A 72,089-nucleotide genomic window follows, 5' to 3' on the forward strand; every position below is an offset into this window, starting at 1 on the left:
TTGATAAGTGCCTATGAAAGGTCCAACACCTCATATTAACTCCTGCAGCACTGGAAGATTACCACTGTGGGTGTATGGGGGGGGGGGAGAAGACTGAAGATTTTGCAAGGGACTGGGAAAGAGAAGAAAACAGCCACCAGCATAAGATAAACTTCTCATTCAATGTAAGTACTGTCCCTTATGCAATTTTTTTAATAATTTAACTAAATTTGGCATTAATACTAGAAAAAGTATGCATGTTCATTGAGCATTGTATTTGTGACCATTTGTCGAGGAACTGAATACAACTGCACACATTAGTAGCGTGCCTTAGTAGTGTGTATTAGCAACATGCATCAGTCACTGTAAAAAAGTTACTTACCACTTACTCATAACTCATAGCTTTCATCAGAGACTTAACAGGCTGTCACTGGACAGACTATAGGCATATCTGCACCTTCCCTCTGGCACCCTTCATTTTCTCCAGGCTTCTCTCTGACTTAAATTCCACCCACTTACTGCTCATCAGTTCCCCGTTCCTTTGGAGTATCTCCAAAATTGTCTTTGTTCAAACTGGGCACTGGGTGGAGCTACATCTCACTCTATTTTCATGTTTTTCTCCCTTAAGATAAGTATAGGATTTTGCATGAAAGTATACAACTAATTATAGGATGAAACTATTAAGGTACATTTTCCTTTGTGTGCTTGGCTGTTAGCTATATAGCCCATTCAGACCTTGAAGTCCCAGTGCGTAGTCTTATTAAATGTGCGTTAATGAACTTTATTTTATTTTTTTAAATATTCATTTCATTAAGGCATCCCCCTTTAAATGCACCAAAATGCCCAAACAATAGGTTTTAGAAACAAAAATTGGTTGTACACACCATCACTGTAGTGCGTTACTATGCATTGTGGTGCACTGCAACACACATGTATTGGAGCTGTGTTTCCTTAGTGCATTGGAGTGCCTTTCAAAATGAATCACCACCAGACTCAGCAGCTACCCCAGGTCCCGGCAGTTTCAGTGGTGTAACTTGCCAGGTGTTAGTGAATGTTATGGTCCAGTGCTAAAGTGAGGGAGCTTAATGAATTATTGCCTGGATTTTTTATTCTATATATAGCTCTCCATAACAGTGCCTAATAAAAGAGCAATATAACTCAATAAGGCTGGTTTACTAAAGGATTAGAGAATGTTCACATCAATTATCCAATCATGTGCACATGGAATAAGTATACAGTAATTTACTTTTCACACAGTTGGATAATTGAAGTGAATCTTTACATCATTCATTGTATGAACATACTCAAATCCTTTAGCAAATCAGCCTAATTTCTTTGGCATTGCATTTACATGGGAAGTAACATGACATCACATGTGATGCCATGCCATATCCTGCCATCCTGAAGGCTAGAACAAAGCTGATGTGAAATTGTCGTTGTAGTTCATAAGTTGCACACAAACCTGTCCCCCCCCACACCCTTACCCCACCCTTACCCCACATCATGGGGATACCAATTTACATCTACATATATTGACACTGGAAGGGAAAACCCCACATGTTTTTAAGCATAATTTTTTTTTTAAAAGAAAACTGTAGCGTTAAAGTACTAGTGCTCAAGTGCTTGTTTTCTTTCTATTGAATAGTGAAAATACTCTATATTCTCTAGAAAGTATTTTAGCTACCATTTTATTAACTGATTTCTCTTGTTTTATTTGCTTGCAGAAAGCAGACCTGCCCCAATTAATTTGCATATTATGACTTTTCTAAAACTCAAACTTGGCTCTATCCAAAAACCAAAACCATAGACTATAGGTTTGAAAGTTAAGGGCAAGAAAGAGCAAGATTAAACACACATTTTACAGGAAAATGCAAGATTTAAATCTGGTCGCATTCACATTTGATTTTCACATACGATTTTTACATTTGATTTTCACAGATTTACCTTTATGCATTTCATAAACCATATACTAAATTACTTTAACATCAAAAAATGTGAAAGTAAAATCAAATCAGTATTTCTTAATGTAGCCGTTTTTTGTGTTAAAATGATTTTATCCATGCCATAACTCTCACTCATTCATTTAGAGGTCAAGCACTTATGTTCCTATAATTGCTAAATTATGGATGTTTGCAGCACATTTAAAAAAATGCATGCTTTCACATTTATTTTTAATACTCTACAGTTACAGCCTGATGAACTTATCTTTAAAAGGGCACTTGTAAAGCATGACTTATTCCAAGCAGAAATATTTTGAATTATAATTACTCTTCATTGTTATTCCTAGGTTGTATAATTAATTACATCTTTCCAGAACTTTGTATATTATGCAGTTTTAATAAACAAAGGATTGAGCCCATCCCTACTTTTTAACAAATGAAACTAAATCACACTTCTATTGTTATAGATGAAGAATTTTTGAACAATTTTAAAATGGAAACAAAATGTCTTCATAATTGTTAATTTTCTAAACAGAATTTTTAATAATTCCCAGTAAACCTGCTATCTTCTTCGCAGCATAACTCAAATTTAAAGTTTTCTGAAACAGCTTGAGAGACTGGATTGACTGACAGTCATTGAGTCATTTATTGCGAACTGCACCCCAAAGACCTTAAAAATGCATGTGTGCTGCAATTCACTGCAGTGTAGTACAACAGGAAGAGATCCTGTGTGTTGTAATGTGCTGCAGATAAATGCAATCTGTTCTATTTACACGTGTTGTGGTGCATTTCATCTATTCATTTTGAATGGGCTGTTTATTGCAATGCACTGGACTCACTAAGTAACTCAGACATTAAACAACTTAACAGCCAAATAACACTAGATGAACTTTTTTGACACTATGGGGTTGATTTACTAAAGGCCAATAGACTGTGAACCTTTGAAAGTGCAATTGCACTCTGCAAGTGCAGTTGTTCCAGAGCTTAGTAAATGAGGTAAGGCTTCACTTTGCAAAGAATACCCAATCTCATGCAAGGAAAATAAAAAAAAACAGCATTTTTGCTGACACATGATTTGTTGATGAAAGTCAGCAGAGCTTCTGCTCATTTACTAAGCTCTGGAGCAATTGCTCTTGCCGTGTGCAACTGCACCTTCCAAAGTGCACAGTCTTTTTGCCTTTAGTAAATCACCCCCTATAAAACATACAACATTGTATGTGCTGCCCAGGTACTGTGATGCAATTTGAGGTGCTTTTTTAACATTAGATGAAGTGACCCTTATTTTGTTCTGTTTAACCACTTGCCGACCAGCCGCCGTCATTATACTGCGACAGGTCAGCACAATCCCGCGAACTGTCCTAGCTGTACGTCGGCTCTTTTAAGCGGGATAGCAGGCACTCTGCATTGCAGAGGTGCCGATGCTCGTGGCTGGCAGTCACGAAGGCCACTGGCCACACACGTTCGCAGGCACGAGAGGCAGAACAGGGATGTGTGTGTGTAAACACACACACTTCCCTGTTCTGTGAGGAGAGGCAGATCGTGAGTTCCTAATAGCTAGAAACCAGAATCTGTCATCTCCTATACTCAGTCCCCTCCCCCCACAGTTAGAACACACACTAGGGAACACAGTTAACCCCTTGACATTTACACAGTAATCAGTGCATTTTTATAGCACTGATCGCTGTATAATTGTCAATGGTTTAAAAAATGTGTTAAAAGTGTCCGATGTGTCCGCCATAATGTCGCAGTCCTGATGAAAATTGAAGATCACCACCATTACTAGTAAAAAAAAAAATAATAATAATAAAAATGGCATAAATATATCCAATATTTTGTAGACACTAAAACTTTTGTGCAAACCAATAAATATACGCTTATTGAAATTTTTATTACCAAAAATATGTAGAAGAATACATATCGGCCTAAACTGAGGAAAAAATTAGCCTTTAAAAAAAAAAAACTGGGGATATTTATTAAAGCAAAAAGTACAAAATATTGTGTTTTTTTCAAAATTGTTGCTCTTTTTTTGTTTATAGCGCAAAAAATAAAAACCACAGAGATGATCAAATACCACCAAAAGAAACCTCTATTTGTGGGGAAAAAAGGACGTCAATTTTGTTTGGGTACAGCATTGCATGACCGCGTAATTGTCAGTTAAATCGACACAGTGCCGAATCGCAAAAAATGGCCTGGTCCTTGGGCAGCCAAATCTTCCGGGGCTGAAGTGGGGTTTAACTAGTACTGCCCAGTAAGCGAGGAAATAATGGATCTGATTAACATGTATATATAATAAAGGATAGAGGTTGTTTCTTTACCGCCTGATGGAGAAGATATGTGGACCTTCGAAATGCGTTTGGTTATGGTGGCAGCCAAATTTCTGTGGTAATAAGGGATCATAACCTTTTGTATTCTGTGTTGGAGTGCTGACCCCAGTCAGATGTTACTAGTAGGGAGTTGACCCCTTCTAAATGCATGGATAGACTGTATACTTGTGAGTAGGGATGAGCCGAAACACCCCCGGTTCGATTTGCAGAAGAACATGTGAACAGGCAAAAGATTTGTGCGTACATACGAGCACCGTTAAAGTCTATGGGATGAGAACATGAAAAATCAAAAGTGCTCATTTTAAAGGCTTATATGCAAGTTATTGCCATAAAAAGTATTTGGGGACCCGGGTCCTGCCCCAGGGGACATGTATCAATGCAAAAAAAGTTTTAAAAACAGACATTAAGGCAGTGATTTTAATAACGCTTAAAGTGAAACATTAAAAATGAAATATGACTTTAAATATCCAGCCTGGGGGGGTGTCCTTAGTATGTCTGTAAAGTAGCGCATGTTTCCCATGTTTTTTAATAGTGCCACAGCAAAATGACATTTATAAAGGAAAAAATGTCATTTAAAACTGCTCGTGGCTGTAATGTATTGTCGGATCCCGGCAATATAGATAAAAATACCAAAAATACCAAAAAAGAAAAAATGGCGCGAATGTCCCCCCGAAAATCCATACCAGGCTCTTCAGGTTTGGTAAGGATATTAAGGTGAACCCCGCACCAATTTTTATTTAAAAAAATGGCGTGGGGGTCCCCCAGGCCCCCTGACACTATATACTCTGAACAGCAGTATACTGTATATACTATACGGCCTGCCCTATATACTCTGCAGAAAAACTGGGCCTTGGGTGTTGGTGGAACCACAACACTGTAAGCCCTCACAGTTACTCTTGTTGGGTGCAGGAACAGGCCCTGCTGTGAAATATTATATCAAAAATTGTAATTACATGCCCCTGTTAAACAGGGACAGAAAAATTGGGCCTTTGGTGGCACCAGAACACTGTAAGCCCTCACAGTTACTCTTGTTGGGCGCAGGAAGTTTTAAAAAAAGACGTTAACGCAGTGATTTTAATAACACTTATGCCCCGTACACATGGTCAGACTTTGTTCGGACATTCCGACAACGAAATCCTAGGATTTTTTCCGACGGATGTTGGCTCAAACTTGTCTTGCATACACATGGTCACAAAAGTTGTTGGAAAATCTGATCGTTCTAAACGCGGTGACGTAAAACACGTACGTCGGGACTATAAACGGGGCAGTGGCCAATAGCTTTCATCTCTTTATTTATTCTGAGCATGCGTGGCACTTTGTCCGTCGGATTTGTGTACACGCGATCAGAATTTCCGACAACTCATTTTCTTGTCGGAAAATTTTATATCCTGCTCTCAAACTTTGTGTGTCGGAAAATCCGATGGAAAATGTGTGATGGAGCCCACACACAGTCAGAATTTCCGACAACAAGGTCCTATCACACATTTTCCATCGGAAAATCCGACCTTGTGTACAGGGCATTAAAGTGAAACACTAATGATGAAAAAATGACTTTAAATATCCAGCCTGGGGGTGTCCTTAGTATGCCTGTAAAGTAGCGCATCTTTCCCATGTTTTTTAACAGTGCCACAGCGGCTGTAATGTATTGTCGGATCCCGGCAATATAGATAAAAATACCAAAAATACCAAAAGTAATGGCGTGAATGCCCCCCCCAAAATCCATCCCAGGCCCTTCAGGTTTAGTAAGGATATTAAGGTAAACCCAGTACACCAATTTTTATTTAAAAAAAATGGCGTGGGGGTCCCCCAGGCCCCCTGACACAATATAGTCTGAACAGCAGTATACTGTATATACTATACGGCCTGCCCTATATACTCTGCAGAAAAACTGGACCTTAGGTGTTGGTGGTACCACAACACTGTAAGCCCTCACAGTTACTCTGGTTGATGGCAGGAACGGGCCCTGCTGTGAAATATTATATAAAAAATTGTAATTACATGGCCCTGTTAAATAGAGGCAGAAAAATTGGGCCTTTGGTTTTGGTGGCACCAGAACACTGTAAGCCCTCACAGTTATGCCCCGTACACATGGTCGGATTTTCCGATGGAAAATGTCTGATCGGAGCGTGTTGTCGGAAATTCCGACCGTGTGTGGGCTCCATCGGACATTTTCCATTGGATTTTCCAACACACAAAGTTTGAGAGCAGGATATAAAATTTTTCGACAACAAAATCCGATTGCATCAATTCCGACCGTGTGTGGCCTGTTCCGACGCACAAAGTGCCACGCATGCTCAAAAGAAATTCCGACACGGAACAGCTCGGTCTGGTAAAATTAGCGTTAGCAATGAATACAGCACTTTCGTCACGCTGCAATGTTGAAAATGGTTTAATACAGCGCACTCTCTTCTTCTTTATAATGTGACAAGAATTAAGTCGTTTTGCTGCTCATATTCACACTTCTCACAAACTTATTTTTTTTTTGTTCCTTGGGATTCCCTAAATATATTGTTATTTGTCACATCGTACAAAAATTTTTTTTTTTTTTTTTTTGATTTAAAGCCATTTTTCTTTTCGATTTTATGTTTGTAGTTTTTCAAAGGCTGATCTTTGTTTAATGTTATTTTTAGTTTTACTCCAGACTATTTTTGTGTGTGTTTTGTGTGTCAAGTTACCACAACACCATTATTATCTTTTATTATTTAATCTCAAGGAGATTGTTTGTTGTTGGTGTCCCTTTTTAATTTCACATTGTATTTTTGAAATGTACCTGAATCCTCACAAACAAACTGTCCTTTTTTAAGGAAAACACACATAGGCGAGTATAATTGAAACAAAAAATCCTTTATTAAGGGCTCCAACCAAGGGGAACCAAACAAAGAGGGAGGCAAGGCTGTAGAAACATCATAAATTGGTGAAGCCTTGGACCCCCAGGGCAGACATCAATTCTTTTACTGCAAAATTGGTGGCCTGAGGAGTCCATATCTAAGGGAGTGCAGTCTGGTCCAGAAGTCCCAGAGATCATGAAAACAGCAGATGACATCTATATCCCCAGGCTCTGGTACTACAAGAGGCTGCATCTTTTGCCAGACCAGACTGGACCCAGGGTCATCACTCTCTGGTCTTCTTTCCACGCTTCCTTCCTGGCTGTGGCTCTGGTGTTGGAGATGTGGCAGGAGGAGGAGTAGGACCTGGAGGAGGAGGAGGAGGAGTAGTAGGACCTGGAGGAGGAGGAGGAGGAGGAGGAGGAGGAGGAGTAGGACCTGGAGGAGGACTATGTGTGAGGTTACAAATGTGGGTAGCACATGTTATTTGGCCCCTCAACCCCTTATTGAGAGCTTCCAAAATTAAGGACTCACACAGGAGTCATTGGGCCTCCTCCATCTGCAGCATTTTGCAGGCAGTTATGCCAGCAAAGTCCTCCTCCACACTGTGGGGGCTTCTCAGGACTTCTGTAGCCTTACAAAAGAGGCCTATGGCAGCCTCCTCCAGGTTACTCCTCTTCCTGCCACTTTGTCTTTGAAGGTGTAGGGGAGGGACCTGGATATCAGGCAGCCTGCTTGGCCCAGCCACCTCCTGGCTGAGACTTCCCTGTGTATGAAAAAGGGACATGGTTGTAGTTTTTGCATCATCAATCACAATCATAAATTAGTACTCCAAACTAACATCTAGTTAACATCATTGATTGGACAACCATGAAGATTTAGAGGAATGCTATACCTGGCTCAAGCTGGGCTCCTCCACATGTTGCTGCCTAGGAGGCCCAGGTTGGGCTTCAGAAGCCTCAGCTGGGGGGGGAAGGAAGCGTGGAAGGAAGAGTGGAGAGTGCTGGCCTGGATTCAGTCTGACCTGCCAGAAAATGCAGCCTGTCATAGTACCACGGCCTGGGGACATAAATGTCATCTGCAGCTCCTGATCTCTGGGAATCCTGGACCTTCTTGTGCTCCCTTAGATAAGTGCTCCTCGGGCCACCAATTAGGATGTTCAAATAGGTGATGTCTGCCGTGGGAATCACCGTCTTCACAAATTCCAACAAATTATCCAGTGCTGCCTTCCTCTTTGTTTGGTTCTTATATTCAGGGTGGTTTATCTGCCACAGACAGGGCAGCTCCCTGAACATATCAATAAAGATTGCCATAAAGTCATTATCTTTCAAGATATCCATTTTCACTGCAAGACACAACACAAGACAAACCCTAATGTCAGTCTAAAGTCTTTTAAACTTGTGGAAATACAGGCCTCAATCTAGAAGCAGTATAGGCCCAATGTTAAATCTTACCTTCGTTATCACGATCGGCGCCTCCGTTACTCCTTCCTCCGCTCACAAATCGTACGTACTACGCACGCGTGTTACGCTTTATAGACACTGCGCATGTGTGAAATTCCACCCGCCCCTGACGTTCTTTCTAGTCTATTCCCCGCCCCTTCTCGTTTGGCGCAGCGGGGAAGAGCACATGGCGGAGTTAGAGCAGGTGTCTGATATTTACACCAACGAGGAGGAGGAGGAGGAAAGCCCGGAGGCAGAAACATTCCGATCCAGAAGGAGACGATTTAAGGCATCGAATATGTCCTTTGGGGAGATGTTGGAGATGGTCAACATCCTGAAGAGGGCCGACTATGATGGAAGGTATGGACCTTACCCCAACCCCAATGTCCGAAAGGCCAAGATCATGGTGAAAGTGGTCAAAAGTCTACACCGGAATTTTGGGGTACGTCGATCGAAAGATCAGCTCAGAAAGCGGTGGTTGAACTTAAAATTAAGAGAGCATGAGCAGTACAGAAAAATCAGGAGAGTGCTGCAAAAAAGTAAGTAGTTGTGCTGTGTTCCTAGTCTTTTTGTGTTTATTACGTTCGTGCTGCTCCATGTGCTTTTCTTAACTGTTATCCAGTTGAAGATGTCAACTTTCATGTTCATGGGCACATTATTCGTTCGTATCAAACATTTTTCTTTCGACCTATAAAATACCATTGTTTTGGCCATATGCATTTGCCCACATTTTTTAGGGCCTACTTGTCTGAAAAGAATTTGGTTGTGTAGATGGGTTTGTTACTAGAATGAAATGCAAACTAGATTCTGTGTAAGGAGAGGACACTCAGCAGCTGTTTACACATCTGGACGCTGGAGCACTAGTGTGGGACACAAGAACACCCTTTTTATTAGCGGGCCCACACAGGTGCTCCAGTGTATACTATAGGGGTGTCTCCATCTGTGAAGCTTGTACAAAACAGGTAAAGTATTGAAGCCTGACAAAGGACACTAAAAATTCTACATCTTGGAACTCTGCCAAAACAGACAATTGTACCCCACTTCCAAGCAATGTTTCATATTTAAAGTTCTGCCATCAAATATCTGTGTGCTAAGTATACCATTTTTTTTTTACAGGGGAGAAAAGACTTGGAGGACACCCCTCATCTGAGGAGACCACAGACCCCCCACCTCTGGAAGAAGGGGAAATGCACCCAAGACAAACAGAGCAGGAGGGGGAAGACGTGGTGGAAATTGGCACCACAACAGGTGAGTTTCTGCGACCACAGGCTCAGGTAAGAGATGGAAGCCGGCATATTTATAATACATTTTTTTTTTTGGTTTCTATCTTTTTAGGTGATCGTGATGTTTTGGATCCAGATCCTTTCACCTTCGAAAGTGCACAGATCCTGATTGGGGAGATCATGGGGTGCAATAGGGACTTAGAAAACATCAAGAAAAACATCAATGATGTTCTTCAAAAAATTGAGAACATAATTAATGTTTTGGGGAGAGTTTAAAACCCCTCCAAATCCCTTTGTCTTATGGTGTGCTACAATTTTTTAACATTTTTTGTCAATTTGGAGAAAAGCCAAATTTTGAAGATGCACACAGTGTGTCAACATGTGCTATCTGCCATCACGGGAGATCAATGGACGTGTTTTTGGGGTGCAACCCCTTTCTTAATAATAAAGTAGCTGAGAGGAAGGGGTTGCACCCCCAAAACACGTCCCTTGATCCCCCATGATGGCAGCTAGCACATGTTGACATTCGGCTATTTGTGTGCATCTTCAAAATTTGGCTTTTCCGGGGGTGACTTCACCCCATCTGAACGCAATATCAAACACAGTTTCTAAATACTCATGTCTGATATTGCCTTCAAGTTCTACCAAATGTGAACTTTGTAAGTTCCAGATTTGTGTCTTTCTTGTTGTTTTTAAACATGCCTGTTTTATCTTAAATGGACATTTCTACTTTTTCTAATGTGACCCCAAAAATTGTTATACAACAAACATGTTGGTTTGTTTTAAAAACCTTTTCTAAATGCACATGTGATTGTGCAGGTATTAAAAAGATTGTTAATCAAGAATGTGTGGATTGTCTCAACGCTACAACACTTTTGTGGTGCTCTAATTGCTGCTTTATGTGACAATGGGTGTTATTTCCTAAGGGCAAATCCACTTTGCACTACAAGTGCAGTTTCAAGTGCACTTGTAGTGCAAAGTGTCTTTGCCTTTAGTAAATAACACCCAACAGTGCTTTGTAAGGTTATACAATCATGCCATTTTCAGGACTCACCACATTTCTGTCAGGGTCAGCTAAAACAAACACAAGCAGTAAATGTCACCAAATATTTGCTTATTTTTTTTATTTGAAAAAGGTTTTACACATTGTCTGGCATATTGATAGCCCCCTACCCACAAAGAATTCAAGGTATCTTAGCCGGACATCACGGGCACTCAGGGGGGGCAAGCCAGGACGGCCACTTTCAAGCGCCGTCAGGGTTGGTTCATTTTGAATTCTGGCCTCAAGCCCAACTGAGCCAGCATAGTTGGCAGAATGTTACCGTAAAAAGTTGTGTAGAACACAGCACGCCAGGATAATTTGATTCAGTTTGTACTCCGCCATATGTATGGGTGTAAGAAATAGGCAGAACCAGCTGGCCATGATTCCAAACGTCGGTAATTAAAAACCCTAAACACCCAGCCAGCACGATGTGGTGCACTCCAGAGTGCCCAGCAAGTGTCCTGAACCGAGATCCTCTCTGACAGTGCCCCCTCCTTAAGGGCAGCCTCCGGATGCCCAGCCGGGCTAACCTATCTGCATGGGTACTCTGAAAATCCCTTAAGAGTTCTTCAACGTGCAAGTTGGCCTCTGGTTCCCAAGAATTGTCTTCTGGTCCATACCCCCTCCACTTGATCAAGTACTGGATTTGGTTGCGTCTCTTCCTACAATCCAAAATTGCCTCCACCTCAAACTCCTCTTCCTTGTCGATAATTACGGGTTCAGGCGGGCCAGTATTGTGACCCAAAAAAGAGTTGGGGATAATGGGTTTAAGTAGGGATACGTGAAAAACCGGATGGATTTTCAATGAATTAGGTAAGTCCAGCTCATAGGCCACATCATTGATTTTTCTCTTGACTGAAAAGGGACCCATGAACCTGGGACCTAACTTTCTCGAAGGACAAGCCATCCTTAAGTTACTGGTAGACAGCCAGAGTTGTCCTCGCTTCTTCCTGTCATACTTTTTTTGTTGTATTCCTGGGTTCTAGCCATTGTTTCTTGCAATAGTTTGTTGTTGATGAAGAAGTTCAGAAACCTCGGGAATCACACATTCAGGTAAGGAACTGGTTAAAAAGGATGGGTGAAACCCGTAGTTCGCAAAAAACAGTGTCTGTTTGATGGCCGAATGCACAGAGTTGTTGTAGGCAAACTCGGCAATAGGCAGGAGAGAGACCCAGTCGTCTTGTGAGAAGGCAGAAAAGCAACGAAGGTACTGTTCCAGCGACTGATTAGTTCTCTCCGTCTGCCCATTCGTCTGGGGGTGGTAGGCCGAAGAGAATGCCAATTCTATCTCCAGAGACCTACAGAGAGCTTTCCAGAATCTGGATGTAAACTGAACCCCACGATTGGATACTATACTTGAGGGAACTCCGTGGAGGCGTACAATTTCCTTAATAAATATTTTTGCGGTTTCCAAAGCTGATGGGGTAACCTTCATGGGTAGAAAGTGGGCCATCTTGGATAGTCTGTCTACAATGACGAAGATGGTGGAGTAGCCTTCTGCCAACGGGAGCTCCACGATGAAGTCCATCACAATCATTTTCCATGGCCTTTCTGGCACGGGTAAGGGCCTTAATAGCCCCCAGGCCTTCGTTCGGCTGCCCTTGCTCCGAGCGCAGGTAATACAGGACTCCACAAAGCTCTTGCAGTCGCTTACCAGCTGGGGCCACCAAAAAGTACGCTGTACAAGTTCTGTTGTTTTCAACACACCAAAATGCCCAGCCAATTTGTGGTCGTGGCAGAGTTCCAGTACAGCAATCCTCAGATCCTCTGGGACCAAGATTTTATCCTTGTATCGGAATAAGCCGTCTTGCAAGCTTACCTCGCCTTCCACAGAAGGGGACCAATTTCTTGAGGCCTGTTTGATCCCTGATATAAGATCTCCCTGAAAAAGCAGAAAACTTCCAGCAGGGAGAATGGTGTCTGGAGGCAGAGATTCCCTGGAGTCATGAAACATACGGGATAATGCATCTGGTTTGGTGTTCTTGGTACCTGGCCTATACGTAATGTGCAATTGAAATCTCGAGAAGAACAGAGCCCATCTTGCCTGTCGTGGTCTCAATCTCTTGGCCGTTCTCAAATACTCAAGATTTTTATGGTCCGTGTAAATCAGAATGGGGTGAGCGGCCCCCTCCAATAGGTAGCGCCACTCTTCAAGTGCAGCTTTAATGGCCAGCAACTCACGATCTCCTACATCGTAATTTTTTTCTGCATCAGAAAGTTTTTGTGAGAAGAAGGCTACGGGATGAAGGAGAGCCTTGGCACCTTGCCGCTGAGACAGTATTGCCCCTACCGCGACCTCCGATGCGTCCACCTCAAGGACAAACGGCAAGGCAGGGTCTGGGTGCTTCAGGACAGAAGCGGAGATAAAAAGTTCCTTGAGTTTATCAAAGGCTGCCTGCGCCTGAGGAGACCAACAGAATCGATTTCCCTGTTTTGTCAGTTCTGTGATGGGGGCGATTATAGTAGAAAAACTCCTTATAAATTTCCAATAAAAATTGGCGAAACCGACAAAGCATTGGACCCCTTTTTTATCGGAGGGAGCGGGCCCGTCCAGAATAGCTGCAACCTTTTGCGGGTCCATTTTAACACCATCGGTAGAGATGATTAGGCCAAGGAACTGAATGCACTGGAGCTCAAAATCGCAATTGTCCAATTTAGCATAGAGTTCATGCTGCCTGAGCCGGGTTAACACATTCCTGACATGCCTGCGATGTTCGGTAACAGAAGAGGAGAAGATCAGAATATCGTCCAGGTATACGATAACATATAAATCCAGGAGGTCACGAAAAATGTCATTAACGAAATGTTGAAAAGTTGCCGGTACGTTGCACAGGCCGAAGGGCATGACGAGGTATTCAAAATGTCCGAACCTGGTACAGAAGGCTGTTTTCCACTCATCCCCCTCTCTGATGCGAATCAAGTTATAGGCCCCACGGAGGTCGAGTTTGGTAAATATTTTTGCTGAACCCAATCTTTGGAACAGCTCTGGCACAAGAGGTAAGGGATAGCGATTTTTGATGGTCACCTTGTTGAGTTCTCTATAATCGATGCAGGGACGTAGCGAGTGGTCCTTTTTCTCGACAAAAAAGATGCCTGCCCCGGCTGGTGATGTCGAAGGACGGATAAAGCCTCTCTTAAGATTTTCATCGATATACACCTTGAGAGTACCCAGCTCCTGCTCCGTTAAAGGGAATATTCTCCCAAAAGGAACTTCAGATCCGGGCAACAACTCAATAGGACAGTCGTAGGGTCTATGAGGCAGAAGGGTCTCAGCCCCTTTTTTGCTAAAGACATCGGAGAAGTCCTGGTAAGGGATGGGAATCGTGTTCAGACACAAGAGTTGACTTGGTTTTGCAGGAGTTCCGTGCAAACAGTGCTGTTGGCAGTAACTGGAAGAGAACTTGACTTCCCCAGAAACCCAATCGATACTGGGGTTATGCGCCTGCAACCAAGGCATTCCTAGAATAATAGGAAAAAGTGGTGAAGAAATGGCGTCCAGCCGGAGAAATTCCTGATGACAGGTGTTCATGGTGGCTAGCAGTGGTATGGTTTCCAAGGTGACCGGACCAGAGCTGAGGGTGGAACCATCCACGAGATAGACAGCAAGTCCCTGCGATTTTGTCCGGAGAGGGATACGGTGTTGAGTTGCAAAGGTGAGATCAATGAAGCAACTGCATGCTCCTGAGTCAATGATGACCGGGGTAAGCAGATCCTGTCCTGGAAGCTGGAGGGTAATGGAGAGAGCCAGATGGTTAGCAAGGTTAGGCAAGGCAGGTGCGATTTTAGAAGTAGCTGAAAGAGACTTACGTGTCTTATTTGGGCAAGATCTCACGTAGTGACCTGATTCTTCGCAGTACATGCATAAGTTGTTGACCCGTCGACGTTGTCGTTCTTCAGGAGTGAGGGATGGGCGGAGAAGCCCCAGGTTCCTGAAGGTACCTGAAGGCTTTGGCCTACGGAGCTGGTAGCACTAGGGACCTTCGGGAGGACCCAAGTGGGGCGGAACTGGTTGACCGACCTCTCGGAACGACGCTCTCTCAAGCGCCGATCAATCTGCACTGACAGGTTAATAAGGTCTTCAAGAGTTTGGGGTACGCCTACCCGTGCCAGCTCGTCTTTGAGTGAATCGGATAATCCTAAGCGGAATTGGTATCGCAGGGCCGCATCATTCCATTCAGTGTCTGAACTCCAACACCTAAATTCCAGAACATAGTCTTCTGCAGGCCTGCGCCCCTGTTGTAGGGCGTGTAAGGCAGATTCAGCCGTGGCTTTTAACTGAGGGTCCTCATACAATTGAGACATGGCAGTAAAGAAGATATCCAGATTATTCAAGCAGACTGACTTTTGCTCCAGGAGACGGTGGGCCCAGGCCTGTGATTCTCCAGATAGAAGAGAGATGACAAAACCCACCCTGGTTGCTTCCAAGGAGAAGGTGCGTGGTTGCAAGGCGAAGTACAGTTCGCAAGCATTACGAAATGCTCGATACTTGTTGTGCTCTCCGGTAAACCTTTCGGGTGTAGGGACCCTGGGTTCGGGAGGTAGCATAACCACTGAGGGTGTAGGTGAGAGCCCGGTAGCAGAAGCACCTTGCGGGTTAGCAGGTGAGGATAGCACCTGAACTCGTTCCTCCAGTCTGGTATAACCTTCTTGAAGGCTCTTCACAGCCTGCGTGAGACCCACCAGGTGTCTGCATAGCTCCTCCATGGGAGAGGTCCCCTGCTCGGGCTCGTACATGGCTGTCCGATACTGTCAGACTTACCCGTATCAGACTGATGAACCCGATATAGCAGAGGATGGGCTCCCGTATGTATCTGGTTCCCGGCCCCTGATAGAGCACACAGAAGGCACGGGAGCACAGAATGGTATGAGAGCCTGGCGGGTGGTTAGCAGGGATGAGGCCCAAAGTCCTGATGCAAGCTGGCAGGAGATGATAGGTAGGCTGTAGGTCAGCTACAGGTGCAGAGCAGGAGCAGGCAGATCCAAACACAAGCAAGGTTGACAACAGGCAGTCAGCATGGTACAAAAGGAGCAGGCAGATACAAAGTCCAGGTCACAAGCAGGTTTGGCAGCAGGCGGTCGGCACGGTACAGAGGGGTCAGGCAGGTTCAAAGTCGGAGGCAGGCCAGGGGTCAGATGCAGGCGGATAGCAGAGCAGAGTCCAGTAAACAAGCCGGGTCACAGAGAGATCAAACAGTACACAGGAAACAGGAAGCACGGGAACAGGAAGCTGATGATCGGACAGCACCGAGCACAGCATCCCAGCAACCTAAATAGGGCAACTGGCGCCAAACACCGCGACCGCGCCGGCACGCCCAGGCACGCGCGTGCCAGCGCTAGCCAGCGCGACCCGGTACACTCCAGAGTGCCCAGCAAGTGTCCTGAACTGAGATCCTCTCTGTCACAAATGCTGTACAACATAAATAAAAATCATCTAAAGTGCAATAAATACCCAATCAATACCATGTGTATATAATATTGCAACAACCATATTATAAATAGTGCAAAAAATATGATGCTATTAAAGTGCTGGTGTATATATACAACTGCTATATAACAAAATTGATTATAAGGTGCTCTTGTGCCAGTGAAGGGATCCTTTTAATACTCTGGTGAGCTTTCCAGTGAAACAACACTCTGTGCGTGTCTTATTTGTGCTCCTATTGTGGCTGCACTCACCACATCCTTCACCCCCTCCTGGGGTCAAACACCTCCACAGTATATGCCACTGCTGTGTAGCAATATAGGATAACTTCGTCCTTAGTGTTGGCTATGAGGAGATTCCATTATGAAAGAGAGAGAGGGAGTCCAAATAGCGTAATACTGTATAAAACTTCTTTATTGTCCAAACGTATAGAAAGGTACTCACATATGATAGGATAACAAAAGCATATATTGCTGACACAAGCCTCTGTGACAGGAAATGATGCAAGGACGTATGCTGACTCTGCCCTACGTGTTTTGTCACTCTGACGTTATCTCTCAGATCAAAAGGAAAACATGTGACCAGCAGAAGAGGACTAGAAGCTCCTCCTGCTTGTGTTTCCCTTCAGACGGGCTGGGAAAGGTCTGGGTCCGGTGACAGCTGTATATTGATTAGGAAAAAGGCCATGCATAATTACAGCTGACATGCCTTTCATGATCCTCTGTAATGGGGGATCATGTCTGTCTGGTAAGGAGTAACCCCTTCTATACCGGTGGTGGATCACATTTCTATGTTACACAGCAGTTGAAGACCGTTTATGCGGAATGTATTGCTTTTTCCTTTGTTTTGCATGAGACTTGCTATCAGTGATTATAGAGACTTCTATAATTTGTTTTTGTGTATCACCTACATTCAGTTTGGTTATTATAGATCACTTTACTAGCGATCACAGAGAATTTATAGTATTTAAATTTAATTTTCAATATTTGATCTTGTGCATCACACAAATCCACTTTATATCACATAATTTACGGTATGAATATTAATTTAAGTTGTTATCCATGTTCATTTATTAGCGCGATTCATGTGTTTTTTATATTTGTATTTGCTATAGAGCAGCATATATACCAACTGTTCCGAGTTTCCCGGGACATTCCCGGGATTTAGACCCTTTTCCCAGATTTTGCCATTCCCGGGAAAGAAACTGTACGCATTGTATTAAATACTGTGTACACCGCCTGAAGTGTATGAGAAACAGTATTAAAATATAAAGGGATAGGGGTGTGTGGCGCTACCTGTACCGGGCTAATCTGTAAAGTATCTGTGCTATACCTCTGCAAATAAACCTGATCTACCCTCTTACAGATTATTTCATAAAACTGTGTGAAAAACTATATAAAACACATCCCATCTTCATATAAAGTGATTAAACCTTCTATTACCAGTGGGAGAGATAGTACCATCAGAGTTTCCCCTAATGTACCACAATATATAACATACCAGTTTAAAAACACCCTGTAGGATACCTAGTGAGGTGATAAGTGTCTCACAGAAAAAACAAGTACTATCACAATAATCTACACATGCTTGACAAGGCATTTAACCTGGTGGTGTGGGCAGGCTGCGGCAGGGACGAGGAGTAAACAGGAGCAGAGGAGAGTTTTGATGCTTTGCTTGGTTTACTCAGCAGCAAGCTGCAATGTCAGAACACATCCTTCAGGGACTGCATTCCACCTGTTGAAAGGCTAATTATTATATTGAGGATGAGATGAAAGGAGTTGTTGTACCATCCACTGTTTGAAGCTGGGTCACAGAGGAGACACGTGTTGACGCCTGCACTGGATCTGGGAAGCCCTTCATCTTCTGCTGCTACATGCCTATTACCCCTGCAGGGATGTGAGGAGCTGGTGAGTGGGGATCCTTGAGAGGGAGCACGAAAGTCACCGGATATCATCATCTTTCACCACGAGAGTCACTAATTATAAGAACACTTTGCCATTTTGGAGCTTCACATATATTTTATTCAAAAAAAAATTTTTCATTTTTTTTTTTCACTTTTTTTTCACTTTTTATATTTTGAATATATGGGACTGTTGATCACAATGGACTTTAGATTATTGTGATAGTACACTTGTTTTTTCTGTGGGACACTTATCACCTCACTAGGCATCCTACAGGGTGTTTTTAAACTGGTATGTTATATATTGTGGTACATTAGGGGAAACTTTGATGGTACTATCTCTCCCACTGGTAATAGAAGGTTTAATCACTTTATATGAAGATGGGATGTGTTTTATATAGTTTTTCACACAGTTTTATGAAATAATCTGTAAGAGGGTAGATCAGGTTTATTTGCAGAGGTATAGCACAGATACTTTACAGATTACCCCGGTACAGGTAGTGCCACACACCCCTATCCCTTTATATTTTAATACCTTATCCCACCCCCTATTGGAGGTGCGATTCAGGGGAGGCTGCACACCTGGTCTGTCTGTGAGCGCGGAAAATTTGTGGTTGTTAGTATGAGAAACAGTACACCACGGAATGCACTGTAGATATAGGCTACACTGGATGCAGAGTATATATATACTAGACTGTGTGTGTGTATATATATATATATATATATATATATATATATTAATATACTGCCTGCACTGACTGAATATAGAGTAAACACTGATCACTGATTATATAGTCTATGCTAAATGCAGAGTATATATATATACATATATATATATATATATATATATATATATATATATATATATATATATACTCTGCATTTAGCATAGACTATATAATCAGTGTTTACTCTATATTCAGTCAGTGCAGGCAGTATATTAATATATATATACACACACAGTCTAGTATATATATACTCTGCATCCAGTGTAGCCTATATCTACAGTGCATTCCGTGGTGTACTGTTTCCCATACACTTCAGGCGATGTACACAGTATCTAATACAGTGCGTACAGTTTCTTCTACACTTCTGGTGGTGTACACAGTGTACAATACAGTGCAGCCGTTGTACAGTTGCTAATACAGTGCAGGCGGTGTACACAGTATCTAATACAGTGTGTACAGTTTCTACTACACTTCTGTTGTAGAGGGTCAGCCTGGGGCAGGGTTAAGAAGGGGTTGATCAAAGAGGGCAGTATTTCCCCTTCACACCTGCTTATTGTCAGGTGTGCTGAAAGTGTCAGAGAGGAGCTGTTTGAGTAGGAGAGAGAGACACAGCAGCACACTGTGTGAAAAGGTCCATTGCTGGATCTGTGTGAAAAGGTCCATTGCTGGATGGTGTATCTGCTGGGTGAGCTTAGCCACATAAAGACTGTAGCTCTGATTGGAGCCATGAACTATTACCTGTAAGCCTGTGTGCTGCTGAACTGTGAACTGTACCTGCCTGCACAACCGTGTGACAAGACAAGTCTGTCTTGTCTTATGTTTATTTTGCCATTTTTGCTGAATAAAGCCACTTTATTTTACTGAACTGTCTTTGAGACAGCTGTTCACCCCTCTGATAATCCTACAATATATATATATATATATATATATATATATCTATATATACATATATATAGATATATATATATATATATACTAGACTGACTGTATATATATCAAATACACTGCCACTAACTGAATAACCTGCCTGCTTAATCTAACTCAAGCTATCTCTCTGTCCACACCAACAACACTACACAAGGCCGCTCTGTAAGCAGCCTTAAATAGTGTGGGGCGTGGACTTAGTCCCCCTGAGCCATGATTGGCCAAAGGCACCCTGCCTTTGGCCAATTATGACTCTCTCAGCAGAGCATGCTGTGATTAGCCAAAGCATGCAAGTCAGGTGCATGCTTTGGCCAATCATCATACAGCAATACACTGCAATCCCGCAGTGCATTCCGCGGCGCTCAAATTTTCCGCAAACATCCCATAATGTTCGGCGAACACCTGATGTTCGAGCCAAACTTATGTTTGACCCGAACATCGAGCGCATCCCTACTTGTGAGTAGTATTTTTAATGTGAATAAAGCTCTTTTATTTTTGTACTGCACAAGGAGAGTTTTTTTCTGCTTTGCCTTTAAGGAGAGTATCATTTCTTGAGCAGGGGCTAAAGAATGTGCGTGACGCTGTGTCCTTTAGAGAGGTAAGTCGCTGAAGGAAGTAACACTGGAGAAAGGCTGACAGTGAGGCTTAGTCAGTTAAATGTCTATAGCTGTAAGAGTGATCCAAATAGAAGGTTAGTCGTTCATCATTGCTGAGGCTTGGAGCGCAGTTAGCTGGGACTGCACTAATCTAATCTGAGTGTGGTCAGCCTTTTTTCTGCAGAACTGGTATGTGCTATATAACACCATGTATTACAGCAAGTTGGTCTAACAAAGAGGAATCTAGGAAGAGGAAACTTGAGTTGAGACTGATTCCAGAAAGTAAACTTTGGAGATAAGATATTTATATGCATGCAAGAATGAGTGGGTGAGACCTGCTATCTTTTCCAGGAGGAAGAAAAGGGGATTCGGCAGTGCTGTTTTTTTTTTTGTGTCTATTATTATATAACATTATCTACTCCCTAAATCTCCAGGTGCCAATGGCTTACCATACATATACAGTATTACAAAAAATGTCCCACACAGTGACCCACGTGGCAACCCAATACCAGATACTATGACTTACTTAGTTGAATCAAAGCATTTAAAAAACAATGGAAAAACTGATGACGAAAAAAAAAAACACAGTGAACAGATTTGACACTGCATAAAGTACATGGGACACCAGTATGATGCAAAATCAGTGCTGACTCTTATCCAGAACCTTGCTAAACCTGCGGGCACTGGATCGCTTTCCTCTACCTTTTTCCCTTACCACTTTTCCCTCCCCTCCCTTAATAACAAACCCTTGTTTTCCCTCAAGTCCTTATCTTCCTCCACCCCCACAATACTGGCTTAACACTACTTGCTGCCCACTAAATACTTGTAGTGCTTACCCACCTGTAGAAGTCATTTGGTATGATGGTTTCTCTATTCTGACTCTGTAAGAGCCTAAGTATTAGTGTACTACCACCACTGTATTAACATATAGAAAAAGACACCAGGCCACTTGATTGGACATAGACTAAGTATATTATTCCAATGCAAAATAAATGGCAATTCATAAAAGTGATAAACGGGTAAATGAATCCATTTGATTGCAAAGGACTGACATGAATATCAAACTATATTATGGCAGTTTATCCAGATCACATACTAAGCAAAATCTAGCTAATAGCCACAGCACTAATAATGGACAAAATAAACAGTGAGCTGTATAAACAAATAAATGAACAACATAAACAGCAAGGAACAGTCTTAGGGCTCTTTCACATAGGGGATCCGTATGTCCGTTTTTCATCCTTCCGTTTTCGGATGAAAAACGGACATACATGTATCCCTATGGAGCGTCGGATGTCAGCGGACATGTCCGCTGACATCCGACCCGCTCCGATCCGAAAAGTGTAACGTAGGAAAACCCTACTTTTCCACCTGTTTTCGGATCGGATCGGGTGATGACGGACACTACGGTCCGTCATCATCCGATCCCCCATAGGGGAGAGCGGCGCTCTGACAGGTCAGTCGCTGCACAGTGTGCAGCGATGGACCTGTCATCTTCCTGCTCAGCGGGGATCGGCAGAGCGATCCCCGCTGAGCAAGCGGGTGTTCACGGGGCGGATCATCACTGATCCGCCCCGTGTGAAAGAGCCCTTACAGTATCTCTCTGCAACAAATGATCTGAAAGTGTCCCAGAGTGCACTCTGTGTATATCTCCCCAGTTATAGGTATGTGTATATTTTCCAGAAAAAGGTATCCCTGGAAGGCAGTTGTACAGTATCTGGTGCCTAACTTGAAGGCTTCAGCCAGCTAGCAGCGGGACCCAATCTGAATGATGGTGCACTTTAATTACCATCCTTAAGGCTGCATGCAGTGAATTGTTATTTGGCTGCTAGGCAAATAGACAGCCTCCTGTTGTGCTGAACGTGCTAAACAGTGATGAAATAAGCACGCTTGCAACCATTCACCAGTCTGGCTAAACAGCAAAACTTGTCATAGACACCTGTCTGGCTGCAGTCCTCAGGGACTCGATCCTAAGTCACTAAGTTTTTGTAATCCAGTTTCCACAGGCTCAGTTCTCAGCCCTCTGGTTCTCTGCAGCTTCCTCCCTTTAGTATAGGCACAAAAACACACCAGCAACAGGTCTGCACTCCTCTGCACTCCTCTAGTCCCCATGCAGCAAGACCAAGACCTCCGGTTTAATGCTGGGAAAAAAATGTTCCCTCCTCCTCTCACAGAGTGTCTCTGAACATTGTATTTCACAGCTGCATTCCCCTCATGGCACAGTGCTTTTCACAGACTACCTCTCCCTGTGCCCTGTGTGATTGCTTCATCAATTATCCTTAAGCCTCACAGGTCTGTACCACTCTGCAGAGCCAATAGGGAGGGAGGAATGGGCAGAAAAGTACACACAGATGCTGTCTACACCCACCACCAAAGAATGTTTGGTCCCCAAAGAAGGGACTGAGTCCAGCAACATATAAACGCCCATAACCTGTTACATAACCCGAACAACAAGAGGAGACAATAGTAAGTTAACAGTTAACAGAAAATCAAATGATTCACATTCAAACAAGAGTTTGGCAAGGGAACCTAACACAATTTGTCAGAGGGGGTTGTCTTGACCATAGACCACCAGAGTCAGCATAGTCCACTGAGGTATGTCAGGGGTGAACCAGAGTCACCTTCCACTGAAACTGTAGTGGGAAGGTGTTAGAAATTCTGTATCTAGCCCTACAGAACAGACAGTGCACAGTCCACATGAGCTTTGCTGCTTACCTGCAGACAGGAATCAGGAAACTTTATTACAGAGAAATAATATAGAGCATACCATAGATGCAGCTACAAACTTATAAACATTGCTTTCTACTAGTTGAAGACTATGGGGGTTATTTAAGAAAGGAAAATCTACTTTGCACTGCAAGTGCACTTGAAAGTGCACTGAAAGTGCACTTGGAAGTAAAGTCACTGTAGATCCGAGGGGGATATGCAAGTAAAATAAAAAACAGCATTTTAACTTGCACATGATTGGATGATAAAATCAACAGAGATTCCACTCGTTTCAGATCTACCCCTTAGATTTAGAGCGATTGCACTTCCAAGTGTACTTTCAGTGCACTTTCAAGTGCACTTGCAGTGCAAAGTGGATTTGCCTTTCGTAAATAACCCCCTTATATCTCTACTGAATACTTATACTGATATAGTTGTTGCACAAAAAATACTTAAACATTGTATTCCAACAGAAGAATTGAAGTTTTGTGAGTCTTTTGGATGGTAAAGATACAGTAGCTTCCTCAGAACTCTCACCCAATGTGTCATAAGTCAGTCTTTTGCGTGGGTAAATTGTCTTTTCTGGTCTCTATTCCTTTGGCTCAAATGGCCCTTCGCCTGTAGGCTCCTCACCCAGCTCTGGGAGTGATTGGAAAGTCTCTGGATCTTGGACACTCGGTGAGGTCTGAAGGTCTTCCTGACTCTCTGTGTCACGTACCTGGTAGGAGTCTGATATGGTGAGGTTGTCCTCCCTTGTATCTCCAGCCCAAGCCCCACTGAAGGTGGAACAGAGGGTGGCTAGGGTCAGGAGGAACACGAGTGCCTGTAAGTGTTGCTTGCAGAGTTTGCAGGTGGAGTTATAGACTTGGTAGTTCAGGCAAAACATCAGGTAAGGAGCTGGAATAATGTTCGATAGATCAGACAATTTTAAAGGGGAGCTCCAACCAGCTTGCAGGTTCAGGTTACGTGGCTTGCCGGAACTTCCTGTCATCTGGAGACAGAAGTATACTGGAACCAAGGAAACTGGGATGACAGGCAGCCAGCACAGGCACTCAGTGACAGCGTTGAGCCAAGCAGGGAACAGGAGCAAGGTCACAAGGATAGCTGGGTTCGGTAGCAGGCGGGCAGCAAGGTACCAAGGCATTAAGCAGAAGCGAGGTCCAATGGGAAGCCGGGATCAGGAACCAGTAATCAGGAATATAACAGAGTCCAAAGGCAAGGTCAAGGAAAACCAAGTTCAGCAACAGGTATCAAGCAAGGTATAAACAGGATTCAGGATATTAGGACACATCTGAAGACCAGTCTGCACTGCTCAGGAATCAGGGCACCCTTTAAATAGGCCGTTTGGTGCCAATTTGGACTAGAGACGTGCTCCTGCACGTGCATGCAGTCCATCGTGCACGGGCATTGGTGTATTTGGGAATCTGCTGTTGCTCGTGAGCAGGCACATGCGCACGCCGGACATATTCTAATAGTTCTCTTACATTGCCCCCCCCTTATGGGCAGCCTCCGGATGCCCTTCAGGGCTATTTTTTCTGGGTGACATTGGAAAAAGCTTGCACCATCTGAAGCTGGTTCCTAACAATTTTCTTCTGGGCCATAGTCTTTCCATTTCATAAGGAACTGTGTTTGGTTAATCATAATTCTACAGTCCAACACAGCTTCTACCTTGAATTCCTTATTACCTTTGATAAGTAGCGGAGGAGGGATCTCTGAAACCCAGTCTGGAAAGGGATTTGGCACTGTTGGTTTTAACAAAGAAACATGGAATACAGGATGGATTTTCAGGTTCTTGGGTAACACCAATTCAAATGCTACTGCATTATTCTTCCGTTTGACTGGAACAAGTTTCCTCGAGGGGCAGCTTAGTTTCAAGTTTCCTGTGGACAGCAAGACCTTGTCTCCCGGTTCCAGATTCAAGTTACCTCTTTTCTTTCTGTCGAAAAACTTCTTGTTGTTTGCCTGGGTCTTAGAGATTGTATCCTATAAAAATTGGTTATTAGTATTGAGAAAGTTTAATCTGTCTTGTACAGCAGGTACGGAAGATTTAACAGGCTAATCATTCTTGAGATAACAAAAGTAATAGCCCTACTTTAACCCATTTTTTAGAATACTTCGGAAAAGTCCACGGGGGGAGATTGAACTAAAGAGTTCGGGAAAATCTCCAGGTTTCATGAAGGACTATCGTCTCAAACAGGGAAAATATTGTTCTGACAAGTAGTAAAAGAAGCAATGTTGACAGGGGCAGTACCTGACAACCCAATCACTGGCCAGAGGGTAGCTACCTCTGGGGGAGCAATCTATAAAAGGTTGGGAAATCAGGTCAGGGTCCAAGCATCCATAAGGATGGGTAATAGAATTGCTTCAAAGAGGGAGTATGAGTGGGGTAAACCCTACCAACTGAGATGATAGATAAATATGGGCCCTGGGTGGTAAAATACATGTGTGATTGGGAAAGTTGGACTGGAAAGATATTTTCTAAGAGAGGTACTTTTAAGCTTAAAGTATGGGAAGATCAGTACTGTGTATATCACAAAAAGATGATGCAGCCATATGAAAAAGATGCTTGGAGAATATGGATGCTGGAGTAAGTGAATAGAACAGAGGAAAGGAATGTTTTTACTATGGGGTTTAAGGAGAAATCATTCCAAACAATACTTGAACGTAGGGACAAGCAGAAACCATCACAAGCCCCAAGTGATTACAGTGATTTCCAGAGAGACAAAGTGCAATTGTCAGGACTTGGGCCTTATGCAGTTGCCCAGTCCTGGTCAGCAGAGTGCTCAGGGGCTGATATGAACTGTCACCTTTCAGTGGCTAACAAAAAGGGAGAGCCACAACAGAACAAGTCTGATACCCCAGTAAAGTGTGAATTACAGGGGGATTGTGAGGCACAGGAAGAGAAAGGCAGAGCAGCAAGGCATGGAAAGGAAATGGCCATGCTGGCATTAAGGGAGGAAAGTCTCGAGGCAGACCCCTCTGAGAGAGGAATTAAATTTCACTGGAAGAAGCTGTAGTAAGCACACGGGAAAAACGCCGCTAATCTTTGCGGCCAGATGGTTAGCGAAACAGTATGAACATTTGAAAGTGCAAAACACATCCCTAAAAGAAGCACTAGAAATAACCAAAGGTAACATCAGTACTTTAGAAGTTTCTATGTCAAATTCTGAGGCTATCCACCAGCAATTAGTACTAGAAAACCAGAGATTACAGGAGGACATTCTTCAGTTGGGAAAAAGACTGAAAGATGCGGAAAGTGAAGTAAAACCATTATCTGTCAGCTGCGAGGAGCCGTTTGCTCAGTTCTCAGAGTGGATAACAAAGCAACAGATTTGGGTATGTCTGAATTCAGGGGGACATCCTCCACACCTAAGGTATGTACCAACAAGAATAAATCCCTGGAAGGTAATAGCTCTTTAAAAATTGCCCCTATATCTTGTAAACAGCCAGCTACTAATCCAGTTGTAGCCATCCCACTTGTAGCCATCGAACATTCTCAGTCATCTAAAACAAAGCCATTTGTTAAGAGATGCTGTACCACTTTATATAAGATAACTTATGTGGGAAATTTGGTCACATATCTAAATTCTGTCTATCCAGTCACATTGAAAAAGTCGGTACACATAATCCATATAGGACCATAAGACATGATTTTGAAGTGCACTCTGCACGCTTTGCCACGTGGCCTAGGTGTAAGACGTATGGACCACCTAGGTCATGGGTCCCATTCCGAAATCCTAAAAATGCATCAATACAGGCTGAGAAGGGGCTAATGAAATGGAATGGATCTTTGAAAGAATTTCAACTTTACAAAACAGATGTTATGGGTTTAAGAAGAAGTACAGGTTATTATAGAAAACATGCTGATATGCGTGTTGTCTAAAGTTCATCTTTAACCTAGCTAATTGTGTGAGTGTGTGTGTGGAATATGGAATATATGTTGTGTCATCTAATTTAACTTTGAGGACTGTTGTCTCAACTGCTGAGAACCCACCCAAATGACCCCCCCCCCCCCTTTCTGACCAGGTCGGTGAGAGTGTAAAGCGAACTATATTGACATGCAAATTACTTGAGCCAAGAGAAATATCTGTAATAGTGAAATGAAATGTGTATTTACTAAAATGTGTTTGCTTTCCAGAGGGACAGTTCTGGAGAGGTTCTTTGTAGTGAGGTATTATGATTTGTAGATTAATGGTACCGCTAAAAGGTTTTTTACGAGTTGCTAATTTTTTTCTCACCATGGTGAATACATTTTTTTGGGGAAATTAATGGTATACCATAAAACAAAAATCCATGTGGTAGTAATTAAAGTTGAGCTCAACAATTTTTATTTTAAAAAAGTGCACTGTTCCAAAACAAATAAGAAAGACTTTCTTAATGAAGTATAGTGTAATGTATATTTGTGTTTCATATGCTAATGTCTTGTCACAGGTATAGAACCACTGGTTTATTTTGTTTCTAGGAGAGAAAAAAAATTGAGTGTTCATTACTAAACTTTATTGGTGTTTTATCCCTCAGATTCATTAATTGGGTTTTCATGGCTTTCAGAACGATGGGAGACCACAAAATAGTTTCTCTTTTTCCTGGTTTGTCAGTTTTCACATGTGAATGTTTTAGGTTCAGTGCCGATCCTGACCACCCTGGGGCCCTAAGCAAAATTCTGCTAAGGGGCCCTCTACCTGACCCGTGATGCCGTGAGCTATGTAATCCATTTGCCATTGCCACACAGTCACACCTGACACTTTGTTACATATCTGAGTGCGGATTCTCCACTTACATCAGGGCCCCGGAGAGCTCCTCCTTACATCAGGGTCCCCAAAGAGCCTCCCCTTACATCAGGGTCCCCAGAGAGCCTCCCCTTACATGAGGGTCCCCAGAAAGCCCCTCCTTACATCAGGGTCCTCAGAGAGCCCCTTTTACATCAGTGTCCTCAGAGAGCCCCTCCTTACATCAGGGTCCCAGAGAGCCTCCCTACTTAAATCAGGGTCCCCAGAGAGTCTCTCCCTACATCAGGGTCCCCAGAAAGCCCTCCTTAAATCAGTGTCCTGATCATTGCCGCCTCACCGTGCCAATCAATGTATCCTTATTGTGCCCATCATTGCTGCCTTACCATGCCAATCATTGCCGCCTCACCGTGCCCATCAATGTAGCCTCACCGTGCCCATCATTGCAGCCTTACTTTGCCCATCATTGCCACTTACCGTGCCAATCATTGCCGCCTCAATGTGCCAACCAATGTAGCATCAACGTGCCCATCATTGCCGCATCACCATGCCCATCATTGCAACCTTACTATGCGCATCATTGCCACCTCACCATGCCCATCATTGCAGCCTTACTGTGCCCCTCATTACCATCTCACCATGCCAATCAATGTAGCCTCACTGTGCCCATCATTGCTGCCTCACTGTGCCCCTCATTGCTGCCTTACCGTGCCAATGTAGCCTTACTGTGCCCATCATTGCCACCTTACCATGCCAATCATTTCCGCCTCACTGTGCCAATCAATGTAGCCTTACTGTGCCCATCATTGCTGTCTTACTGTGCCAATCATTGCCACCTCACCAGTTAGTGCCAGTGGATTGTGTACAGGCACAGCGCGCATCTCATGCTGTGTCACGGAGCTCAGTGTGAGCTCCGTGACAGAACACTGCGTCTATCACACGAGCTGGTCTAGGAGGAGGAGGGCGGGACCTTTGTCACAGCGCGACTTCACACTGAGCTCTGTGACACAGCGGGACTCTGCTTTGAGTTACGCTGCAGCCACAGCATAACTCAAAGTGGCCCCAGGGCAGGCAGCCTACCGAGAAATGTCCCGGTATCCTGTTAGGCCAGTCCGGCCCTGAGCAGAGCCGATTCGCCCTTGGGGGCCCCACCACATTGGTGGGGCCCTACGCAGCTTGCGTAGTGATCATATAGAGCGGATCGGCTGTGTTTAGGTTTTCATAACCATTATTTAGTTGGTGCTTCTGTTTCAGTCTGTTTGGCTGTGTTTGGCCTAACTTGTAGGGAAAGAAAGACCAGATGGCCAAGCGCTGCACTAAAATTACACCTAAATAACCACTGAATCAAAAAATTAAATTATTAAATAAATCAAGAAAGTATAAGCAGCCCGCACCAAGAGTCTACAATACAAAACCCAAAATCATAAAATATAAATTAGTGCAGCGCTAAAAACATTAAACAAAAAATTATAATATCTGGTGAAATCAAACTAAACCAGAAAACTAAGGCGGACAAATTTAAATTTAAATCACCTAGTGGTGTAAAAAATACATCAGATATAAATAATTAATATGCACTTAAACCAAATAACAGATAGTGATCCCCAGATGTGGATCAGAACACTCCACAATTGCAATATTCAGAATGGCATATAATGTGAGTCTGTTGATCATAGGTGAAATATGATAACATCCGTGACAAATATTAGATTAAGTCCCAATAAACTTGCGAAAAGAAAAGAAAGAGTGGCCAGTGAATAATGTGATCAGCACTGTGATGAGAAGAAGAGTCCCTTATCCAATGAAGCGGAACAACGAAGATGAGTAGGTTGTCTCCTTACCAGCTAAAAAGACCAATATGTTGGTCTCACCACGCCCAGGGAATTGGGTTTCCCAAAAACCTTATAGATAATCCGGGGCTGTTGCATCTGTATCACCAGAGATAATATAAGGGACCGAAGGCTGCTCCGTCTGTAGTTGGCGGTCTCACTCCAAACATAAAGCAGAGAGGGCTCCCATAGTGCAGTATGTAAAATTTATTGAACTAAAAAACAAAGGATTTTGCACTTACAAGAAGGTGGCTGAGTAAAGGCAGTCACAAACAGGCATATCGAAAAATCTGAACGGCGGCGTCTCCCGAGGCTTCCTTCACACGCTAACTGCTATCGACTACACTGTAGCCAATCACCAGATGACGTCCGCTAGTGACGAAACGAGTAGGGTGGAGCCTGCATCTCTGACGTCATCACACTTTCCTCTTCGGAGGAGATGGTTTGATAGCGGTTAGCGCGTGAAGGAAGCCTTGGGAGAAGCCTTGGTTCGGATTTTTCAATATGCCTGTTTGTGACTGCCTTTACTCAGCCACCTTCTTGTAAGTGCAAAATGCTTTGTTTTTGAGTTCAATAAATTTTACATACTGCACTATGGGAGCCCTCTCTGCTTTATATTTTGAGTGACACCGCCAACTACAGACGGAGCAGCCCTTAGTCCCTTATATTGCATATATATTGAATATTGCAATTGTGGAGTGTTCTGATCCACATCTGAGGATCACTATCTGTTATTTGGTTTAAGTGCATATTAATTATTTATATCTGATGTATTTTTTACACCACTAGGTGATTTAAATTTAAATTTGTCCACCTTAGTTTTCTGGTTTAGTTTGATCTCACCAGATATTATAATTTTTTGTTTAATGTTTTTAGCGCTGCACTAATTTATATTTTTTGGCCTAACTTGTGTGTGTGGTATGTTCTGATCCAACATTTATGAAGCTCTGGTATGAACGAGTTTCTTTGCTCCACTGAGCAGCAGAAAGCACTAGCTAAAGTCTGCAATCCCCTATTACCAGTGACAATATGACTGGTCATCTCCAGTTCTGCCTTAGTTTTAAATGAAAAGTTGATTAAGACAGCAGTGGATATAAATCTCTGTCAATGTTATTCCGTTTATTGGTAACAGTTTATAATGAGAAAAGAAAAGAAATTTGGGGACTTTAAATGAGGCAGTAACCAAAGGGGTAACTGCCTCCATCCCTATCATTAATTAAAATTGAGAGCAAATGGTGGGACTTTATATGAAGCACACAGCAGCACAAAAGGAAGTCAAGCGACTGGGAAATACTGTTTCTTCATGTTGTATAATCTAACATACAAATTCATGGGCATATGACCTCCAAAAGCATTTGATCATTTACAACATAAGTTACACAGTAGTCCTCAATCATTGAGATAGTTGTAGAACAGACAATGGATACGTATGATAAACATAGGTAAAAAATAAATAAATAAATGATTAAACATAATTCACATAATGAATGGTTATAAACATGAATAAAACCGTAGAAAATATGAATTGGTCCATGGTAGAATGATAGTAAAGTGTAAGGCTTGACGTGTTTCGCGGCCTTATAGCCACTTATCAGAAGCATAAACCATGGAAAATATCTTAAAGCAAGAAATATTAGTTCTAAGTGGTCTCAACGGATAGTTAATTGTAGTTAAGGTAGGAGTAGGAAAACATGAAAAGATAATAAGTGCGTGAGCAGTGAGTGGTAAAGGGTGTTTTTTTCTTCACCCTTCATTCTGCATTCAACCTTGCATTCTAGGTTTCCTACCAGGCTCACTGCTTTTGGGTTGTTCACTCACACACACGGCCTACGAATTGTCTGTGCTGGTTGTTATCGCCCCTTTGGCGATCACGGTGCCCGGAGATGAGACCCTGTGATTTTTTTGCCACTTTCGATGCCGCACTGCCGCTGCACAGATGCAGATGTAAGTTTAATATGGAGCCCAGTAACAAAGCCTCATATACAATCCTTCCCATTTATTTGCTTTGTTTTTTATGTTTTCCTACTCCTACCTTAACTACAATTAGCTATCCTTTGAGACCACTTAGAACTAATATTTCTTGCTTTTAGATATTTTCCATGGTTTATGCTTTTGATGAGTGGCTATAAGGCCGCGAAACGCGTCAAATCTTACACTTTACTATCTTTCTACCATGGACCAATTCATATTTTCTACGGTTTTATTCATGTTTATAATAATTCATTATATGAATTATATTTATTTATTTATTAATTTTTTACCTATGTTTATCATACATATTCATTGTCTGTTCTACAACTGTCTCAATGATTGCGGACTACTGTGTAACTTATGTTGTAAATGATTAAATGCTTTTGGAGGTCATATACCCATGAAGTTGTATGTTAGATTATACAACATGAATAAACAGTATTTCCTAGTCACTTGACTTCCTTTTGTGCTGCTGTGTGCTTCATATAAAGTCCCACCATTTGCTCTCAATTTCATTGGTAACAGTGTTTTGGTATTGTCCAGAGTTTGAATTGGATCTTTCCTAGATCTGTTACATATCTGTTTCCTATTCCCAAATATCAGCCATGTTGATACTTGTAGTTCCATGGATTTAACTGTTAAGGGTCTGCTATTACATGTTATCTCACAAAACTTGTGTCTCATGCCACGTACATGACCAGACTTTGCGGCAGACTTGGTCCGGCGGACCGGAGTCCGTCGGATAATTCGATTGTGTGTGGGCTCCAGCTGACTTTTTTTTTCCCAAAAGTTCGACGGACCTAGGAATGAAACATGTTTCAAATCTTTCCGACGGACTTGAGTCCCGCTGGTGGTAACCCCAGAAGAGGGGTGCCATATCTCCCAGTGCACCACTCCAGAAGGGAATGCCCGTAGCGATCTGTTAGTGCAGGGAAGGAAGAACGGAGGCCAACCCCAATAGGGGGGACTTCCCTCTCTACAGCTACCACTATGACCATAAATCCAGTTGGTGCAAAAAAAAAAAAAGTAAAGTAAAAGAACCGCACCCGAGTAACAAGGAGACAGTAAATAGTAGAAAGACAAGGAATAGCAAGAGAGAGAGAAAGAGGGAAGAGATTGGGAGAGGAGAAAGAAAAGAGGGGGGGGAGGGTGGGGAGGGGATGTGGAGCATACCTGTGGTTCAAAGTAGGGTCTTTAATTCTGCACCGAGCAAGCCTTGTCCGGTTCGAGCCACCTCCATAGGGAGCAGATGTAGGGGGAGGTTTTCATGGGGCATTAGTGCCACTTTCTATACAAGATCTGAGGGACGGTTAAGCTAGCTCCAGCAGTGCCAGATCTAAGCTGGAGGTTACCTGCCCTGGGTTAGCCACATAGTCTGTCCAGGGTCCCCATGTGATGTTGAAGCATTCCACAGTACCTCTACAAGTCACTATCCAGTGTTCGGCCTCTCTAATATCGTTTACTTTTGTTATCCATTCTTCCCTTGAGGGGATTCTGGACTGCTTCCAGTAGATTGGGAGTAGACGTCTAGCTGCATTTAAAAGATGTGGTAGTGTGCTTTTTTTGTATCTACTAATCGGAATCTGGGGGACATGTAGAAGGAAGTGGGCCAGTGACAAGGGGACAGCTAGGTCTATGATTTCTTTTATTTGGGATTTAATGTCTGCCCAATATAGTTTGATCCTGGGGCACTCCCACCAAATGTGTAGGAGTGTGCCTTTATGGCCACATTCCCTCCAGCACTGATCTGATACTGAGGGGTATATACGCGCTAGATCAGCCGGTACCCTGTACCAGCGCGACAGAATTTTGAAATTAGTTTCTTGTGCTTTAGATTCCATAGAGCTGGAGTGAGCTGGTAGACGTGTGTCAGCTGAGCCACGGAGAAATCTAAATTTAGGTCTCTCTCCCATACCCGCATGTAAGCTGGTCGAGTGACTTGGGTGGTGGAGCTTAGTAGGCGGTACAATTCTGAGATCATGTGAGGGATCGGTTCTTCCTCTACAAAGAGGCGTTCAAAGGGTGTGAGAGAGGAAATGTCCCTTTATAGACGGGCCTTGGACCTCAATAAAAATGGTGGGGGGGCGTGGCCTGGTCAGGCATGTGAGCGGTCACAATGCACGGAGCTCCTGCTAGTGATCCTTTACCGATCCAGATCCCGCCACAGATCCGAACCGGAACCTGCACCGAGGACTCCCCTGGCTCACACAGACAGCTGCCGAACGATGACCGTAGCCTGTGGGAGCCCTTGATGACCCAAAAGGGAGGAAAGGAAGCCGCGGCCGCAGTGGCCATGGAGAGCCAAGATGGTGCCGGAACTCCCCAGCCTCAGCGTACAGCACGAGGCGCAGACAGAATGCAGGAGGGGACCGGTAAGTCACACAAGCCTCCCAAACAACATGGAGCAGAGCAGACTAAAGATATGCTCTACTACGCACATAAAATGCAGGAGTCACAGCACTTGTCCCCCTCACAGCTAACAGACATTGGGCATAATGGAACAAATAGCACTCCTGCGGGGGATGATACACTGCCATTAGAGAGCTCCCCAGTACCCACTTCTGATTTGTTTGAGACATCGCAAGATGAGACACAACAGCCCACACTGACTGAGATCCTGCGTGCGGCGCAGCGATGTACGGCATCGGTACAGGGTTTAAAGGTGCAGTTTGGGGGCCTCACTGAAACTGTGTCATTGATGAGACATGATCTCCAGAAAATCAGGGAGAGGACTATGGCGGTGGAGGGCAGGATAAGCGAGGTGGAAGATTTGTTACCCCCTTACTAGAGACACCAGATCTGCTTTACAGCAATCAGCACAAGCTAACGCCAAAACAGATGATATTGAGAATTTCCGTTTTTGATATGTCATGCCATGTTTAGATACAATTCACTCTGTCAAGTAAAAATATACATATATATACTATGTATTGTATGTTTTGCCATACTGAAATACAAACCTTTTTTCTTCATTAGACATAACAGTTCACTTCCATTTAACCCCTGAGGAAGGAAACCTTTATTTCCCCCGCTTTTCTGAAACATGTTGGCATGTATATGTATCTACATCCTATTCAATGGTTTTAGGAATATTTATAATGTAATTTGTTAATGTCATTTTGTAATAAAATTAATTGTTTTTTACGTATACTTCTGTTTCCATCCTTTATTCATACTTCCACCCACACCATACCCCCAAGGGCATTCTTTCTCCACATGGTTTCTCCATGGGATGTGGATTTCTAAGGGCGTAAATTTTTGATTTCACTCCTCACTACCTATCACAGTTTTGAAGGCCATAAAATGCCCAGATGGCACAAACCCCTCCCAAATGATGCCATTTTGGAAAGTAGACACCCCAAGCTATTTGCTGAGAGGCATGTTGAGTCCATGGAATATTTTATTTTTTGACACAAGTTGCAGGAAAGTGACAATTTTTTTTTGCACAAAGTTGTCACTAAATGATATATTGATCACACAGGCCATGGGCATATGTGGAATTACACCCCAAAATACATTAAGCTGCTTCTCCTGAGTATGGGGATACCACATGTGTGGGACTTTTTTGGAGCCTAGCCGCGTACGGGGCCCTGAAAACCAAGCACCGCCTTCAGGATTTCTAAGGGCATACATTTTTGATTTCACTCCTCACTACCTATCATAGTTTTGAAGGCCATAAAATGCCAAGATGGCACAAAACCCCCCCAAATGACCCCATTTTGGAAAGTAGACACCCCAAGCTATTTGCTGAGAGGCATGTTGAGTCCATGGAATATTTTATATTTTGACACAAGTTGCGGGAAAGTGACACTTTTTTTTTTGCACAAAGTTGTCACTAAATAATATATTGCTCAAACATGCCAATGGCATAAGTAGAATTACACACCAAAATACATTCAGCTGCTTCTCCTGAGTACGGGGATACCACATGTGTGGGACTTTTTGGGAGCCTAGCAGCGTACGGGGCCCTGAAAACCAATCACTGCCTTCAGGGTTTCTAAGGGCGTAAATTTTTGATTTTACTCCTCACTACCTATCACAGTTTTGAAGGCCATAAAATGCCCAGATGGCACAACCCCCCCCCCCAAATGACCCCATTTTGGAAAGTAGACACCCCAAGCTATTTGCTGAGAGGCATGTTGATTCCATGGAATATTTTATATTTTGACAACAAAGTTGTCACTAAATGATATATTGCTCACACAGGCCATGGGCATATGTGGAATTGCACCCCAAAATACATTTAGCTCCTTCTCCTGAGTACGGGGATACCACATGTGTGGGACTTTTTGGGATCCTAGCCGCGTACGGGGCCCCGAAAACCAAGCACCGCCTTCAGGATTTCTAAGGGCATACATTTTTTATTTCACTCCTCACTACCTATCACAGTTTTGAAGGCCATAAAATGCCAAGATGGCACAAAACCCCCCCAAATGACCCAATTTTGGAAAGTAGACACCCCAAGCTATTTGCTGAGAGGCATGTTGAGTCCATGGAATATTTTATATTTTGACACAAGTTGCGGTAAAGTGACACTTTTTTTTTTTTTGCACAAAGTTGTCACTAAATGATATATTGCTCACACAGGCCATGGACATATGTGGAATTGCACCCCAAAATACATTTAGCTGCTTCTCCTGAGTACGGGGATACCACATGTGTGGGACTTTTTGGGAGCCTAGCCGCGTACGGGGCCCCGAAAACCAAGCACCGCCTTCAGGATTTCTAAGGGCGTAAAGTTGTGATTTCACTCCTCACTACCTATCACAGTTTTGAAGGCCATAAAATGCCCAGATGGCACAAACCCCCCCTAAATGACCCCATTTTGGAAAGTAGACACCCCAAGCTATTTGCTGATAGGCATGTTGAGTCCATGGAATATTTTATATTTTGACACAAGTTGCGGGAAAGTGACAATTTTTTTTTTTTTTTGCACAAAGTTGTCACTAAATGATATATTACTCAAACATGGCATTGGCATATGTGGAATTACACCCCAAAATACATTCTGCTGCTTCTCCTGAGTATGGGGATATCACATGTGTGGCACTTTTTGGGAGCCTAGCTTCATACGGGGCCCCGAAATCCAATCACCGCCTTCAGGATTTCTAAGGGCGTAAATTTTTTATTTCACTTCTCACTACCTATCACAGTTTCGAAGGCCATAAAATGCCAAGATAGCACAAAACCCCCCAAAATTACCCCATTTTGGAAAGTAGACACCCCAAGATATTTGCTGAGAGGCATGGTGAGTATTTTGCAGCTCTCATTTGTTTTTGAAAATGAAGAAAGACAAGAAAAAAACATTTTTTTTTCTTTTTTCAATTTTCAAAACTTTGTGACAAAAAGTGAGGTCTGCAAAATACTCACTATACCTCTCAGCAAATAGCTTTGGGTGTCTATTTTCCAAAATGGGGTCATTTGGGGGGGTTTGTGCCATCTTTTCCCGCAACTTGTGTAGCAACATAAAATATTCCATGGACTCGACATGCCTCTCAGCAAATAGCTTGGGGTGTCTACTTTCCAAAATGGGGTAATTTGGGGGGGGGTTGAACTGTCCTGGCATTTTATGCACAAAGCTTATGTCACACATCACCCACTCTTCTAACCACTTAAAGACAAAACCCTTTCTGACACTTTTTGTTTACATGAAAAAATTATTTTTTTTGCAAGAAAATTACTTTGAACCCCCAAACATTATATATATTTTTTTAAAGCAAATGCCCTACAGATTAAAATGGTGGGTGCTTCATTTTTTTTTCACACAGTATTTGCGCAGCGATTTTTCAAACGCATTTTTTGGGGAAAAAACACACTTTTTTAAATTTTAATGCACTAAAACACACTATATTGCCCAAATGTTTGATGAAATAAAAAAAGATGATCTTAGGCCGAGTACATGGATACCAAACATGACATGCTTTAAAAAAGCCTTTAAAAGCCTTTACAGGTTACCACTTTAGATTTACAGAGGAGGTCTACTGCTAAAATTACTGCCCTCGATCTGACCTTCACGGTGATACCTCACATGCATGGTGCAATTGCTGTTTACATTTGACACCAGACCGACGCTTGCGTTCGCCTTTGCGTGAGAGCAGGGGGGGACAGGGGTGCTTTTTTTTTTCTTTATTATTTTTTTGATTTTTTATCTTCTTTTTAAACTGTTCCTTTCATTTTTTTTTTTAATCATTTTTATTGTTATCTCAGGGAATGTAAATATCCCCTATGATAGCAATAGGTAGTGACAGGTACTCTTTTTTGAAAAAATTGGGGTCTATTAGACCCTAGATCTTTCCTCTGCCCTCAAAGCATCTGACCACCCCAAGATCGGTGTGATAAAATGCTTTCCCAATTTCCCAATGGCACTGTTTACATCCGGCGAAATCTAAGTCATGAAATGCTCGTAGCTTCCGGTTTCTTAGGCCATAGAGATGTTTGGAGCCATTCTGGTCTCTGATCAGCTCTATGGTCAGCTGGCCGAATCACCGGCTGCATTCTCAGGTTCCCTGTTGGGACAGGAGAGCCAGAGAAAAACATGGAAGACGGTGGGGGGGCATTCCCTCCCACTGCTTGTAAAAGCAGTCTAGAGGCTAATTAGCCACTAGGATTGCTTTTACATGTAAGCCAACCGCTGGCTGAAAAGAATGATACCAAGATGATACCTAAACCTGCAGGCATCATTCTGGTATAACCACTCAAAGTCCAGCAACATACCAGTACGTTGCTGGTCCTTGTTGGGCATATATTGTAAACTTTTTTTTCATGCAGCCTGTGGGCTGCATGAAAAAAAGATATTGATCGGTGGGTATGCCCACCATTAGAATACCTCCCTTCATCCACCCACTTCTAATGATGGGCATACATGCACTGTATATATATGCCAAAGCATGGGGGCATCCTCCCGCAAAAGTTAGGAGCAAATTGCTCCTCCGCCCTCTGCTGCCCCCACGCTTCGGCATATATGCTGAAGTATGTAACTGTGGTGGTGAAATCACCTCCGACATCGCTGGAGTCACGGCTTTATGTATCGTGGGAGCAAACGCTGTTGCTGTCAAGATAAATAAATCCGCGCTGCAACTGAATGGCGTACCTGCTAAGCAAATGATGGTTAACAAAAAACAAAGTAACATTACAGTATAACAGTAATACTTACCATACCTGCAAAGCAAATACAAAAAAAACAGTAAAAAATAAAACATTTAACGCAACCTGTGCCTAAAATATATATATGTCGAAGCATGGGGGCATCCTCCGGCAAAAGGCAGGAGCAAATCGCTCCTTCGCCCACTGCTGCCCCCACGCTTCGGCATATATGCTGAAGTATGTAACTGTGGTGGTGAAATCACCTCCGACAGCGCTGGAGTCACAGCTTTATGTATCGTGGAAGCAAACGCTGTTGCTGTCAAGATAAATAAATCCGCTCTGCAGCTGAATGGCGTACCTGAAAACAAAAAAGTGGTTAACAATAAAAAAACAAAGTATAAAAAAATTGCATACCTATAAAGCAAACATGATAAAAACATAACAATAAAACATTGCAGTATAGAATGCAGAACAATAGAGAGAGAATAGAGAGAGAACGATAAAACGACAACTATTTTTGGTTTTTTATTTTATATATTTTTTTGTGTTTTTTTCTTCTTTTTTACTTTTTTTTTTTTTTTACACTTTTTTTTGTAACTTTAACTTTTTTAACTGGTACCATGTTTGGGTCTCTCAAAATGTGATGGCATCTTGGGAGACCTTGTGAAAGTGTGTCCTAGTCTGTGCAGTACTGTACCCTACGCTAATACTCAACTAGTGTATGGTAGCGTTCAAAACATTCACCCATGCAAAGACCAGGATTGTCAGGACAGAAGGGACAATAATACTGGGTGTCACGCCTAAATCCGCACTTGCTGCAGACACGACATCTTTTTTGGGGGGCTCGTTGGGTAGGGGTACTCGGGAGGACATATTGAAAATGCCTCTCATGCAGCCGGCTTACTACATTTGGTTGGGGAAGGTGAGGTGGAGCACCGTCTGGAAACAGAAGGGCTCTGACGATCTCTTCCTGGAATTTAAGGAAGGATCCAGTCCGTCCTGAAGCTCTGTATAGCACATGAGCGTTCAGCAAAGCCAATTGAAATAAATAAACAGACACTTTTTTGTACCAGCATCTGGCCTTACGGGCAATTAGGTATGGCTCCAACAACTGGTCGTTGAGGTTCACCCCTCCCATATTAAGGTTACACAGAGGGGTTTCTCCACAACACCAGTCGCCGTAGGAATTTGGACCGTCGTGTCTGCATGAAGGGAGGTAAGAATGAAAACATTCTTATTGTCCCTCCACTTCATAGCGAGCAAGTTATTACACTTCAAGCAGGCTCTCTCCCCCAGACTAAGACAGGAATCTACAAGCCGCTGGGGAAAGCCCTGGCGATTAGGTCGCACGGTGCCACATGCTCCAATCTGATGATCAAAAAGGTTGTTAAATGTGGCACGCTCGTGTAATAATTGTCCACGTACAAGTGGTACCCCTTTCCGAATAAGGGTGACACCAAGTCCCACACTATCTTGCCAGCACTTCCTATCTAGTCAGAGCAGTTTGTCAGCTCTACGTGAATATCTTTGCCCTCGTAAACCATAACTACATGTATAGCCTGTGGCCCTGTCACAGAGCTTATACATCTTGACCCCGTATCTGGCACACTTGCTGGGAAGGTACTGTTTGAATGACAAGCGGCCAGAAAATTTAATCAGAGACTCATCAACGCAGACAACTTGATGGGGGGTAAACAAGTCTGCAAAACGTTGGTTGAAGTGGTTTACGAGGGGCCGAATTTTGTAGAGCCGATCGTATCCAGGGTCTCCACGAGGACAACAGAGTTCATTGTCGTTGAAGTGCATGAACCGCAAAATCTGCTCGTATCGTGCCCTGGCCATGTAGGCAGAAACACGGGCATTTGGTAGATTGGGTCAGTGGACCAATATGACCGCAACTCACTCTTTTTATTTATGCCCATGTTGAGGGAAATGCCCAGAAAGATCTTAAATTTTGAAACCGTAATTGGTTTCCAATCTCTGGCAAGGGAGGACTGGGGAATAGTGGCGATGTGTTGACCAGCGTACAAATTGCTTTGGTCCACAATAGATCTAAAGAGATCTTTGGTGAAAAACAGCAAATAAAAATCCAGTGGCGTAAAATCAACTGTTTCCACCTGAATTCCTGGTTGGCCAGTGAATGGGGGAAGTACGGGTGCTGCAGAAGTGGTGGTTACCCAATTCGGATTGGCGAATGCAGCAGTAGGGGCACTATGGGCACGAAGGGCCTGTGTTCGTCTTCTTGGTGGCAGCGGGACACTACTTGTGCTTGCCACCTCGCCAGCTTGAACTGCACTTATGGGACTCACCAAGTGTTACTGCAGTGCTGGATGTACGACCAGGGTGTACTAGGCCGCTGGTGCTTGCCAGTTCACCAGAAGGAATAGTGGCACTAGTACTTCTCTGCTCCATACGAGAGCCCTGCGGTTCTTGCACTTCAAGGACAGAAGAAGTTTGGGGTCTGGTACGCCTGACCTTAGCAGGGACCATAACTCCGTCATCAGAGCTATCTGTCATGGAGCCGCTGTCCTCTACAGGATCGTATTCTGAGCCTGAATCTGACAGATGAGTGATTTCCTCTTCACTATCTGTCATGCTCAGAAACGTGTAGGCCTCTTCTCTAGTGTACCTTCGATTTGTCATTTTGGGCTCTAAATTTAGGGGTACACTAACACTAGTGAGACTCACAGGCAGAAAAGCTCCTGACTGTTAGCGACTGATTCAAAACGCTACCAAAAAACTGTTAGCGATCGCAGGGATCAGGCCTGACTCTGCGAACGCTACAGTTATGTGTGCTTAGTGTTTTGTAAGTGACAGTTATCGATGGATACTGCACTTGGGTGGGCTGGGCTGGGCCGAGGAGCAAAACGCAGGTGCTAGCAGGTATCTGGGCTGATCCCGCTAACACTGCATTTTTGGGAACCCTAAACTGCTGGGGAGTATAGATCTGATCGGATCAGATATCGATCCGTTCAGATACTATAGCACTAAGGGAGGTGTATGCTGCGTGCGTGGGTGTTAGCGGAACAGGCACTAACCTGACGCTGCCTGGGGCGACGCAGACCTTATCTGATCCTAAAACATAACTTATATCACTGCCGGGCAATTAGGGGGTTAAACCTTTATAAGGTAATAAACGGTGGGTGCCCTAAAACTATAGTAAACTATAATAAACTATAAAAAACAAACCAACTAACCAGCGTCACCCGTAACACTTATACGGTGATAGCTGGTGAAAGGGTTAACTAGGGGCAATCAAGGGGTTAAAACCTTTAGTAGGTAGTATATGGGGGTCCCTGTCGCTATAAAACACTGACAGCGAACCTATATACTTACCTCCCTAACTAGCGTCACCTGTGTCACTAATACAGCGATCAGAAAAACGATCGCTTAGCGACACTGGCGACGGGGGGTGATCACGGGGTTAACCTTTATCAGGGGTGGTTAGGGGGGTACCCTGGACCTAAAGGGGGGTACCCCAGACCTAAAGGGGGCTAACCTAACTGCCCTAACACTTATAACTGTCACAAACTGACACCAATGCCAAAAAAAACCTGCTATTGGTGTCAGTGTGACAGGGGGTACAGGGGGGTGATCGGGGGGTGAAGGGGGTGAAAAGTGTGCCTGGCGTGTTCTACTGAAAGTGTAGTGTTGTGCAGACTTACTTGATGTCTTCTCTCCTCGGCGCCGGATCGAAAAGACCGGCTCGAGGAGGGATGACATCACTTCCTCTCCCTCTGTTTACATTACAGAGGGAGAGGAAGCATTTTCATTTGCCGGGAGCGATCGGGAGGGGGTGACCAACAATGGATGGCCTCCCTCTCACCTCTCATCGCCCGCGAACTCGAGCCGACCGATTGGACCCCCCGCCCGCGGGAAGGCAATCACGTACCAGGTACGTGATTTTGCCTGCCCGTGCCATTCTGCCGCAGTATATCTGCGTTAGGCAGTTGGCAAGTGGTTAAAGTCTCCCTAAAACATCAATGATGTTCTTCATTTTTTTTTTTAACATCATTGATGTTTTTCTGATCAGGATCTGTTTACTTTCAGAGGTGAAATGATCTGGATCCACAACATCACGATCACCTAAAAAGATAGAAACAAAAACACACCATGTATTATAAAAATGCCGGCATCCATCTCTTACCTGAGCCTGTGGTTGCAGACACTCACCTGTTGTGGTGACTATTTCTACCACATCTCCTTCCTCCTCCTCCTCCTGTTGTCTTTGGTGGGTCTCCACTGCTTCCTGAGGTGGGGGGTCTGTTGTCTCTTCAGATGAGGGGTGTCCTCTGAGTCTTTTATCCCCTATGTAAAAAAAATAGGTATACTTAGCACACAGATATTTGATGGCAGAAATAGGAATATGAAACATTGCTTGGAATTGGGGTACAATTGTCTGTTTTGGCAGAGTTCCAAGATTAAGAAATTTTTTTGTCCTTTGTCAAGCTTGAATACTTACCTGTTTTGTACAAGCTACACAGATGGAGTCACCCCTATAGTATACACTGGAGCACCTGTGTGGGACCCCTAATAAAAAAGGGTGTCCTTGTATCGCACACTAGTGCTCCAGCGTCCAGATGTGTAAACAGCTGCTGAGTGTCCTCTCCTTACCCAGAATCTAGTTTGGATTTCATTCTAATTACAAACCCATCTACACAACCAAATTATTTTAAGAAAAGTAGGCCATAAAAAATCTATTCAAATGCATATGGCCAAAAAAATGGTGTTTTCTAGGCTGAACGAACAATGTTTCATACGAACGAATAATGTGCCCATGAACATGAGAGTTGCCATTTTAAACTGTACAACAGTTAAGAAAAGCACATGGAGCAGCATGAATGAAATAAAAATAAAGAATAGGAACACAGCACAACTACTTACTTTTTTGCAGCACTCTCCTGATCCTTCTGTACTGCTCGTGCTCCCTTAATTTGAGGTCTGACCACCGCTTCCTGAGCTGATCTTTCGGTCGTCGTACCCCAAAATTCCGGTGCAGACTCTTGACTACTTTCGCCATGATCTTGGCCTTTCTGACATTGGGGTTGGGGTAAGGTCCATACTTCCTGTCATAGTCGGCCCTCTTCAGTATGTCGACCATCTACAACATCTCCCCAAAGGACATATTTGAGGCCTTAAAGGGGTTGTAAAGGTAAACATTTTTTCACCTTAATGCATTCTATGCATTAAGGTGAAAAAACTTTTGACAGTACCGCCGCCCCCAGCCCCCCCGTTTTACTTACCTGACGCCTCGAATCTTTGCTGCTCGTCCTCGTCATCTTCATTGCAGCTCAGCCTGGTCGCTGATTGGCTGCAGTGGATGGATTGAAAGCAGCACAGCCATTGGCTCGCGCTGCTGTCAATCACATCCGATGACGCGGCGCGCCCGGGGGCGGGGCCTAGTGATACAGCGAGAGGCTATAGCCGCCGGCTGTATCACGGGAGCGCGCCCGCAAGCACTCACCACCATGCGAGGGAGCTCGCATTAAGGTGGTAAATGCTTGCGGGGAGGAGCTGAAACAGCCGCCGAGGGACCCCAGAAGACCAGGTTCGGGGCCACTCTGTGCAGAACGAGCTGCACAGTGAAGGTAAGTATAACATGTTTGTTATTTAAAAAAATAAAAAAAATACCTTTACAACCCCTTTAAATCATCTCCTTCTGGATCGGGACTTTTCTGGCTCCGGGCTTTCCTCCTCCTCCTCCTCATTGCTGTAATTAGCTGTGTCTCCACCATGTGCTCTTCCCCCACTGCGCCGAACGAGAAGGGGCAGGAAATAGACTAGAAAGAACGTCAGGGGCGGGCGGAGTTTCACGCATGCGCAGTGTATATAAAGCGTAACACGCGTGCGTAGTACGTACGATCTGTGAGCGTAGGAAGGAGTATCGGAGGCGCCGATCGTGATAACGAAGGTAAGATCTAAACTTGGGCCTATACTGCTTCTAGATTGAGGCTTATATTGTAACAAGATTAGGAGAGTTTCGCCTGACATTAGGGTTTGTCTTGTCTTGTGTCTTGCAGATAAAATGGATGGCTTCAATGACCACAACTTCCTCCCCCTGTTCATAGATAAATACAGGGAGCTGCCCAGTATGTGGCAGGTGAAACATCCACATTATAATCATAAACAAAAGAGGCAGACAGTGCTGGAGAAACTGCTGGAGTTGGTGAAGCCGGTGGTCCCCATGGCAACCATCCCCTATTTAAAAGCCAAAATTGGTGGCCTGAGGAGCACTTATCTAAGAGAGCGCAAGAAGGTCACGGATTCCCAGAGATCCGGAGCTTCAGCAGATGACATTTATGTCCCAAGGCTGTGGTACCACTCTTCCTTCCACCCTATCTTCCACCCCAGCTGAGGCTTCCGATGTCCAACCTGGGACTTCCAGGCAGGAAGAAGTGGAGGAGCCCAGCTGGAGCCAGGTATAGCATTCTTCTACAGATTTCTGGGCAATAAATAAATGATGTTTACTAGATGTTATTATTGATAACTAATTGCTGATTTAATAAAGTGTTTTACATATCAATAGACAGTAGTGGGCAAAAATAATTGGGACAAGAATGAAAAATGCTGGGCTCAGAATGATAGTCTGTTATATTTGTTAACATTCAATTTGCAACAATCATGAGGTGAAAATTGTGTGTGATTGATGAATAAAAAACTAAAACTATGTCCCTTTTTCATACACAGGAAGACCTCAGCCAGGACGAGGCTGTGGAATGTGCCACACAGGAGGAGGCTGTGGAGGCAGCCAGGAGGAGGTGGGGGTTAGTGGTAGCCAGGAGGAGGCGGGGCTAAGTGGCAGCCAGGAGAAGCCTGGGCCCAGTAGGAGCCTGACAGAATCGCAGGTTCCTCCCCTCCGCCTTCCAAACAAAAGACACAGGAAGGGGAGTCACGTGCAGGATTCAGCACTCAGGCTGATTCAGGAGGCTTCTGCGTCCCTCAGAGCCACCCCCACTCCTGAAGAGGCCTTTGCCTGCATGGCTGCTACCGAACTGCAGGGCATGCAGGAGGGCCAACGCCTCCTGTGTGAGGACCTTCTTTATAAAGTCTTAACTAAGGGGGTGAGGGGAGAAATCACACACAAAATCCACCTGAGTGAGTTGGACCATCCTCCTCCTCCTGCCACAACTCCACCACCAGAGCCACAGCGTGGAAGGAAGCGTGGAAGGAAGACCAGAGAGTGATGATCTGGGTTCAGTCTGGTCTGACAAAAGATGCAGGCTCTTGTATGACCACAGCCTGGGAACATACATGTCATCTGCTGCTTTCATGATCTCTGGGACTTCTGGACCAGACTGCACTCCCTTAGATATGGACTCCTCAGGCCACCGATTTTGCCATGAAATAATTGATGTGTGCCCTGGGGGCTAAAGGCTTCACCAATTTCTACTGTTTATCCAGCGTTGCCTCCCTCTTTGTTTGGTTTGGATCCCTTAATAAAGGAATTTTTGTTTCAATTATACTCGCCTATGTGTGTTTACTTCAAAAAGGACAGTTTGTTTGTGAGGAGGCAGGTACATTTCAAAAATACAATGTGAAATTAACAAGGGACACCAACAACAACCAATCTCCTTGAGATTAAAGATTAAATAATACCAGAAAATAATGGTGTTGTGGTAACTTCACACACAAAAAACACACACAAAAATATTCAGGATCTAAAAAAAAAAAAAAAAAATTAACAACAAGATCAGGCTTGAAAACAATAAAAACCAAAAAAAAAAAAATATATATATATATATATATATATATATATATATATATATATTTTTTTTTTTCCGATGTGACAAATCTAAATATATTGATGAAATCACAATAAATAATAAAGAAAGAAGTTTGTGAGAAGTCTGTGTGAATATGAGCAGCAAAAATGCTTCATTCTTCTAGCATTATAAAGAAGAAGAGAGTGCGCTGTATTAAACAATTTTAAACATTGCAGCCTTACGAAAGTTCTATATCCATTCCGAATGCTAATTTTACCAGACCGAGCTGTTCCGTCTCGGAATTTCTTCTGAGCAGGCGTGGCACTTTGTGCGTCGGAATTGGCCACGCACGGTCGGAATTGACGTGATCGGATTTTGTTGTCGGAAAATTTTATAGCCTGCTCTCAAACTTGTGTGTCAGAAAATCCGATGGAAAATGTCCGAATTTCCGAAACAAGCTCCGATCACACATTTTCTGTCGGAAAGTCCGACCATGTGTACGGGGCATTAGACTGAAGTGTCAGCAAAGGGGGTATATTAAACAGGATGTGCATTAAAGTGCAGATGTAAAACTGTGAAGGTATAAAAAGATGACCACCTTCTTTGCAAAAGACATACAAGATAAAACTCATAAGCAGCTCTTCAAACACTGGAAAATGCTCACCTTATTTGAAAAGAAATGTGTATGACTGAATCCTGGCTGTGCAGGAGAAAACTGCTGCATAAGGGGAGTATTTAAGCCAGGATGTGTCAGAGGTAATTCATTAAGTAATGATTAAAAACAGCTGAAGGGAAGGTGGAGGCACTAGCACGTAGTACTGTCCTCACAACAGAAATGCTGAACTGCTGTACCTGGAAGGGGTGCGTCTTGGTGACACCAGTCTGACAGGGAGGCGTTCCCCCAGCCAATGCGGTGTCCACCGCACAAGGCGCCGCAACATCAGATGTCGACATGGCCACGGGCACAACAAAAGGCCAAGCCAGTACTGGCATGCTGGTCATAGCCAAACTGCGCATGCGCCGCACTAATGGCGTCCAAGCGGCTGCGCAGTAAATACAGCCGAAACAGGCTGAAGAGATGGAAAGCAGGAACTGCAAGAGCCAGTGAGTTTGGACACCTCCCAGCGGACGCACACTATACTGCAACCCTTACAAAGGGAATGCCTTGGGATATGGAAAAAACCCCAGGGCTCCTGTGTGCCGGGGAGCTTTGATAAGCCACAAAGGAGATGGCAAAAATCACACCATTGTGACACCATATAAGTCCAATTTCCAAAAACTATGTATATAGTAGTATAGTTCTGTTAGAATCAGAATTTAAGTTATGATGAATAGTTGCGTCTCTCTTGTACAATTTTCAAAACGAAAAAAGCTAGAAAAAACAAAAAGAAGAAGAGATTGTGTTAAACATTAGGCATAATGGAATAAGTTTATGTACAATAAATATTAAGGATCAAAATTTCAAACAACTTGAGCTAAATAAGTTGGACACATAACATGACCAAAAATTATAAAGCGACATTGATACCACATATTAGTGAGGAATTAGACAGAGAATCAATGTTGCATTAAAGATCTTTATCAAAACCCCCAGATGAGAACCCCGGTAGGAAAGGCTTTAAGTTAAAGGCCTTATTGAGGCCTGGTGGCACAGTGGCACTTAGGTCAGATATCCACCTCAGCTCGCGCTGTAGGAGGAGCTTGCTCAAGTCTCCTCCTCGCGAGTCGGGGTGTATACGATTGGGTACCAGAACTAGGGATGAGCCGAACACCCCCCCAGTTCGGTTCGCACCAGAACCTGCGAACGGACCGAAAGTTTGCACGAACGTTAGAACCCCATTGACGTCTATGGGACTCGAACGTTCGAAATCAAAAGTGCTCATTTTAAAGGCTAATTTGCATGGTATTGTCCTAAAAAGGGTGTGGGGACCCGGGTCCTACCCCAGGGGACATGTATCAATGCAAAAAAAACTTTTAAAAACGGCCGTTTTTTCGGGAGCAGTGATTTTAATGATGCTTAAAGTAAAAAAAAAAAAAAGTGAAATATTCCTTTAAATATCGTACCTGGGGGGTGTCTATAGTATGCCTGTAAAGTGGCGCGTGTTTCCCGTGTTTAGAACAGTCCCTGCACCAAATGTCATTTTTAAAGGAAAAAAATCTCATTTAAAACTGCTTTAAAAAACTGGTTTAATGTAATGTCGGGTCCTAGCAATATGGATGAAAATCAGCGAGACAAACGGTACCCCCCAGTCCATTACCAGGCCCTTTGGGTCTTGTATGGATATTAAGGGGAACCCCGCACCCAAATTAAAATAAGGAAAGGTGTGGGGCCACCAGGCCCTATATACTCTGAACAGCAGTATACAGGCGGTGCAAACAAGACAGGGACTGTAGGTTTGTTGTTAAGTAGAATCTGTTTGTCATTTTGAACGGGTACATTTTTAACGTGTTTAGCTCCAGCCAAAATATCTTTTTTAAGCTTTTTGGAAAACATAGGGAAGGGTTATTACCCCTGTGACATTTGTTTTGCTGTCTTTCCTCCTCTTTAGAAGATTTCACCTCACTTTTTGTCCCAATGACAAATGTTTTTTGAGAATTTGGGTTTTTTTATGGAACAAGGATTGGAAAGCATCAGTGGAAAGGAGAAATGTTTTTCCCATATTAACTCTTACAGGAGAGAATTTCCCTTCCTAGGGGTAGATTTCATCTCACTTCCTGTTGTCTCCTTCCGTTTGCAAGTAGGAGTCATTTGTAAGTTAGATGTTTGAAAGTAGGGGCCTGCCCTATATACTCAGCAGAAATTTGGGCCTTAGGTGTTGTTGTGGCCACAACACTGTAAGCCCTCACAGGGCCCTGCTGTGAAATATTAGATCAAGAATTGTAATTACATGCCCCTGTTGAACAGTGGCAGAAAAACTGGGCCTTTGGTGGTGGTGGTGGTGGTGCTGGTGCCACAACACTGTAAGTCCTCACTCGCTCTTGGTGGGTGCAGAAATGGGCCCTGCTGTGAAATATTAGATCAAGAATTGTAATTACATGCCCCTGTTGAACAGGGGCAGAAAAATTGGGCCTTTGGTGGTGGTGGTGGTGGTGCTGGTGCCACAACACTGTAAGTCCTCACTCGCTCTTGGTGGGTGCAGAAATGGGCCCTGCTGTGAAATATTAGATCAAGAATTGTAATTACATGCCCCTGTTGAACAGGGGCAGAAAAATTGGGACTTTGGTGGTGGTGGTGGTGGTGCTGGTGCCACAACACTGCAACCCCTCACAGACACTCTAGTTGGAACGCAGGAACGAGCCCTGCTGCAAAGTATTGCATCAAAAATTGTAATTACACGCCCCTGTTAAACAGGGGCAGAAAAATTGGGCCTTAGGCACTGGTGCTGGTGCCACAACACTGCAACCCCTCACAGACACTAGTTGGAATGCAGGAACGAGCCCTGCTGCAAAGTATTGCATCAAAAATTGTAATTACACGCCCCTGTTAAACAGGGGCAGAAAAATTGGGCCTTAGGCACTGGTGCTGGTGCCACAACACTGCAACCCCTCACAAACACTCTAGTTGGAACGCAGGAACGAGCCTTGCTGCAAAGTATTGCATCAACAATTGTAATTACACGCCCCTGTTAAACAGGGGCAGAAAAATTGGGCCTTAGGCACTGGTGCTGGTGCCACAACACTGCAACCCCTCACAGACACTCTAGTTGGAACACAGGAACGAGCCCTGCTGCAAAGTATTGCATCAACAATTGTAATTACACGCCCCTGTTAAACAGGGGCTGAAAAATTGTGCCTTAGGCACTGGTGGTGGCGCCCAGAACCAAAAATGTTCTTACAAGCTATCAGCGTGATGATTGAGGAGGAAGAGGATAATTACTCAGGGATAGTCACTCAGCATCAGCATAGGCAGTCTTTGAAGGGATCTGAGATTTCAAAAAAATTATTCGGTTACATCAGCATCAGGTGCTTGGTAGCTGGTGGTGATCCAAGACTGATTCATTTTTATGAAGGTCAGTCGATCGACTGAGTCGGTGGACAGACGCACCCTGTGATCAGTTACCACGCCTCCAGCAGCACTGAATGTGCGTTCCGAAAGAACGCTGGATGCAGGACAGGCCAGTAGCTCAATTGCATACTGTGCAAGCTCTGGCCAGTGATCCATCCTCAAGACCCAGTAACCCAGAAGATTTTCGGTGGGAAAGGTGTCCAAGTCTGATCTTGCCCCTAGGTATTCCTGCACCATGTAAAACAGACGCTGGCGATGCTTGCTGGAACCGATCATACCTTGGGGCTGCGGACCAAAAAATTGTCTGAACGCATCGGTCAGACGGCCACCTTCTACCCCGCTCCTTCTTTGACTGACCGAAGCCTCAGCAACACGTTGTCCAGAAACAGGAGTTTGTAACCTCCCAGTCTCTGGGAACGCGTTGCACAGACCTTTCTGCAAGGCCTCCCGAAGATGTTTCATCCTTTGCTCCCTCTGCGATGGCAAGATAAGGTCCGCAACCTTACCCTTGTAACGTGGATCAAGGAGGGTTGCCAGCCAGTATTGGTCCTTCTCCTTGATACCACAAATACGAGGATCCTTACGCAGGCTTTGCAGGATCTGGGAGGCCATGCAGCGTAGGTTTGCTGAGGCATTCGGTCCAGAGTCCTCTGGGTCACTAAGGACGACATGGTCCGCAGCCACCTCCTCCCAGCCACGTACAAGTCCATGTGTTTCTTGGGACTGATCCCTTAAAGACTGCTGCTGATGCTGAGTGCCAGGCTCCACCTCCATACTGACACAATCTTCCTCCTCCTCGTCCTCTTCCTGTGTGATCGGCGGGCACGCAGGAACACTGTCTGGATAAAGGGGGATTTGAGAGCTAAGGAAGTCCTCCTCTTCCTGCCTCTGTTCTGCCTCAAGTGCCCTGTCCATTATTCCACGCAGTGTGTGCCCCAACAGGTGGACAAGGGGGACAGTGTCACTGATGCATGCACTGTCACTGCTCACCATCCTCTTGGCCTCCTCAAATGGTGACAAGACAGTGCATGCATCCCTGATCATGGCCCACTGGCGTGGGGAAAAAAAAACAAGCTCCCTTGACCCTGTCCTGGTGCCATAGTCGCACAGGTACTCATTGATGGCCCTCTGCTGCGTGTGCAGCCGCTGCAGCATGGCCAACGTTGAGTTCCACCTGGTGGGCATGTCACAGATTAGGCGGTTCTTGGGCAGGTTAAACTCCTTTTGGAGGTCTGCCAGCCGAGCACTGGCATTATATGACCAGCGGAAATGCACATAGACTTTCCTGGCCTGCCTCAGGACATCCTGTAAGCCCGGGTACCTGCCCAAGAACCACTGCACCACCAAGTTAAGGACGTGAGCCAAACAGGGCACATGGGTCATTTGTCCCTGTCGGAGGGCAGAGAGGAGGTTGGTGCCATTGTCGCAAACCACCATTCCTGCCTTAAGTTGGCGTGGCATCAACCACCTCTGAACCTGCCCCTGCAGAGCTGACAGAACCTCTGCCCCAGTGTGGCTCCTGTCCCCCAAGCACACCAGCTCAAGCACCGCATGGCATCTTTTGGCCTGCGTACTTGCGTAGCCCCTTGAATGGCTACGGAGCACCGCTGGTTCCGAGGACAAAGCACAGGAAGAGGCCATGGAGGAAGAAGAAGAGGAGGGGGTGGAGGAGAGAGGTGTGTCACAATCATTAGCATTTTGGAGGCGTGGTGGCGGAACAACCTCCAACATTACTGCACCTTGTCCTGCATCCTTCCCAGCTGCCAGCAGAGTCACCCAATGCGCCGTGAAACTTAGGTAACGTCCCTGTCCATGCCTGCTGGACCATGAGTCAGCGGTAATATGCACCTTACCGCTGACCGCCCTGTCCAGCGAGGCATTGACATTGCCTTCCGTGAGAAAAAGTGGCATTTGGGTACCTGTCACTGAGGAACCGCACATTCCACAAACTCACGGAAGGGGGCAGAGTCTACCAACTGAAAAGGCAGCAGTTGAAGTGCTAGCAATTTTGCCAAGCTAGCATTCAACCGCTGGGCATGTGGATGGCTGGGAGAAAACTTCTTTCGGCGGTGCAGCAGCTGGGGCAGGGAAATTTGCCCTTACAATCTGACGTCGGTGTACCAAAAGCAGATTGCCCACAAGTACTTGTCTGTGACACACCTAATTCTACACCTTCATTCCTCTCAGTGCAGGTCTCAGAGAGGACTGAAGGTATAGTGGGGTTGGAAATTTCAGCTGATGAGGAGCAAGGAGAGGTCCTCTTTGTTCTTTGGTGTGGGTCTTTTAGATACGCTTGCCAACGAACTGCATGTCTGGTCAAGCATGTGGTACCCAAGCGGGAGATGTTTTGGCCACGCGAGATACGCTTGAGACATATGTTGCAAATAGCAGCGGTGCGATCTGATGCACTCGTCTCAAAAAAGGCCCACACCAAAGAACTTTTTGAATAACGCTCAGAGACTGCAGCACCCTGCACATGTGGAGCTTTGGGGTGTGATGCAGTCAATGTGCTGCCCTTATGATGTGCCACCTCCTCCTCCTCCTCTCTCCTATCAGGCACCCACGTTGAGTCAGTGACCTCATCATCCCCTCCCTCCTCATCACTGGAGCAAACCTGGCAGTATGCTGCAGCAGAGGGAGCATGACTGCCAGATTGCTGTCCTTCTTGGGCACCCCCTCTGTCCGTGCTCATGTTACTGCCTTCATCGAGCTCAGTATCATCATCAGAGCCTTCCAAACGCTGGGCATCCTCCTGGAGCATGTATCCAACACTGTGGTCAAACAGTTCGAGGGACTCCTCAGGAGGACATGGTGGGGCTAGGGAAGGAGTCACTGATGACATTGAGCCGAGGGAAGAGGCCGCTGCTTTGCCAGACAAAGTACCCTGGGCATGGGTGAGAGAGGATGAGGAGGATGAGGACGGCTTGGTCATCCACTCGACCAAGTCTTCCGCATGTTGCGGCTCAACACGGCCAGCTGCCAAAAAAAAGGCCAAGCGTGTCCCACGGCCACGTGCTGATGAGGATGCACCGTCTCCACGACCAGCACTAGACACAGAGCCTGCTTGCCCTCTCTTATTGGCTTGTGACTGTCTGCCTCTCCTTCTTGGCCTTCCAGACATACTAATGGCCTGTAGCTGCACTAAGCTGGGATATATATATATATATATATATATATATATATATATATATATATATATATGTACTGATACTGCAGCTAGCAAAATCAACTGCCTGCCTGTAGTATGAGAACACCACCAACCTTCTACAGGTAGCTTTAGCTGAACACTGTGAGGTGGACGCACCCCACTAACTTGTAGGTTTAGCTGAACACTGTGAACAGGACGCACCCCACTAACTTGTAGGTTTAGCTGAACACTGTGAACAGGACGCACCCCACTAACTTGTAGGTTTAGCTGAACACTGTGAGCAGGACGCACTGCACTAACTGTAAATAGTCTAGCTGCCTGACTGTGGTACTAATAGGATCAAAAGAACACCAGCAATTTTCTTCAGGTAGCTGTATATACTGTAACAAGACAAGCCTGCCTGTCAGTAAGAAGATAAAAGGAACGGATCTAGCTGAACACTGTGAGCAGGACGCACTGCACTAACTTGTAGGTTTAGCTGAACACTGTAAGGTGGACGCACCCCACTAACTTGTAGGTTTAGCTGAACACTGTGAGCAGGACGCACTGCACTAACTGTAAATAGTCTAGCTGCCTGACTGTGGTACTAATAGGATCAAAAGAACACCAGTAATTTTCTTCAGGTAGCTGTATATAATATAACAAGACAAGCCTACCTGTCAGTAAGAAGATAACAGGAACGGATCTAGCTGAACACTGTGAGCAGGACGCACTGCACTAACTTGTAGGTTTAGCTGAACACTGTGAGGTGGACGCACCCCACTAACTTGTAGGTTTAGCTGAACACTGTGAGCAGGTCGCACTGCACTAACTGTAAATAGTCTAGCTGCCTGACTGTGGTACTAATAGGATCAAAAAAACACCAGTAATTTTCTTCAGGTAGCTGTATATACTGTAACAAGACAAGCCTGCCTGTCAGTAAGAAGATAACAGGAACGGATCTAGCTGAACACTGTGAGCAGGACGCACCCCACTAACTTGTAGGTTTAGCTGAACACTCTGAGCAGGATGCACCCCACTAACTTGTAGGTTTAGCTGAACACTGTGAGGTGGACGCACCCCACTAACTTGTAGGTTTAGCTGAACACTGTGAGCAGGACACACTGCACTAACTGTAAATAGTCTAGCTGCCTGACTGTGGTACTAATAGGATCAAAAGAACACCAGCAATTTTCTTCAGGTAGCTGTATATACTGTAACAAGACAAGCCTGCCTGTCAGTAAGAAGATAACAGGAACGGATCTAGCTGAACACTGTGAGCAGGACGCACTGCACTAACTTGTAGGTTTAGCTGAACACTCTGAGCAGGATGCACCCCACTAACTTGTAGGTTTAGCTGAACACTGTGAGGTGGACGCACCACACTAACTTGTAGGTTTAGCTGAACACTGTGAGCAGGACGCACCGCACTAACTTGTAGGTTTAGCTGAACACTGTGAGCAGGACGCACTGCACTAACTGTAAATAGTCTAGCTGCCTGACTGTGGTACTAATAGGATCAAAAAAACACCAGGAACGGATCTAGCTGAACACTGTGAGCAGGACGCACCCCACTAACTTGTAGGTTTAGCTGAACACTGTGAGGTGGACGCACCCCACTAACTTGTAGGTTTAGCTGAACACTGTGAGCAGGACGCACTGCACTAACTGTAAATAGTCTAGCTGCCTGACTGTGGTACTAATAGGATCAAAAAAACACCAGTAATTTTCTTCAGGTAGCTGTATATACTGTAACAAGACAAGCCTGCCTGTCAGTAAGAAGATAACAGGAACAGATCTAGCTGAAGACTGTGAGCAGGACGCAGCCCACTAACTTGTAGGTTTAGCTGAACACTGTGAGCAGGACGCACCCCACTAACTTGTAGGTTTAGCTGAACACTGTGAGCAGGACGCACTGCGCTAACTGTAAATAGTCTAGCTGCCTGACTGTGGTACTAATAGGATCAAAAGAACACCAGCAATTTTCTTCAGGTAGCTGTATATACTGTAACAAGACAAGCCTGCCTGTCAGTAAGAAGATAACAGGAAGGGATCTAGCTGAACACTGTGAGCAGGACGCACTGCACTAACTTGTAGGTTTAGCTGAACACTCTGAGCAGGATGCACCCCACTAACTTGTAGGTTTAGCTGAACACTGTGAGGTGGACGCACCACACTAACTTGTAGGTTTAGCTGAACACTGTGAGCAGGACGCACCGCACTAACTTGTAGGTTTAGCTGAACACTGTGAGCAGGACGCACCCCACTAACTTGTAGGTTTAGCTGAACACTGTGAGCAGGACACACCCCACTAACTGTAAATAGTCTAGCTGCCTGACTGTGGTACTAATAGGATCAAAAGAACACCAGCAATTTTCTTCAGGTAGCTGTATATACTGTAACAAGACAAGCCTGCCTGTCAGTAAGAAGATAACAGGAACGGATCTAGCTGAACACTGTGAGCAGGACGCACTGCACTAACTGTAAATAGTCTAGCTGCCTGACTATGGTACTAATAGGATCAAAAGAACACCAGCAATTTTCTTCAGGTAGCTGTATATACTGTAACAAGACAAGCCTGCCTGTCAGTAAGAAGATAACAGGAACGGATCTAGCTGAACACTGTGAGCAGGACGCACTGCACTAACTGTAAATAGTCTAGCTGCCTGACTGTGGTACTAATAGGATCAAAAGAACACCAGTAATTTTCTTCAGGTAGCTGTATATACTGTAACAGGACAAGCCTGCCTGTCAGTAAGAAGATAACAGGAACGGATCTAGCTGAACACTGTGAGCAGGACGCACTGCACTAACTGTAAATAGTCTAGCTGCCTGACTATGGTACTAATAGGATCAAAAGAACACCAGCAATTTTCTTCAGGTAGCTGTATATACTGTAACAAGACAAGCCTGCCTGTCAGTAAGAAGATAACAGGAACGGATCTAGCTGAACACTGTGAGCAGGACGCACTGCACCAACTGTAAATAGTCTAGCTGCCTGACTGTGATACTAATAGGATCAAAAGAACACCAGTAATTTTCTTCAGGTAGCTGTAAATACTGTAACAAGACAAGCCTGCCTGTCAGTAGGAAGATAACAAGAACGGATCTAGCTAAACTGAATACAGTGTATATATATATATATATATATATATATATATATATATATATGCAACACCTGGGATGCATATATATACACAATACACTGCAAGTGCAGCTAACTGACTGACTGTTCTGCCTAATCTATCTAACTCAAATCAAATGTCACTGTCTGTCTCTCTCTCAATGAACACCGGAACACACACTACACAGCGCCGCCGTGCAGGTGGCCTTATATAGTGTGGGGCGTGTACTAAATCCCCTGAGCCATAATTGGCCAAAGCCTCCTTGGCTTTGGCCAATTACGGCTCTCTGTTCAGGTGGCGCTGTGATTGGCCAAGCATGCGGGTCATAGTGCATGCTTGGCCAATCATCAGCCAGCAATGCACTGCGATGCCGCAGTGAATTATGGGCCGTGACGCGCCACACGAATTTGGCGCGAACGGCCCATATTGTTCGCAATTCGGCGAACAGGCGAACAGACGATGTTCGAGTCGAACATGGGTTCGACTCGAACACGAAGCTCATCCCTAACCAGAACTGACACCTAGGGGCATAGCCCACCATGAGTATGTAAAACATGCCTCTCCAACGGGAGGTCTGGGTTTTTGGTTTGCATGGCTCTAATGTGTCGGTAGACCCTCTGCCATAACTTTTGTATGGTTTTCCCAAAGTAGAAACATTTACCTGCATAGCAGGAGATAGACCACATATTGGCAGTTAGAAAAGTGTTTAGGAGTGAAGGGCCTTCCATTGGGTAAAACTATGTGTTTTCTGGAGTCCATGTATTGGCAGTAAGTGCAGGAACCGCAGGGAAATGTACCAACGGTTCTGCAAGGATCTCCACGTTTGTAGCCTCTATATTCACTACTCACCAGCATATCACACAGAGAGGTAGCACGTCTGTAGGTGATCGCTGGGGTGGGGGGTACAAACCGTCCCACCATGGGATCTGAGGTTAAGAGGTGCCACTATTTTGGGCAGATCTGTCTTAGGTGGATATGATCCTCATTATAGGTGGTAATAATACTCGGACAATCCTCGGGGGGGTTTCTTTTTTGAAAAAAGAAGATCATGTCTGCTAACTGCATCAGCACGGTTAAATGCCTTCTTAAGGCTTTTGTGACTGTAGCCCCTTTCAAGTAGTCGAAGATTATTGGCCTCTCTTTTAAAATCTGAGTGTTCTGAGCAGTTGCGTTTAATATGCAAATATTGGCCATAAGGTATGGATTCAACCAGTGGTCTTGGGTGGAAACTTGAAGGAATGAACGATCGTAAATTCTGCAGGTGAATTTTCTAAATAGCTTGCATGAAAGCATGTTGGAATTATCTTTGAAGATCTGAACATCCAAAAAGGCCACCCTTGAAGTGTCAGAAGACATAGTGAATTTTAAGTTAAATTCATTGGTATTCAAAGCTGCTGAACATTCATCCAAAAGTTATTGTGGGCCAACCCAGACAACAAAGATGTCATCTATGTACCTGTGCCACATGACAACATGGCACAGGTATATAGAGAGTAGGGATGAGCTGAACACCCCCCCGGTTCGGTTCGCACCAGAACCTGCGAACGGACCGAAAATTTGCACGAACGTTAGAACCCCATTGACGTCTATGGGACTTGAACGTTCGAAATCAAAAATGCTCATTTTAGAGGCTAATTTTCATGGTATTGTCCTAAAAAGGGTTTGGGGACCCGGGTCCGGCCCCAGGGGACATATATCAATGCAAAAAAAACTTTTAAAAATGGCTGTTTTTTCGGGAGCAGTGATTTTAATGATACTTAAAGTAAAAAAAAAAAAAAAGTGAAATATTCCTCTAAATATCGTACCTGGAGGGTGTCTATAGTATGCCTGTAAAGTGGCGCGTGTTTCCCATGCTTAGAACAGTCCCTGCACAAAATGACATTTTTAAAGGAAAAAAAGTCATTTAAAACTGCTTGCGACTTTAATGTAATGTCGGGTCCTGGCAATATGGATGAAAATCAGTGAGACAAACGGCATGGGTACCCTCCAGTCCATTACCAGGCCCTTTGGGTCCTGTATGGATATTAAGGGGAACCCCGTACCCAAATTAAAAAAAGGAAAGGCGTGGGGCCCCCAGGCCCTACAGTATATACTCTGAACAGCAGTATACAGGCAGTGGCAAACAAGACAGGGACTGTAGGTTTGTTGTTAAGTAGAATCTGTTTGTAATTTTGAACTGGTACATTTTTAAAGTGTAGCTCCAGCCAAAAAAATCTGTTTTTAAGCTTTTTGGAAAACATAGGGAAGGGTTATCACCCCTGTGACATTTGTTTTGCTGTCTGTGCTCCTCTTCAGAAGATTTCCCCTCACTTTTTGTCCCAATGACAAATGTTTTTTGAAAATTTGGGGGTTTTATTGAAACAAGGATTGGTGATAAAGCATCAGTGGAAAGGAGAAAAGTTTTTCCCATATTAACTCTTACAGGGGAGAATTTCCCTTCCTATGGGGTAAATTTCATCTCACTTCCTGTTGTCTCCTTCCGTTTGCAAGTAGGAGTCGTTTGTAAGTTGGATGTTTGAAAGTAGGGGCCTGCCCTATATATTCAGCAGAAATTTGGGCCTTAGGTGTTGTTGTGGCCTCAACACTGTAAGCTCTCACAGGGCCCTGCTGTGAAATATTAGATCAAGAATTGTAATTACATGCCCCTGTTGAACAGGGCCAGAAAAATTGGGCCTTTGGTGGTGGTGTTGGTGCTGGTGCCACAACACTGTAAGTCCTCACAGTTAATCTTGGTGGGTGCAGAAACATGCCCTGCTGTGAAATATTCAATCAAGAATTGTAATTACATGCCCCTGTTGAACAGGGCCAGAAAAATTGGGCCTTTGGTGGTGGTGTTGGTGGTGCTGGTGGCACAACACTGTAAGACCTCACAGTTAATCTTGGTGGGTGCAGAAACGGGCCCTGCTGTGAAATATTCGATCAAGAATTGTAATTACATGCCCCTGTTGAACAGGGGCTGAAAATTGGGCCTTTGGTGGTGGTGGTGGTTGTTGGTGCTACAACACTGTAAGTCCTCACAGTTAATCTTGGTGGGCGAAGAAACGGGCCCTGCTGTGAAATATTAGATCAAGAATTCTAATTACATGTCCCTGTTGAACAGGGGCTAAAAAATTGGGCCTTAGGCACTGGTGCTGGTGCCACAACACTGCAACCCCTCACAGATACTCTAGTTGGAATGCAAGAACGAACCCTGCTGCAAAGTATTGCATCAAAAATTGTAATTACACGCCCCTGTTAAACAGGGGCTGAAAAATTGGGCCTTAGTCACTGGTGCTGGTGCCACACCACTGCACCCCCTCACAGATACTCTAGTTGGAGCGCAGGAACTAGCCCTGCTGCAAAGAATTGCATCAACAATTGTAATTACATGCCCTTGTTAAATAGGGGCTTAAAAATTGGGCCTTAGGCACTGGTGGCGGCGCCCAGAACCAAAAATGTTCTTACAAGCTGTCAGCATGATCATTGACGAGGAAGAGGATAATTACTCAGCATAACAGGATAGTCACTCAGCATCAGCATAGGCAGTCTTTGAAGGGATCTGACATTTCAAAAAAAAATTATTTGGTTACATCAGCATCAGGTGCTTGGTAGCTGGTGGTGATCCAAGACTGATTCATTTTTATGAAGGTCAGTCAATCGACCAAGTCGGTGGACAAACGCACCCTGTGATCGGTTACAAAGCCTCCAGCAGCACTAAATGTGCATTCTGAAAGAACGCTGGATGCAGGACAGGCCAGTAGCTCAATTGCATACTGTGCAAGCTCTGGCCAGTGATCCATCCTCAAGACCCAGTTACCCAGAGGATTTTCGGTTGGAAAGGTGTCCAAGTCAGATCTTGCCCCTAGGTATTCCTGCACCATGTAAAACAGACGCTGGCGATGGTTGCTGAAACCGATCATACCTTGGGGCTGCGGACTAAAAAATTGTCTGAACGCATCGGTCAGATGGCTACCTTCTCCACAGCTCCTTCTTTGACTGACCGAAGCCTCAGCAACACGTTGTCCAGAAACAGGAGTTTGTAACCTCCCAGTCTCTGGGAACGCGTTGCACAGACCTTTCTGCAAGGCCTCCCGAAGATGTTTCATCCTCTGCTCCCTCTGCGACGGCAAGATAAGGTCCGCAACCTTACCCTTGTAACGTGGATCAAGGAGGGTTGCCAGCCAGTATTGGTCCTTCTCCTTGATACCACGAATACGAGGATCCTTACGCAGGCTTTGCAGGATCAGGGAGGCCATGCAGCGTAGGTTTGCTGAGGCATTCGGTCCGGAGTCCTCTGGGTCACTAAGGACGACATGGTCCGCAGCCACCTCCTTCCAGCCACGTACAAGTACATGTGTTTCTTGGGACTGATCCCTTAAAGACTGCTGCTGATGCTGAGTGCCAGGCTCCACCTCCATACTGACACAATCCTCCTCCTCTTCCTCCTCTTTCTCGTCCTCTTCCTGTGTGATCGGCGGGCACGCAGGAACACTGTCTGGATAAAGGGGGCCTTGAGAGCTAAGGAAGTCCTCCTCTTCCTGCCTCTGTTCTGCCACAAGTGCCCTGTCCATTAATCCACGCAGCATGTGCTCCAACAGGTGGACAAGGGGGACAGTGTCACTGATGCATGCACTGTCACTGCTCACCATCCTCATGGCCTCCTCAATTGGTGACAGGACAATGCATGCATGCCTGATCATGGCCCACTGGCGTGAGGAAAAAAAACAAGCTCCCCTGACCCTGTCCTGGTGCCATAGTCACACAGGTACTCATTGATGGCCCTCTGCTGCGTGTGCAGCCGCTGCAGCATGGCCAATGTTGAGTTTCACCTGGTGGGCATGTCACAGATTAGGCGGTTCTTGGGCAGGTTAAACTCCTTTTGGAGGTCTGCCAGCCGAGCACTGGCATTATATGACCGGCAGAAATGCACACAGACTTTCCTGGCCTGCCTCAGGACATCCTGTAAGCCCGGGTACCTGCCCAAGAACCGCTGCACCACCAAGTTAAGGACGTGAGCTAAACAGGGCACATGGGTCAGTTGTCCCTGTCAGAGGGCGGAGAGGAGGTTGGTGCCATTGTCGCAAACCACCATTCCTGCCTTAAGTTGGCGTGGCATCAACCACCTCTGAACCTGCCCCTGCAGAGCTGACAGAACCTCTGCCCCAGTGTGGCTCCTGTCCCCTAAGCACACCAGCTCAAGCACCGCATGGCATCTTTTGGCCTGCGTACTTGCGTAGCCCCTTGAATGCCTACAGAGCACCGCTGGTTCCGAGGACAAAGCACAGGAAGAGGCCATGGAGGAAGAAGAAGAGGAGGGGGTGGAGGAGAGAGGTGTGTCACAATCATTAGTAGTGGCATTTTGGAGGCGTGGTGGCGGAACAACCTCCAACACTACTGCACCTTGTCCTGCATCCTTCCCAACTGCCAGCAGAGTGACCCAATGCGCCGTAAAACTTAGGTAACGTCTCTGTCTATGCCTGCTGGACCATAAGTCAGTGGTAATATGAACCTTACCGCTGACCACCCTGTCCAGCGAGGCCAAGACATTGCCTTCCACATGCTGGTAGAGAGCCGGAATCGCCTTCCCTGAGAAAAAGTGGCGTTTGGTTACCTGCCACTGAGGAACCGCACATTCCACAAACTCACAGAAGGGGGCAGAGTCTACCAACTGAAAAGGTAGCAGTTGAAGTGCTAGCAATTTTGCAAAGCTAGCATTCAACCACTGGGCATGTGGATGGCTGGGAGCGAACTTCTTTCGGCCGTGCAGCAGCTTGGGCAGGGAAATTTACCTGGTACAATCTGACGTTGGTGTACTGAAAGCAGATTGCCCACAAGTACTTGGCTGTGACACACCTAATTCTACACCTTCATTCCTCTCAGTGCAGGTCTAAGAGAGGACTGAAGGTATAGTGGGGTTGGAGATCTCAGCTGATGAGGAGCAAGGAGAGGTCCTCTTTGTTCTTTGGTGTGGGTCTTTTAGATACGCTTGCCAACGAACTGCATGGCAGGTCAACATATGTCTGGTCAAGCATGTGGTGCCCAAGCGGGAGATGTTTTGGCCACGCGAGATACACTTGAGACATATGTTGCAAATAGCAGCAGTGCGATCTGATGCACTCATCTCCAAAAAGGCCCACACCAAAGAACTTTTAGAATAACGAGCAGAGACAGCAGCGCCCTGCACATGCAGAGCTTTGCGGTGTGATGCAGTCAGTGTGCTGCCCTTAGGCTGGCCCCTGAAGGGCATCCTGCCTCGTTGGTGATGTGCCTCCTCCTCCTCTCTCCTATCAGGCACCCATGTTGAGTCAGTGACCTCATCATCCCCTCCCTCCTCATCACTGGAGCAAACCTGGCAGTATGCTGCAGCAGGGGGAGCATGACTGCCAGATTGCTGTCCTTCTTGGGCACCCCCCTCTGTCCGTGCTCACGTTACTGCCTTCATCTAGCTCAGTATCATCATCAGAGCCTTCTAAACGCTGGGCATCCTCCTGGAGCATGTACCCAACACTGTGGTCAAACAGTTCGAGGGACTCCTCAGGAGGACATGGTGGGGCTAGGGAAGGAGTAACTGATGCCATTGAGCCGAGGGAAGAGGCCGCGTTGGCAGCTACTTTGCCAGACAAAGTACCCTGAACATTAGTGAGAGAGGATGAGCACAGCTTGGTCATCCACTCGACCAAGTCTTCCGCATGTTGCGTCTCAACACGTTCAGCTGCCGAAAAAAAGGCCAAGCGTGTCCCACTGCCACGTGCTAATGAGGATGCACCGTCTCCATGACCAGCACAGTTGCCTCTAGACACAGAGCCTGCTTGCCCTCTTTTATTGGCTTGTGACTGTCTGCCTCTCCTTGTTGGCCTTCTAGACATACTAATGGCCTGTAGATGCACTAAGCTGGGATATATATATATATATATATATATATATATATAATATATATATACTGATACTACAGCTAGCAAAATCAACTGCCTGCCTGTAGTATGAGAACACCACCAACCTTCTACAGGTTGCTTTAGCTGAACACTGTGCATAGGTTGCACTACACTAACGTGTAAACAATTTAGCTGCTTGCGGTAGTGATAGGATCAGGAAAACACCACCAACCTTCTACAGGTAGCTTTAGCTGAACACTGTGCAGAGGTCGCAAAAAACTAACTTGTAGCTTATTAAGCTGCCTGTGGTAGTGATAGGGTCAGGAAAACACCACCAAACTTCTACAGGTAGCTTTAGCTGAACACTGTGCAGAGGTCGCACTAAACTAGCTTGTAGTTTTAGCTGAACACTGTGAGGAGGACGCACTACACTAACTTGTAGCTTTAGCTGAACACTGTGAGGAGGACGCACTACACTAACTTGTAGCTTTAGCTGAACACTGTGCACTACACTAACTTGTAGCTTTAGCTGAACACTGTTCCGAGGACGCACTACACTAACTTGTAGCTTTAGCTGAACACTGTGCAGAGGTCGCATTACACTAAGTTGTAGTTTTAGCTGAACACTGTGAGGAGGACGCACTACACTAACTTGTAACTTATTTAGCTGCCTGCGGTAGTGATAGGATCAGGAAAACACCACCAACCTTCTACAGGTAGCTTTAGCTGAACACTGTGCAGAGCTCACAAAAAATGAACTTGTAGCTTATTTAGCTGCCTGCGGTAGTGATAGGATCAGGAAAACACCACCAACCTTCTACAGGTAGCTTTAGCTGAACACTGTGCAGAGCTCGCAAAAAACTAACTTGAAGTTTTAGCTGAACACTGTGAGGAGGACGCACTACACTAACTTGTAGCTTTAGCAGAACACTGTGCACTACACTAACTTGTAGCTTTTGCTGAACACTGTGAGGAGGACACAGTACACTAACTTGTAGCTTTAGCTGAACACTGTGCAGAGGTCGCACTACACTAACTTGTAGTTTTAGCTGAACACTGTGAGGAGGACACACTACACTAACTTGTAGCTTATTTAGCTGTCTGCGGTAGTGATAGGATCAGGAAAACACCACCAACCTTCTGCAGGTAGCTTTAGCTGAACACTGTGCAGAGCTTGCAAAAAACTAACTTGAAGTTTTAGCTGAACACTGTGAGGAGGACGCACTACACTAACTTGTAGCTTTAGCAGAACACTGTGCACTACACTAACTTGTAGCTTTAGCTGAACACTGTGAGGAGGACACAGTACACTAACTTGTAGCTTTAGCTGAACACTGTGCAGAGGTCGCACTACACTAACTTGTAGTTTTAGCTGAACACTGTGAGGAGGACACACTACACTAACTTGTAGCTTATTTAGCTGCCTGCGGTAGTGATAGGATCAGGAAAACACCACCAACCTTCTACAGGTAGCTTTAGCTGAACACTGTGCAGAGCTTGCAAAAAACTAACTTGTAGCTTATTTAGCTGCCTGCGGTAGTGATAGGATCAGGAAAACACCACTAACCTTCTACAGGTAGCTTTAGCTGAACACTGTGCAGAGGTCACACTACACTAACTTGTAGTTTTAGCTGAACACTGTGAGGAGGACGCACTACACTAACTTGTAGCTTTAGCTGAACACTGTGCAGAGGTCGCACTACACTAACTTGTAGTTTTAGCTGAACACTGTGAGGAGGATGCACTACACTAACTTGTAGCTTTAGCTGAGCACTGTGGGGAGGATGCACTACCCTAACTCGTAGCTTTAGCTGAACACTGTGCACTACACTAACTTGTAACTTTAGCTGAACACTGTTCAGAGGACGCACTAAATTAACCTGTAGCTTTAGCTGAACACTGTGCAGAGGTCTCACTAAACTAACTTGTAGCTTTAACTGAACACTGTGAGGAGGACGCACTACACTAACTCTAAATAGTCTAGCTGCCTGACTGTGGTACTAATAGGATCAAAAGAACACCAGCAATTTTCTTCAGGTAGCTGTAAATACTGTAACAAGACAAGCCTGCCTGTCAGTAGCAAGATAACAGGAACAGATTTAGCTAAACTGAAAACAGTATATATATATATATATATATATATATACAACACCTGGGATGCATATATATAATACAATACACTGTAAGTGCAGCTAACTCACTAACTGTCCTGCCTAATCTATCTAACTTAAATCAAATGACACTGTCTCTCTGTCTATCTCTCTCTCAACGCCAGAACACACACTACACAGGGCCACCGTGCAGGCGGCCTTATATAGTGTGGGGCGTGTACTAAATCCCCTGAGCCATAATTGGCCAGAGCCTCCTTGGCTTTGGCCAATTACGGCTCTCTGTTCAGACGGCGCTGTGATTGGCCAAGCATGCGGGTCATAGTGCATGCTTGACCAATCATCAGCCAGCAATGCACTGCAATGCCGCAGTGAATTATGGGCCATGACGTGCCACGCGAATTTGGCGCGAACTGCCCATATCGTTCGCAATTCAGCGAACGGGCGAACAGACGATGTTTGATTCGAACATGGGTTCAACTCGAACACCAAGCTCATCCCTAATAGAGAGACCCTCATCGCTTAAGATGAACTTTTCCCATTCCCCCAGGTACATATTGGCGTAGCCAGGGGCACAGCAAGTGCCCATGGCCATGCCCTGTACCTGGAGGAAAATTTGGCCATCAAAGGAAAAAACATTGTGTTTGTGTATGTGTTCCAAAAATGAAACAATTAAATCATTAAATGGTTCCTCATGATGACTGGTTTGGGATAACACTCTACGGACACAGGTAAGTCCTTTAGAGTGTGAGATTGAACAGTAAAGGGCCTTTACGTCTATCGTTGCAAGAATGCAGCTTTCGGATTCTCAGTAATAGAGCCATTCCCAGAGAGTATGGGTCTCCCTGGGGGGTTTTTTGCATTCTCATGAATTTTTGATAAAGAGTAGAATGTTTCTACTTTTGGATATGGGGTATAGATAAAATCCCAAGTCTGTTTCGAGATGATCTTATTGTGAAAGGCATTGTCAACAAAAGAGTAAAACTTCTTCTTATATACCTCAACAATATCTGTACTGACTGGACGATACCAGTCAAGATTAGTTAGGATCTCAGAGCACATCAGGCTGTATTTGTCGTTATCCATAAGGACAACGTTGCCTCCCTTGTCCGAGGGTTTTATGGTCATATCATAGTTATTTGATAGGTTCTTCAATGCCATCTTTTCATTTTGGTTAGATATCCTGAGCCAAGAGGCCGGGCATCTAGGGACTTTATTTCTTGGCCTATCATTTTAAGAAATGTGGCTATACCATGGATGGTACTGGGAACAGGGTATAAGGAAGAAAGTTTCTTTAGTGAGGATTTTGGAGTAATATTTGTAGTATTAAGTGTATATAAACATACACTCGTTGATATTATTTTTATTTATTTTTATTTTTATTTTCATTATTATTTTATTTTTTTAAATTTTTTTCTACTTTTTCATCACCAAGACGCACCCCTTCCAGGTACAGCTGATCAGCATTACTGTTGTGAGGACATCACTTTGTGCTAGTGCCTCCACCTTGCCTTCAGCTGCTTTTAATCATTACTTAATGAATTACCTCTGACACATCCTGGCTTAAATACTCCCCTTATGCAACAGTTTTCTGCTGCACAGCCAGGATTCGGTCATACACATTACTTGTCAAATAAGGTGAGCATTTTCTAGTGTTTGAAGAGCTGCTTATGAGTCTTATCTTGTATGTCTTTTGCAAGGAAGGTGGTCATCTTTTTATACCTTCACAGTTTTACATCTGAACTCTAATGCACATCCTGTTTAATATACTCCCCTTTGCTGACACTTCAGTCTAAGATTGAGATTACTGAGTTACTACCATACATTCATTTTCTTAATTTTATTGCAATTTGCAATTCACATACACCGATGACTCACTAGCCAAGATAAATATAGACTCATTGATATTATTTTTATTTATTCTTATTTTTATTTTCATTCTTATTTTTTTTTTCTACTTTTTCATTTTTATGCTAGATTGGCGCTTCTCTGACTTTATGGCTGTTCCTTGTGAGCCTTGATTTGGTGCCTTGCGGTGTAGGCATTGCACACCATAAACATAGGATAATCTAACTTAAATCAAATGACACTGTCTATCTATCTCTCGCTCAACGCCGGAACACACACTACACAGGGCCACCGTGCAGGCGGCCTTATATAGTGTGGAGTGTGTACTAAATCCCCTGAGCCATAATTGGCCAGAGCCTCCTTGGCTTTGGCCAATTAAGGCTCTCTGTTCAGACAGCGCTGTGATTGGCCAAGCATGCGGGTCATAGTGCATGCTTGACCAATCATCAGCCAGCAATGCACTGCAATGCCGCAGTGAATTATGGGCCATGACGTGCCACGCGAATTTGGCGCGAACTGCCCATATCGTTCGCAATTCAGCGAACGGGCGAACAGACGATGTTTGATTCGAACATGGGTTCAACTCGAACACCGAGCTCATCCCTAATAGAGAGACCCTCATCGCTTAAGATGAACTTTTCCCATTCCCCCAGGTACATATTGGCGTAGCCAGGGGCACAGCAAGTGCCCTTGGCCATGCCCTGTACCTGGAGGAAAATTTGGCCATCAAAGGAAAAAACATTGTGTTTGTGTATGTGTTCCAAAAATGAAACAATTAAATCATTAAATGGTTCCTCATGATGACTGGTTTGGGATAACACTCTACGGACACAGGTAAGTCCTTTAGAGTGTGAGATTGAACAGTAAAGGGCCTTTACGTCTATCGTTGCAAGAATGCAGCTTTCGGATTCTCAGTAATAGAGCCATTCCCAGAGAGTATGGGTCTCCCTGGGGGTTTTTTTGCATTCTCATGAATTTTTGATAAAGAGTAGAATGTTTCTACTTTTGGATATGGGGTATAGATAAAATCCCAAGTCTGTTTCGAGATGATCTTATTGTGAAAGGCATTGTCAACAAAAGAGTAAAACTTCTTCTTATATACCTCAACAATATCTGTACTGACTGGACGATACCAGTCAAGATTAGTTAGGATCTCAGAGCACATCAGGCTGTATTTGTCGTTATCCATAAGGACAACGTTGCCTCCCTTGTCCGAGGGTTTTATGGTCATATCATAGTTATTTGATAGGTTCTTCAATGCCATCTTTTCATTTTGGTTAGATTTCCTGAGCCAAGAGGCCGGGCATCTAGGGACTTTATTTCTTGGCCTATCATTTTAAGAAATGTGGCTATACCATGGATGGTACTGGGAACAGGGTATAAGGAAGAAAGTTTCTTTAGTGAGGATTTTGGAGTAATATTTGTAGTATTAAGTGTATATAAACATACACTCGTTGATATTATTTTTATTTATTTTTATTTTTATTTTCATTATTATTTTATTATTTTTTTATTTTTTTCTACTTTTTCATCACCAAGACGCACCCCTTCCAGGTACAGCTGATCAGCATTACTGTTGTGAGGACATCACTTTGTGCTAGTGCCTCCACCTTGCCTTCAGCTGCTTTTAATCATTACTTAATGAATTACCTCTGACACATCCTGGCTTAAATACTCCCCTTATGCAACAGTTTTCTGCTGCACAGCCAGGATTCGGTCATACACATTACTTGTCAAATAAGGTGAGCATTTTCTAGTGTTTGAAGAGCTGCTTATGAGTCTTATCTTGTATGTCTTTTGCAAAGAAGGTGGTCATCTTTTTATACCTTCACAGTTTTACATCTGAACTCTAATGCACATCCTGTTTAATATACTCCCCTTTGCTGACACTTCAGTCTAAGATTGAGATTACTGAGTTACTACCATACATTCATTTTTTTAATTTTATTGCAATTTGCAATTCACATACACCGATGACTCACTAGCCAAGATAAATATAGACTCATTGATATTATTTTTATTTATTCTTATTTTTATTTTCATTCTTATTTTTTTTTTTCTACTTTTTCATTTTTATGCTAGATTGGCGCTTCTCTGACTTTATGGCTGTTCCTTGTGAGCCTTGATTTGGTGCCTTGCGGTGTAGGCATTGCACACCATAAACATAGGATAAAGCACAACCTGGGACTTCCCAGCCTATGGCTTTTATCTAAAGTTCACCGATCTGATGATTTGTTAACCAACCGATCAAATTCCTTGTTTCTGGCACAATATTGCCATTCAAGAAACACCTTTTGAGACCTGAGGCCCCGTCTCTCTTTATTGTGGTCTGTGCATTCTTTCCACATCAGGTATTGTAATTGTGAGTACTATTTCTGTTTTTGATATGTCATGCCATGTTTAGATACAATTCACTCGGGGGGTGTGACCGGATGCTGGAGTGAGAGGCGGTGATAGCGGTCTCCCTCTGGCCTGAAGCCTCCGTGACCATCCGCACCAGCCCTATGGTTTAAGCCCAGCCGGAAGCTCTCTCGCCGGCTGCAGAGCTTGTTTGGCTGCCTGGCTCCCTTCAACCCTGTTCGTGCCTGCATACGCCACCGGAGCTCATCGGATAAGCGGCGCCAGCGACCCCCCTCCCTGGAGCGGCGAGGAGAGCGTGTAACACCGGCCGTGCTCGAGAGGGTTGCCGGGGCGACGGGTCCGACGCTAGTGGCTCCGACGGCGTTCACTGACAGCGGCGGGAGCAACCAGTGGGGAACGTCCCTGCACTGCCCAGATAGCCCGGCAGTATTAAGGTATTGAGTGCTTTGATTATAAACGAGACAAACTGTTTTTTGCTTTTTTCTCTCCTTTTTTCTTTCTCTCTGGAGGCTGAATAGCCGCCTGAAGCAGAGGGGTCCTATCTGGTGATCAAAAAGCGGCTTGTCCCTGTGGGGGAGGGGGACGCTGGCTGGAGCTGGGACGCATAATTATAGCAAACGTTTACCTATGGCTGAGAAAATAAAGGCTCGATAATACTGAATCACCTGTCACACTAGGCTGGGTGCTAGCCCTTCTTGCAACCGAGCACTTTGAAAGACACAACTGGGACTGTATCAATATTTTGACCTGAGAAAGGGAAGGGAAAGGTTAATTTGATAAGCCGCTAAAACCCCATAATTATCCTCCCTTGGACTATATACTAAGTCATGACTAGAAAAAAGGGAGAGGAGCTGCAGCAGCAGGAGAATAATAGCTCTCAAATTACCCGTACATCAAAAGAAAAGGGGAACCAGGCAGCAGCAGCAGCAGCGGCCAAGTTGGAAAAATTTGCGCACCCCTCTGCCTCATCACCATCCAAAAGCACCCTCCAACAACAGGAGAAATCCTATGCGGGGGGCTCTGGGGACAGGAAGAGCTTAGGAAAAGGGCCGACGGTAACGCACACGACAAAAACTGCGAGCAGTAAAGGTTCTGCGGGTGAACCCTCAGGAATGGCAACTAGCAATGCCGCCGAGCAAAATATATCCTTAACAGCGGAGCCGACATTGAAAGATGTTTTATGTGCTGTTAATTCCTGTAAAGCCTCCCTAAGTGAATTATGTGATCAGTTGAAGGGGTTAAAGGAAGAGTTAAGTACAGTAAGCCAAGAATTACAAAGGACTGTTGCTAGAACAACTACATTAGAGGAGAGGATGAGCCAGGCTGAGGACGATCTGGCCCCATTGAAGCAAGAGCTTAAAGCAATGAAAACGCAGATTGACCTGCATAAAGCTAAGATGGAGGAAATGGAAAATAGGTCTCGCAGGAGCAACGTGCGGGTGGTGGGCCTGCCGCAGCGGTGCGAGGGTCCCCACCCAGAAGAGTTCATAGAGAAGTGGCTTAGGGGAATATTTGGGACCGAAACCTTTTCTCACCTTTTTTCTATCGAAAGAGCCCACAGAGTGCCAACTAGGCCCCCGCCATCAGGAGGATATCCCAGACCAATAATTATGAAATTTCTGAACTACAGAGACAAGGTTACATTGATGCGCAGGGTTAGAGAGAAAGGGGATATTCTATACAACGGGGCGAAAATCTTATTCTTCCCCGACTACTCCCCAGACCTGCAGAAACGAAGGGCCGAATTTAGGGACATTAAGTACAAACTACGGGACTATAAAATTGAATATGCCCTGCTATATCCGGCACGCCTGCGCATCACTGCTCTAGGGGCTACTCATTTCTTTGACACAACAACAGGGGCAAAAAAATGGCTTGAAGATAACAAAATGACCCTGCAGAGCTAGGGGTCATACAGGGCTGGCTGAATCATTATGTTTTATTCCATTTATTTTCTCTTTTTTCTTTTTTTTTGGGTTTTGTTTGTTTGTATAGCGGATGGCACGGGGAGGGGAGGGTAAGAGGGGGGCGTGTTGGATGGAAGCACGGATGAAGGATGCGATTTCACCAGGTTTATACACTTTGAGTATTGTTTTGGCGTTTTGGAATTGGGTGGGGGGGAGGAGTTTGGAAGTGCGTTATGAAGCACTTGGTCAGTACATGAGTGAAGAGGTTTTTTCTGAATGGTTGGAAGGGAGTAAAAAGGTCACACGCATAGCCCCTAGGGCTAGCCTAGTTAGGCAGGAGGGGGGAACACGAAAAGGGGTGGGGAAAAGGGGGTTGGGCCAGGTAAAAGTCGGGG

This window comes from Aquarana catesbeiana, linkage group LG04 (genome assembly GCF_042186555.1).
Source record: "Aquarana catesbeiana isolate 2022-GZ linkage group LG04, ASM4218655v1, whole genome shotgun sequence".
NCBI lineage: Eukaryota > Metazoa > Chordata > Amphibia > Anura > Ranidae > Aquarana > Aquarana catesbeiana.